Genomic DNA, 72,089 nt, shown 5'->3' on the forward strand with positions numbered 1-72,089 from the left:
TAAGTCCTGTTATAACAAATACACAGTTGTGCTCAGACATTTGCACCCTCTGGCAGAATCATGACATTTTGGCATTGATATTGAAACTAAGACTGATCATGCCAAAAAACTGTCATTTATTCAAGGATAGTGATGATATGACTCCATTTATTATCACATTGTTGTTTGGCACTTTTTAAAATCCTAATGATAACAGAAATCCCCTGAATGCCCTGGATCAAAAGTTTCCCTCCCCAGGAATGTTCGGCCTTGGTACAGACACACAAGGTGACACACACAGGATAAAATGGCAGTTAAAATTTAATTTCCCACATTTGTGGCTAAATTGCAATTAGTGTCAGTGTATAAATAGTCAATGAGTTTGTTAGCTCTCACGTGCATGCATCAAGCAGACTAGATACTGAGCCATGGGGAGCAGAAAAGAACTGTCAAAAGACCTGCGTAACAAGGTAATGGAACTTTATAAAGATGGAAAAGGATATAAAAAGATATCCAAAGCCTTAAATATGCCAGTCAGTGCTGTTCACTTATAAAGAAGTGGAAAATCCAGAGATCTCTTGATACCAAGCCAAGGTCAGGTAGACCAAGAAAGATTGCAGCCACAACTGACAGAAGAATTGTTCAGCATACAAAGACCCCACAGGTAACCTCAGGAGAAATCCAGGCTGCTCTGGAAATAGAAGGTGTGGTTGTTTTGCACAATACGGAAATACTGGAACAAAAATGAGCTGCGTGGTGGAGTTGCCAGAAAGAAGCCTTTACAGCTTATTTTTGTTTAAGGTTCATTGCACAGGGATGGTGGAAACCCCTCATAATGGATGCAGCGGGTGTTCAGAACCAGGTCCTCAGCACAGGGATAGTGGGAACCTCTCATAATGGGCACAAAGGGGTGAACAGACCCAGGAACTCAACACAGGGATGGTGGGAACCCCTCATAATGGGTGCAGCGAGTGTGCAGACCCGGGAACTCAGCACAGGGATGGAGAGAACCCCTCATAATGGGTACAGCAGGTCTACAGACCCGGGAACTCAGCACAGGGATGGTGGGAACTCCTCATAATGGGCACAACGGGTGTTCAGAACCAGGTCCTCAGCACAGGGATAGTGGGAAGCCCTCATAATGGGCACAGCGGGTGTACAGACCTGGGAACTCAACACAGGGATGGCGGGAACCCTGCATAATGGTCACAGCCAATGTACAGACCCCAGAACTCAGCACAGGGATGGTGGGAACCCCTCATAATGGGCACACCGGGTGTACAGACCTGGGAACTCAACACAGGGATGGTGGGAACCCTGCATAATGTCACAGCCAATGTACAGACCCCAGAACTCAGCACAGGGATGGTGGGAACCTCTCATAGTGGGCACACCGGGTGTACAGACCCGGGAACTCAGCACAGGGATGGTGGGAACCCCTCATAATGGGCACACCGGGTGTACAGACCTGGGAACTCAGCACAGGAATGGTGGGAACCCCTGATAATGGGCACAGCGGGTGTTAGGGGGATTAACTCTCCAGCATCCATTAGAGACTGATATAGCAGTTTTGGGTGGACTGACCCTTTCAGGGACTGGAGTTCTGAGTACAGGACTGTCTATATTATTGCAATATCAGAAGTTCCAGCAGCTTATCTCGTCTGTGTCTCGGGGCGGACTGACCATTTAGGTACTTGGGCACTGCCTGAGGGCCCGGGGTCAGTAGGGGGCCCCGTGGGATGCCCCTGCCCCTGGTACCTCTCTTTTTTGGGTGTGCTTTGAGTGTGGGAAGGGCACAGGGGCCCCATGATTTCCTATTGTCCGGGGGCCCCATGAGTTGTCAGTCCTCCCCTGCTGTGTCTGAACTTGATCTCTTCACATACTTGGCGCTGGTTTCTGCTTTTACTTCACTGTGAGAGTTGTGACCCGCGGACAGGAAAACCTCAGGCGGTTCCTGACAGTTTCCTGTGTCTGTGTTATACATGAAAAGAAGAACAATTGCATTTAAATCGTGTTATTTGGGGCGAAATCCTCGAATTGAACCCTCTCATAGGAACAACGTCATAAAATGTACAAGAATCATCCAATGGGATCTAAAGGATGGAACAAACCGCATGAAAGGGCCTTCAGAAAACGAAGGTCACACACAGTCTATGCAATGTGAATCAAAACCCAAAAATAACAATGTAATATATTGCAGCTCACCAGTCCTTCGAGGTGGTGGCTGACTTAGTTTTCCTTTTTCAGCCTTCTCCTTTTATTTTCACCCGGCGATCCTCAGGAGAATACACTTCCATAGACACACATGATGAATAACTCTTCTGTACTCTACCATAAAGCCGGCCTATTTGGAGTCTCACGTCTTCTTTCTCTGCAATCAGGCAGAAGGTTCTAGGACTGTGCACTGCGCAGGACGGGACTTCTGAGTTGTTACATTTTGCAGAATTTTGGAGCGTAATGCACACATTTGTCTCAGAGACGAGGTGAGAACAACACACAGTGCAATGAGCATGCACGGGCATAGACTGGGATTCAGTGAGAATACACTCCGGGTCTAAATGGCCCCCACTAGGAGGATATACGCAGAAAACTCTTCTGACACCTTTCAATATTGTGGTGTTAAAATATCATGGACTTTTGAATTCACTTATTAAACCTGTGCTATGATCTTCAAAATGATTACGAAAATATGATCCAGATCTCTGTTCTTAACTACATAAGGAGCTTAGTGAGCTGGGGAAGGAGAAACAGCAGCACACTGATCTTCACAGTAAATGGCTGTGCCAGTGGGGAGGGTGTCAGAACAAATCTGATCATTGGAGGAGAGCACAGCTAGAGAACTAGCAGGAGCACCAGGGATTCACACAAAGGAAGCAATACAAAGAGAACAGGAGGCTTTTTTCATGCAATTACATGGTACAGCAGGCCCAGATCGGGAATATGAATATGTTGGTAAGCTGTCCTACTAACGGTTAGCCGACAGCTAGCTAACAAAACTACCAGAAGCAGGATTGTACTTCATTCCAAAACTGAATTTACTTCTGTGAATAATTCTGTAAAACTGAAATACAATCACATAAACTGAAATTACAATATACTTGTTGACACGTCTCTCACAAATGTATACAGCTAACACATTTCTTACAAACAGCTACAGTGAAGGAAATGCGTATTTGATCCCCTGATGATGTTGAATGTTCGCCCCTCACAAAGAAATGATCGGTCTAAAAATCGAATGTTCGGTGTATTGTAACACCGAGAGACAGAATACAACAACAAATTCAGCAGAAATGCGTCTAACAAATGATGACTGATCTGCATGTTCATGAGGGAAAGAAGGATTTGATCCCCTTCACAAAACATGACTTAGTACTTGGTGGCAAATCCCTTGTTGGCAATCACAGAGGTCAGATGTTTCCTGGAGTTGGCCCCCAGGTTTGCACACATCTCAGGAGGGATTTTGGCCCACTCCTCTTGGCAGATCCTCTCCAAGTCATTAAGGTTTGGTGGCTAACGTTTGACAACTCGAACTTTCAGCTCCCTCCACAGATTTTCAATCAGATGAAGGTCTGGAGACTGGCTAGGCCACTCCAGGACCTCAATGTGCTTCTTCTTGAGCTGCTCCTGTGTTGCCTGGGCCGTGTGTTTTGGGTCATTGTCATGCCGGAACACCCATCCACGACCCATTTTCAATGCCCTGGCTGAGGGAAGAAGGTTCTCACCCAATATTTGATGGTACATTGCCCCATCCATCGTCCCTTTGATGTGGTGCAGTTGTCCTGTCCCCTTATCAGAAAAACACCCCCAAAGCAGAATATTTCCACCACCATGTTTCACAGTTGGGATGGTGTTCTTGGGGTAATAGGCAGCATTCCTCCTCCTCCAAACACAGCGAGTTGAGTTGATGCCAAAGAGCTTGATTTTGGTCTCATCTGACCACAACACTTCCACCAGTCCTCCTTTGCATCATTCAGATGTTCAGTGGCAGACTTCAGACGGGCCTGGACATGTGCTTTCTTGAGCAGAGGGACCTTGCGGGCACTGCAGGATTTCAGTCCTTGTCGGCCTAGTGTGTTACCAATTGTTTTCTTGGTGACTGTGGTCCCAGCTGCCTGGAGATCATTGACAAGATCCTCACGTGTAGTTCTGGGATGATTCCTCACTGTTCTCATGATCATTGACACTCCACGAGGTGAGATCTTGCATGGTGCACCAGACCTAGGGAGACTGACACTTGTTTTGTGTTTCTTCCATTTGTGAATGATTGCACCAACTGTTGTCACCTTCTCACCAAGCTGCTTGGCCATAGTTTGGTAGCCCAGTCCAGCCTTGTGTAGGTCTACAATCTTGTCCCTGACATCCTTGGACAGCTCTTTGGTCTTTGCCATGGTGGAGAGTTTGGAATCTGATGGTTTGATTGCTCCTGTGGACAGGTGTCTTTTATACAGGTAACAAAATGAGATTAGCAGCACTCCCTTTAAGAGACTGCTTCTAATCTCAGCTTGTTACCTGTATGAAAGACACCTGGGAGCCAGAGATCCTGCTGAATGATAGGGGATCAAATCCTTATTTCCCTCATGAACATGCAGATCAGTCATCATTTGTTAGACGCATTTCTGCTGAATTTGTTGTTGTATTCTGTCTCTCAGTGTTACAATACACTGAACATTCGATTTTTAGACCGATCATTTCTTTGTAAGTGGGCAAACATTCAACATCAGCCTGGGATCAAATACGCATTTCCTTCACTGTGACTACAAATCACATTGAATACATTGAAATGCAATCTAGCTATGTATGTGATTTTGCCAAACACAATGAAAGAACGTACAGACATATGTGTATCAAAGGGAGAATGGAGGAGACCTTTACTTGTGTTCTTCTATAAGCTGAGTGGCTGCAGTGGTTCATGGGAAATCTTTATTCTTAACAAACATGAAACACTTCCTGATCTTTATTGATAAGGGTGCAATAATAAAAACAGGTGCAGTTGCAGTTAATGCCCAATATTGGGCTCCCTACTCAACACAATGATGATATACAGAACAGTTGGGTTTACTTGACCCAAAGGGATGAGGAGTCATTTCATCTGTGCTTTATGTTTTTTGTCTGGTTGGGCATGGAAACATCATTACTTGCACCCTCAATGTGAACCAACAATTCCCCTGGTTACAGTTGAAATGTTTCTCTATTAGATTCTAGCACCACAGACATTTTAGCCTGTCCCCGTGGATATAGGTGAGGGATAATGCACTTTTTTTCTGATCGATCCTAACTGGTCTGGATAGGCCAGCTGAGTAATTAGCAGATTCGCTTCATCCATTGGCTGCAAATTACATAGTGGAAGGGCACAAGCAAATTTTCCATTGTGTGCTGGATAGCTCAACAGACTACCCAGGAGATCCAGTTCATCCATTGGCTGCAAATTACATATTGAAAAGGTACAGGGAAATTTGTCCATTGTGTGCTGCCACCATCCTCAGACATTCGCCCTCATCATCTATGGCACCTTCTCATTTTCCCCACTGAGATATTTGAGCCTGGTATGAGGCTGCTTCCATGTGACTTGGAGCTCGTTGTGTTCCATGGGCACCAGAACTCCAACCCTCAGACCTGTTTCGTACACCCTTCCTCTGTTCTTCCAAACTGAAAGCCTGTCAACACAACACATGGGTTCTTCTAGGCTGGCATCACATCTGTCCATCACGGTACACTAAGGAGTCCTGTTAGGAGGTGACTACTTACAGTAAAGGCCTGTTTACCAGCGCAAACAATGACCCCAACACCAGCAGGGCTATTCATGGTTTCACTTTAGCCGGGGGTCTAGGCAAAGCTTGGTATTGTAAAACTTCCAAAAAGGAGCCTCAAGGTACCTAAAAATATATATATGACCAAATGAAAATATGTATTCCGGGAGTTCCTAGACACCAAGCCAATGAGAAGCTATCATTTACCCCACTTGGTGACAGCGACTAGGTCCATCTTGACTTGCTCACACTTTTAGATCTGATTATCTCCTTGGGTAGGCCTGAAAGGATCCCAGACAAGCCCCAACTTGTAGAGCTAGCCCCTGAGGATCCATTGGATATGTGGGCTCCTCCTGACCTGCGCCAGTGTTGACTGTCCCTGTTTCTGGGACCGATTAACAGTGATACTCCTGGAACTTTTAAGTAAAGCAAAAGTACTGAGAAGGAAAGCGTCCTATGACAAACTGTACAAGCAAGTACTATAGACAAGTGCAGACAGCAGCACAATAGAATTCAGACTTTGCATGAAAGTGATCTATCTGCCAATACCAAGCTTTGAGAAACTACCAGAAAGAAGACTAGTTGTGGACTCAACCGGAATGGGGAATTTTGTAAATACTCAAAAAAAAATTTAAACCAAGGAGAAGGTGGTCAATGGCGTACGAAAACTTCTTTATTAACACGGACAAAATTAAATGTTTACAAGTGTGTTGTGTTTTGTTTTACTCATTTAATTTTGTCCGTGTTAATAAAGAAGTTTTTGTACTCCATTGACTACCTTCTCCTTGGTTTAAATTTTTTTTTGAGTACGAAAGCTTCTTTATTAACACGGACAAAATTAAAAGTATAAAACAAAACACAACACACTTGTATACTTTTAATTTTGTCCGTGTTAATGAAGAAGTTTTCTTACGCCATTGATCGCCTTCTCCTTGGTTTAATTTTTTTTTTTTGAGTATTTACAAAATTCCCCATTCCGGTTGAGTCCACAACTAGTCTTCTTTCTGGTAGTTTGCCAATACCAAGCTTTGAGAAACTACCAGAAAGAAGACTAGTTGTGGACTCAACCAGTATACATAAGTATATATAAGTGTGTTGTGTTTTGCTTTATATTTTTAATTTTGTCCGTGTTAATAAAGAAGTTTTTGTACGCCATTGACCACCTTCTCCTTGGTTTCAATTTTTTTTGAGTGTTTCCAAAATTCCCCATCCTGGTTGAGTCCACAACTAGTCTTCTTTCTGGTAGTTTCCCAAAGCTTGGTATTGCCAGATGGATCACTTTCATGGAAGGTCTGAATTCTATTGTGCTGCTGTCTGCACTTGCCTATAGTACTTGCTTGTACAGTTTGTCATAGGACGCGTTCCTTCTCAGTGCTTTTGCTTTACTTAAAAGTCCCAGGAGTATCACTGTTAATCGGTCCCAGAAACAGGGACGATCAACACTGGTGCAGGTCAGGAGGAGCCCACATATCCAATGGATCCTCAGGGGCTAGCTCTACAAGTTGGGGCTTGTCTGGGATCCTTTCAGGCCTGCCCAAGGAGATAATCAGATCTAAAAGTGTGAGCCAGTCAAGATGGACCTAGTCGCTGTCACCAAGTGGGTTAAATGATAGTTTCTCATTGGCTTGGTGTCTAGGAACTCCCAGAATACATATTTTCGTTTGATCATATATATATTTTTTGGTACCTTGAGGCTCTTTGTTGGAAGTTTTACAATACCAAGCTTTGCCTAGACCCCCGGGCACACCAGCGCAGTCAGTTCCAGGTTTTGCCATTCCAGAAACAGGGACCGTCAACACTGGTGCAGGTCAGGAGGAGCCAACATATCCAATGGATCCTCAGGGGCTAGCGCTACAAGTTGGGTCTTGTCCGGGATCCTTTCAGGCCTGCCCAAGGAGATAATCAGATCTAAAAGTGTGAGCAAGTCAAGATGGACCTAGTCGCTGTCACCAAGTGGGGTAAAGAAGAGAACAGCAAACCAAAGTTAAGTAGGGAGATCCCTGGTGATGGATGGCCAAAACCTTGGCTACCAGAAGTTGGGAACAGTCTTTAGAATTCAGCTCATACCTGCAGGAGAAGAAGATGCTTGTAAACCCGGCTAACCACATTAAGAAGTGTTTGCGTTTAGACGCGTTTTTTAACTGTTCCATATCCAGATGCTGTCCAGAGCCTTTTTTCATCATCAGAAATGCATGCAAAGCGTTTTCCATGTATCCAGTCAGTTCCAGGTTTGCTATCAGCAGATGGACTGGGGACAGTAGAAGGGGAGGATCAGAGAAGACAGGATCAAACAGCTTTTTTACACAATGCAGAGGATTAACCCCTTAGGTTCCACAGTGAGTATAACAAGCATGTTTTACTGCATATACAGACTGATTGTACTGTTGTGGGTTTAGTAACACTTTAGCTCTGAAAACTATCACCCCCATTATGACCGGACATTCTCTCCTACTTTAACTGGTAGTTGCACTCTATTCAAAAGAAATTTATATCATTTTTTTCCCTACACATAGAGCTTCCTTTCGGTGGTATTTGACCACCTCTGGGGTTTTGTATGACAGAAACAAAAAAAGACAGAACATTTTGGAAAAAAAAAACAACAATATTTTTAACTGCTATAAAACATCCAATTAAAAAAAATTTAAAAATGAAATTTCTTCTTAAATTTAAGCCAAAATATTTTCTGCTCCATGTCTTCGGTTCAAAAAAAATCCCAGAAAGTGTATATTAAATGTTTTGCACAAAAGGTATCTTGTCTACAAACCATGGTATAGATACTGGAATTTTTATTTATCTATTTATAATACTAACGATGGCGGCGATAGTGCGGAGGGCAACCTGACACTGACTGACCCTGGGTGGGAACTGACTACATGACAATGACTTCTCCAGTAACATTCGCTTCACTGATCTGTGGGTCCCGACCATAAATCATTAGCCAGGGCATGCTAATCGGCATGTGCTGAAGCGAATGACAGCACAGCCGGGTGGCGGGCACGTGCACCCCCTATCCAGAAGAGCCGGATCATGTAAATGTTTGTGCAGGTACAGCGCACGGCCTGCAAGTGGTTATACATGCAACACTCAAATGAGAAAGAGAATGTCCCATACCTGTATGAGGCAGGGGCGGACTGACCATTTGGAAACTCGGGCACTGCCCGAGGGCCCGGGGTCAGTAGGGGGCCCCATGAGATGCCCCTGGTACCTTTTTCATAGGCTTTTTTGAGTTTGGGCAAGGACACAGGGGCCCCATGATCCCCTATTGCCCGGGGGCCCCATGAGTTGTCAGTCCGCCCCTGGCTTGAGGAGCCCAATTTGACGAGGGTGGCCTTTTGCACAATTCCCATCTGAGTGACCCTGGATGTCTGCCAGGGTGGTGCTTGGAAATTGAGAGCACTGGAACTAGATGTGCAGGTAATGTACTGAGGTTGTACCAAGTTCAGGTATGAGTGGAGTCCGGATACAAGCCGGGGTCAATATCCAGTGAGCAGCAAAGCTTCAAGTTGTCAGCAGTGAGTCAAGGCCAAGAACAAGCCGAGGTTGGCAACATGCCGGCAGTGAGGAACTGAATCAATGAGCAGAGGTTTAGGCCCCTTTCACACAGGCGGACTCTGCCAAGCAGATCTGCCTGCTCAGTTGGCATGACGTATACATGTGGAGAGCTACCTCTGTGAAGATTCTGTGGTGTCCTCTGGAACAGTAGCTACTCTGAAACAGAAGGCAGTAACAGCAGCCATGGGGTCCTGGGCCCTCAGATGCAGCAGGCAGTAACAGCAGCCATGGTGTCCTGGGCCCTCAGATGCAGCAGGCAGTAACAGCAGCCATGGGGTCCTGGGCCCTCAGCTGCAGCAGGCAGTAACAGCAGCCATGGGGTCCTGGGCTCTCAGCTGCAGCAGGTGGTAACAGCAGCCATGGGGTCCTGGGCTCTCAGCTGCAGCAGGTGGTAACAGCAGCCATGGGGTCCTGGGCCCTCAGATGCAGCAGGCAGTAACAGCAGCTTCGTGTGCAGCCCTCTCACATCTACTCGTCCTCACTTTTCCGGCTCACAGTAGCTCTGTTGCTTCAACTTTCCTTTCCATCTTCCCAGGAGCCCTCTTCAGCAGCAACACACACAATGTGCCCTAGATCCTGGCCCTGACCTCACCGCAAACACATCCTCCCAGCTCACAGTCCCATCTGGTGGCCTACACCTCCGCAGTTGTAACAGGTCCATGTTGGGACTGCACAGAAGGAGTATCTTGTAACATCTCTCAAGCTACTCAGTGATCTTTATCGCTAGCAAGGTCATTAGCTTCATCATTCGGGGCACCTTTGTCTTCAGAGCATCTTCTTCAGAGTTGACTTTGTTTACAATCACCATTCTAACTCCAGTTGACAGTCCCTGTGCTGTGCCTTACCCTATGTCTTCTAACATGGCTTCTTCTTCTATCATTCTTATCAGCTCAGGATAATTCAGGTGCTTGCCACCTTCCTGAGTCTTCAGCTGGATCACGAGAGGGCTCTAAAGGCTTTGCCCCTTCGAAGACCTGTTGCACTTGGACTTTGGATCTAGGTCTGTCTTCAACAACAACTGGTGTAAGATCTTGTCAAGATGTCTGAATTACTAGGGCAGCTTTTCTCTCTTCCTCTAATAGGTGTTTTATTACACTGGTACGTGAGGTCAGAGGCCTTTTCATTTCACCCAAACACATCTTCTTTCAAAACATTAAGGTGACCTTAGGTAGTGGCTGAGCTTTAGATTCTGCACTTTTTCTGAAGAGTGCCTTCTAAGCTTTCTTCTGTGCCTTGGGGACATCCCATTAGTTCTCTGCTCAGTCTGTCCCATCCATTCTTTGAAGTCTTCTTCTCCTGCAGGTATGAGCTGAATTCTGAAGAATGTTCCCAATTCTGGTCCATCCATCACCAGGGATCTCCCTACTTAACTTTGGTTTGCTGTTCTCTTCTTTACCCCACTTGGTGACAGCGACTAGGTCCATCTTGACTGGCTCACACTTTTAGATCTGATTATCTCCTTGGGCAGGCCTGAAAGGATCCCGGAAAAGCCCCAACATGTAGAGCTAGCCCCCGAGGATCCATTGGATATGTTGGCTCCTCCTGACCTGCACCAGTGTTGATCGTCCCTGTTTCTGGGACCGATTAAGGCTCCATGTACACGGGACATTTCGAAAACACTTCTGACGATGGAAATTGCTGGAAAGCGTAGGTTAAAAAATGTCTTTTTAGCCGCGTTTGCCTACCACATTTATGAGCATTTTTTTTTAAATATAACCTCAGGAGACCTTCCCAAATGCCCAGAATGCACTGAAAAACAGTAAAAAATTAACTATTTAAGACATTGTGAGAGAAATAGAGAGAGCAGAAGCAGAGAGAGCAGTATGTGTTGAGATGATCTGTCTTTTGTGGTTGTATTCACTATGGATCCCATTATGAGCATAATGCGGCGCGTTCTATTTTTTCCTTCACGCAAAACCTGGAACTGACTGCGCTGGTGTACCGGGTCCATTTGAATACATGGAAAATGCTTTGCATGCATTTCTGAGGATGAAAAAAGGCTCTGGACAGCATGTGGATATGGAACAGTTAAAAAACGCGTCTAAACGCAAACGTCTATAAATGTGGTTAGCCGGGTTTACAAGCATCTTCTTCTCCTGCAGGTATGAGCTGAATTCTAAAGACTGTTCCCAACTTCTGGTAGCCAAGGTTTTGGCCATCCATCACCAGGGATCTCCCTACTAAACTTTGGTTTGTTGTTCTCTTGGTGACACCGACTAGGTCCATCTTGACTTGTTCATACTTTTAGAGCTAAAAATGCACACACCTCCGAAATATATAAGCAAAGAATGGTGATAGCAAAAAACAAAAAATAATGACACCAAAAAAATAAAATAAATATATAGTCCCCCCAAGAAATATAAACAATAATATAAAAAAATAAAAATGATATATCACAGTCTACAAGTTTACTCACCTCCTCACATTATACAATGTTTTGGTCTGACCCCAAACCAAAACCCCCTGACTTCTGGTCCCAAATGTGTGGACTCTGAAGATGAAACAGCTGAATAATAGATCCAAAGGACGCTCCCTCCAGATAACCGCCTCAGGCTCAGCCGTGTTCCTCGTTAAACAAAAACTCACAATAGTGCTTTGCCCTTTAAAACTTTGATTGCACATTAAAATATAAGAAATGCACTCACGTTCCGGAGGTTCATATCTGCACCATGTATGGTGAACATCCTGTAATGTACTAATTAGGCACAAGATGGCAGTATCATCCCCGGCAGTATAAAAATAGTTCAGGCTCCAAACTGTCACTATCCCAAGTGTATTTGCAAGGCAATGCACGGGCCCTATATATAACTGCCACTGCCTACAGATATGACAGTCCTGGAGCGATGTGTGGAAAACTACAACTGCTATTTCGATGAATGGCAATGACGTGATGTCATTTGCACGCTCCTCCCCGATGTGTTTCGTCACAGACCACGTGATTTTATCAAGGGGATCTGATTGGAACATCCAACATTCATTCAATTTATATAGGGAGCCGGTGCCATTTTGTTGTAGACCAAACCGACATGTGCTAATACATGCGCCATTTTATAGGTGATCAAACGGGAAACATTAATAGAACAAAACATTGTTCTTTTACTCCACAGAAACTTAACTCAGTGAGTGGTGAGGACGTCACCAGTCCTCCATCAGAGTGCTCCATAATAGTACACTATGAGATGCCCACCGCACTTATACACAAATGCTTTAAGCACCCTTATCAATAAAGAACAGGAAGTGTTTCATGTTTGTTAAGAATAAAGATTTCCCATAAACCACTGCAGACACTCAGCTTATAGAAGAACACAAGTAAAGGTCTCCTCCATTCTCCCTTTCATACACATATGTCTGTATGTTCTTTCATTGTGTTTGGTAAAGTCACATACATAGCTAGATCGCATTTCAATGTATTCAATGTGATTTATAGGTAGCTGTTTGTAAGAAGTGTGTTCATTGTATACATTTGTGAGAGACGTGTCCACAGGCATATTGTAATTTCAGTTCATGTGATTGTATTTCAGTTTATTCACAGAAGAAAATTCAGTTTTGGAATGAAGAACAACCCGGCTTCTGTTATTTTTGTTAGCTAGCTGTCAGCTAACCGTTAGTAGGAGAGCCTACCAACATATTCATATTCCCGATCTGTGCCTGCTGTACCATGTACTTGTATAAAAAAAAGGTATCCCGTTCTCTTTGTATTGTTTCCTTTGTGTGAAATCCCTGGTGCTCCTGCCAGTTCCTCTGCTTTCTTATTAAAAACTGACCACAATAAGCATGAAAGTACAGCGTGGCCAGTTCTCTAGCTGTGCTCTCCTCCAATGATCATATTTGTTCTGACACCCTCCCCACTGACACAGCCATTTACTGTGAAGATCAGTGTGCTGCTGTTTCTCCTTCCCCAGCTCACTAAGCTCCTTATGTAGTTAAGAACAGAGATCTGGATCATATTTTCGTAATTGTTTTGAAGATCATAGCACAGGTTTGTCAAGTGAATTCAAAAGTCCATTATATTTTAACACCACAATACTGAAAGGAGTCAGAAGAGTTTTCTGCGTATATCCTCCTAGTGGGGGCCATTTAGACCCGGAGTGTATTCTCACTGAATCTCAGTCTATTCCCATGCATGCTCATTGCACTGTGTGTTGTTCTCACCTCGTCTCTGGGACAAATGTGTGCATTATGCTCCAAAATTCTGCAAAATGTAACAACTCAGAAGTCCCGTCCCGCGCAGTGCACAGTCCTAGAACCTTCTGCCTGATTACAGAGAAAGAAAACGTGAGACTCCAAATAGGCCGGCTTTATGGTAGAGTACAGGAGAGTTATTCATCATGTGTGTCTATGGAAGTGTATTCTCCTGAGGATCGCCGGGTGAAAATAAAAGGAGAACGCTGAAAAAGGAAAACTAAGTCAGCCACCACCTCAAAGGATTGGTGAGCTGCAATATATTACATTTTTATTTTTGGGTTTTGATTCACATTGCATAGACTGTGTGTGACCTTCATTTTGTGAAGGCCCTTTCATGTGGTTTGTTCCATCCTTTAAATCCCATTGGAAGATTCTTGTACATTTTATGACGTTGTTCCTATGAGAGGGTTCAATTCGGGGATTTGGCCCAAATAACACGATTTAAATGCAATTATTCTTCTCATGTATAAAACAATCTCAGGAAACTGTCAGAAACCGCCTGAGGTTTTCCTGTCTGCGGGTCACAACTCTCACAGGGAAGTAAAAGCAGAAACCAGCGCCAAGTATGTGAAGAAATCTTCAAGTTCAGACCCAGACGAGATAAACTGCTGGAACTTGTGATATTGCAATAATATAGACAGTCCTGTACTCAGAACTCCAGTCCCTGAAAGGGTCAGTCCACCCAAAACTGCAATATCAGTCTCTAATGGATGCTAGAGAGTTAAACCCCCTAACACCTGCTCTGCCCATTATGAGGGGTTCCCACCATCCCTGTGCTGAGGTCCCAGGTCTGCACACCTGCTGCGCCCATTACTAGGGGTTCCCACCATCCCTGTGCTGAGGTCCTGGGTATGCACACCTGCTGTGCCCATTATGAGGGGTTCCTACCATCCATGTGCTGAGATCCCGGGTCTGGCCACCTGCTTCACCCATTATTAGGGGTTCCCACTGTCCCTGTGTTGAATTCCTGGGTCTGTACATACACCTGCTGTGCCCATTGTGAGGGATTCCCACCATTCCTGCAATGAGTACCTGAGTCTGTACACCTGCCAGAAGAAAGTTTCAGGATACAAAGAAAAACCCACAGGTAACCTCAAGAGAAATCCAGGCTGCTCTGGAAAAAGACAGTGTGGTTGTTTTGATGGAGCGCAATACGACGAACCTTGAACAAAAATTAATTGCATGGTGGAGTTGTCACAAAGAAGCCTATACAGCGCCAATGCCACAAAAAGGCCAGTGAGGCGTGTCAAGGTGTTGTCAGGCATATAGTAACCGGGCTTTTTGTGGCATTGGTTCAGTAAAGGATTCTTTCTGGCAACTCCACCACGCAGCTCATTTTTGTTCCAGTATTACTGTATTTTGCTCCTTCAAAACAACCACACCCTCTATTTCCAGTGCAGCCTGTATTTCTCCTGACGTTACCTGTGGGGGTTTTTCTTCGTATCCCGAACAATTCTTCTGGCAGTTGTGGCTGCAATCTTTCTTGGTCTACCTGACCTTGGCTTGGTATCAAGAGATCTCTGGATTTTCCATTTCTTTGTAAGTGAACAGCACTGACTGCCATATTTAAGGCTTTGGATATCTTTTTATATCCTTTTCCATCTTTATAAAGTTCCATTACCTTGTTACACAGGGCTTTTGACAGTTCTTTTCTGCTCCCCATGGCTCAGTATCTAGCCTGCTTGGTGCATCCACGTGAGAGCTAACAAACTCATTGACTATTTATACACTGACACTAATTGCAATTTAGCCACAAATGTGGGATATTAACCTTTAACTGCCATTTTATCCTGTGTGTGTCACCTTGTGTGTCTGTACCAAGGCCGAACATTTCTGGGGAGGGAAACTTCTGATCTGGGGGCGGAGACTTCTGATCCGGGCTATTTGGGTGATTTCTGTTATCATTAGGATTTAAAAAAGAACCAAACAACATACAGTGAAGGAAATGTGTATTTGATCCCCTGCTGATTTTGAATGTTGGCCCACTCACAAAGAAATGATCGGTCTAAAAATGTAACTGTGTGTTACTGTGGTGGGCATCTCATAGTGTACTATTATGGGGCACTCTGATGGAGGACTGGTGACGTCCTCACCGCTCGTTGAGTTAGGTTTCTGTGAAGTAAAAGAACAATGTTTTGTTCTATTAATGTTCTCTGTTTGATCTCCAATAAAATGGCGCCGATTGGCATGTATTAGCACATGTCGGTTTGGTCTACAACAAAATGGCGCCGGTTCCCTATATAAATTGAATGAATGTTGGATGGTCCAATCAGATCCCCTTGATAAAGGCACATGGTCTGTGACAAAACGCGTCGGGGAGGAGCGTACGGATGATGTCAACACGTTGCCATTCATCGAAATAGCAGTAGTAGTTTTCCACACATCGCTCCAGGACTGTCATATCTGCAGGCAGTGGCAGTTATATATAGGGCCCGTGCATTGCCTCGCAAATACACTTGGGATAGTGACAGTTTGGAGCCTGGACTATTTTTATACTGCCGGGGATGATGCTGCCATCTTGTGCCTAATTAGTACATTACAGGATGTTCACCATACATGGTGCAGATATGGAGCTCCGGAACGTGAGTGCATTTCTTATATTTTAATGTGCAATCAAAGTTTTAAAGGGCAAAGCACTATTGTGAGTTTTTGTTTAACGAGGAACACGGCTGAGCCTGAGGCGGTTATCTGGAGGGAGCGTCCTTTGGATCTATTATTCAGCTGTTTCATCTTCAGAGTCCACACATTTTGGACCAGAAGCGCAGTCAGACCAAAACATTGTATAATGTGAGGTCACACAGCTGGAGGTGAGCAGATATATGGTGGAGGATGTTTTGCACTGGAATTCCTTAATAGATTCACAAGGTGGTCGTTATCCCAAGGAGGGTTCACGGGAGAACACATAAACATTTGGAATGTGATATATAATTTATATTTTTTTATATTATTGTTTATATTTTTTTTTTGGAGGGGGGGGGACTATATATTTTTAATTTATTTCTTTGGTGTCATTATTTTTTTTGCTTTTTGCTCTCTGTTCTGTCTCTCCAATCTAAGCAACGAAAGTGTGATCTCTGTAATTTACAGTTGTGATGAGATAGCAAAAACTCCAATCTTAGTTGAATAACACAGGCAGTGACTCGATCAGATGACACCTTGTAGATCGTGTGAAGTTTATTCCATAAACTGAGAGAATCTTACAACAATGAACATCGGATAGGTCCAAAGATCATAATGTGATCTACTTCATGACATGAGGCTTGAAGCTGAAATGCATTACTGGGAAAAGGGGTGGGGCTATCTATACAGCATGAACTAAACCGGAGGAAAGGGAGGAGCAGAGACAAAATACAAAGAACACTTAAAGGCATATGACAGTCATGTGAAACATGACACTATCACCATTCTTTGCTGATATATTTCAGAGGTGTGGGCATTCTTAGGTGTAGTGCAGTAATTGTTTGTTGTTATTCATTATTTAGCCCACTGAGACATGGGTTGTGTGCACTAGCGGCTGCAGTATTCATTTATATATAATATTTTATATTTTGTATTCACCATAGTAAATGCTTAAGTTTATTCACATTCTATTATCACACTTTTAGATCTGATTATCTCCTTGGGCAGGCCTGAAAGGATCCCGGACAAGCCCCAACTTGTAGAGCTAGCCCCTGAGGATCCATTGGATATGTTGGCTCCTCCTGACCTGCACCAGTGTTGACTGTCCCTGTTTCTGGAACTGATTAACAGTGAGAAGGAAAGCGTCCTATGACAAACTGTACAAGCAAGTACTATAGGCAAGTGCAGACAGCAGCACACTAGAATTCAGACTTTGCATGAAAGTGATCTATCTGCCAATACCAAGCTTTGAGAAACTACTAGAAAGAAGACTAGTTGTGGACTCAACCGGAATGGGGAATATTGTAAACACTGAAGGAAAAAATTGAAACAAAAGAGAAGGCGGTCAATGGCGTAGGAAAACTTCTTTATTAACACGGACAAAATGAAAAGTATACAAGTGTGTTGTGTTTTGTTTTATACTTTTAATTTTGTCCGTGTTAATAAAGAAGTTTTCGCACGCCATTGATCGCCTTCTCCTTTGTTTCAATTTTTTCCTTGAGTGTTTACAAAGTTCCCCATTCCGGTTGTGTTCACAACTAGTCTTCTTTCTGGTAGTTTCTCATTGGCTTGGTGTCTAGGAACTCCCAGAATACATATTTTCGTTTGACCATATATATATTTTTAGGTACCTTGAGGCTCCTTTTTGGACGTTTGACAATACCAAGGCTTTGCCTAGACCCCTGGTCAACACTGGTGCAGGTCAGGAGGAGCCAACATATCCAATGGATCCTGAGGGGCTAGGTCTACAAGTTGGGGCTTGTCTGGGATCCTTTCAGGCCTGCCCAAGGAGATAATCAGATCTAAAAGTGTGAGCAAGTCAAGATGGACCTAGTTGCTGTCACCAAGTGGGGTAAATGGTAGTTTCTCATTGGCTTGGTGTCTAGGAACTCCCGGAATACATATTTTCGTTTGGTCATATATATGTTTTTAGGTACCTTGAGGCTACTTTTTGGAAGTTTTACAATACCAAGCTTTGCCTAGACCCTCGGCTAAGGTGAAACCATGAATATCCCTGCTGGTGTTGGGGTCATTGTTTGCGCTGGTAAACAGGCCTTTACTGTAAGTAGTCACCTCCTAACAGGACTCCTTAGTGTACCGTGATGGACAGATGTGATGCCAGCCTAGAAGAACCCATGTGTTGTGGTGACAGGCTTTCAGTGGGAAGAACAGAGGAAGGGTGTAGGAAACAGGTCTGAGGGTTGGAGTTCTGGTGCCCATGGAACACAACGAGCTCCAAGTCACATGGAAGCAGCCTCATACCAGGCTCAAATATCTCAGTGGGGAAAATGAGAAGGTGCCATAGATGATGAGGGCGAATGTCTGAGGATGGTGGCAGCACACAATGGACAAATTTCCCTGTACCTTTTTAATATGTAAATTGCAGCCAATGGATGAAGTGGATCTCCTGGGTAGTCTGTCGAGCTATCCAGCACACAATGGAAAATTTGCTTGTGCCCTTCCACTATGTAATTTGCAGCCAATGGATGAAGTGAATCTTCTAATTACTCAGCTGGCCTATCCAGACCAGTTAGGATCGATCAGAAAAAAAGTGCATTATCCCTCACCTATATCCACGGGGACAGGCTAAAATGTCTGTGGTGCTAGAATCTAATAGAGAAACCTTTCAACTGTAACCAGGGGAATTGTTGGTTCACATTGAGGGTGCAAGGAATGATGTTTCCATGCCCAACCAGACAAAAAAACATAAAGCACAGATGAAATGACTCCTCATCCCTTTGGGTCATGTAAACCCAACTGTTCTGTATATCATCATTGTGTTGAGTAGGGAGCCCTATATTGAGCATTCACTGCAACTGCACCTGTTTTTATTATCGCACCCTTATCAATAAAGAACAGGAAGTGTTTCATGTTTGCTAAGAATAAAGATTTCCCATAAACCACTGCAGCCACTCAGCTTATAGAAGAACACAAGTAAAGGTCTCCTCCATTCTCCCTTTCATACACATATGTCTGTACGTTCTTTCATTGTGTTTGGTAAAGTCACATACATAGCTAGATCGCATTTCAATGTATTCAATGTGATTTGTAGGTAGCTGTTTGTAAGAAATGTGATAATTGTATACATTTGTGAGAGACGTGTCCACAAGCATATTGTAATTTCAGTTCATGTGATTGTATTTCAGTTTATTCACAGAAGTAAATTCAGTTTTGGAATGAAGTACAACCCGGCTTGTGTTAGTTTTTTTAGCTAGCTGTCGTCTAACCATTAATAGGACAGCCTACCAACATATTCATATTCCCAATCTGTGCCTGTTGTACCATGTAATTGTATGAAAAAAGTATCCCGTTCTCTTTGTATTGTTTCCTTTGTGTGAAATCCCTGGTGTTCCTGGCAGTTCCTCAGCTTTCTTATTAAAAACTGACCACAATAAGCATGAAAGCACAGTGTGGCCAGTTCTATAGCTGTGCTCTCCTCCAATGATCAGATTTGTTCTGACACCCTCCCCACTGGCACAGCCATTTACTGTGAAGATCAGTGTGCTGCTGTTTCTCCTTCCCCAGCTCACTACGCTCCTTATGTAGTTAAGAACGGAGATCTGGATCATATTTTCGTAATCATTTTGAAGATCATAGCACAGGTTTATCAAGTGAATTCAAAAGTCCATGATATTTGAACACCACAATATTAAAAGGAGTCAGAAGAGTTTTCTGCGTATATCCTCCTAGTGGGGGTCATTTAGACCCGGAGTGTATTCTCACTGAATCCCAGTCTATGCCCGTGCATGCTCATTGCACTGTGTGTTGTTCTCACCTCGTCTCTGAGACAAATGTGTGCATTACGCTCCTAAATTCTGGAGAAATGTAACAATCAGAAGTCCCGTCCTGCGCAGTGCACAGTCCTAGAACCTTCTGCCTGATTGCAGAGAAAGAAGACGTGAGACTCCAAATAGGCCGGCTCTATGGTAGAGTACAGGAGAGTTATTCATCATGTGTGTCTATGGAAGTGTATTCTCCTGAGGATCGCCGGTGAAAATAAAAGGAGAAGCCTGAAAAAGGAAAACTAAGTCAGCCACCACATCGAAAGACTGGTGAGCTGCAATATATTACATTGTTATTTTTGGGTTTTGATTCACATTGCATAGACTGTGTGTGACCTTCATTTTGTGAAGGCCCTTTCATGTGGTTTGTTCCATCCTTTAGATCCCATTGGATGATTCTTGTACATTTTATGACGTTGTTCCTATGAAAGGGTTCAATTCAGGGATTTTGCCCAAATAACACAATTTAAATGCAGCTTTTTCTTCTCTCATGTATAACACAGACACAGGAAACTGTCAGAAACCGCCTGAGGTTTTCCTGTCCGCGGGTCACAACTCTCACAGTGAAGTAAAAGCAGAAACCAGAGTCAAGTATGTGAAGAAATCTTCAAGTTCAGACACAGATGAGATAAGCTGCTGGAACTTCTGATATTGCAATAATATAGACAGTCCTGTACTCAGAACTCCAGTCCCTGAAAGGGTCAGTCCACCCAAAACTGCTATATCAGTCTCTAATGGATGCTGGAGAGTTAAACCCCCTAACACCTGCTGTGCCCATTTTAAGGGGTTCCCACCATCCCTGTGCTGAGTTCCCAGGTCTGCACACCTGCTGCGCCCATTATAAAGAGTTCTCACCATCCCTTTGCTGAATTCCTGGGTCTGTACACCTGCTGTGCCCATTATGAGGGGTTCCCACCATTCCTGCACTGAATACCCAGGCCTGTACACCTGCCAGAAGAATTTTCAGGATACAAAGAAAAACCCACAGGTAACCTCAGGAGAAATACAGGCTGCTCTGGAAAAAGCAGAGTGGTTGTTTTGACGGAGCGCAATACGATGAACCATAAACAAAAATGAGCTGCATGGTGGAGTTGTCACAAAGAAGCCTATACAGCGCCAATGCCACAAAAAGGCCAGTGAGGCGTGTCAAGGTGTTGTCAGGCGTATAGTAACCGGGCTTTTTGTGGCATAGGCCACAAGATGGGGGGCACAGTCACAGATAGGGTGCTGCTTTTGCGTGAGTGCTGCATTGATGGAGTGCTAAGAAGCAGTTAAACACAGCAGTTTAACTAAAGCAGGAGAACTCAAGTAGCAGGAAGATACAACAAAGAACTCTACTACTTGCTGGACAGACTGCAAGCAAACACCCCGGGAAACATCTCTTACAAGTCCCACTCTGTGTACCTTTTTAATATGTCCCCTCTACTCCTCCTTTTCATATTACTATCCTGTGTTCCCAAAATCTCAGTTCTTTACCCCTCTGCTCCACCCCAAAACTTGCTCTCCCTACTACTGCTCTCATCACCTCCTGCTGATACTTCACTCTTCTGCTGACCCAAACACCAGGACTGGAAGGCATGTGCGCTCGTGTACATCCCGCTCCCATCTTACTTTCCTCACCCTGCTTCTCCTAACCTCTGGGGATATCTCCCCAAACCCTGGTCCTCCAGTATCTCACCCCCACACCAGGCATCCTCTTTCTTCCAGGAATAGCCGCAATCCCCTCCATTTAATCTCTATCCCCATGCTCCCAAAAACCACCCTCCCTTTTCCATGTGCGCTATGGAATGCCCGCTCTGTCTGTAATAAGCTCACCTCTGTCCATGACCTTTGTGTCTCCCGCTCCCTTAACCTACAAGCAATTACAGAAACCAAGCAGAAGATTCTGCTTCTCCAGCAGCACTTTCCTATGGAGGTCTCATCTGGACCCACTCACCCAGACCCAGTGATAGGAAAGGTGGTGGAGTTGGTTTGCTTCTATCCCCACTGAGCACCTTTCAAGTCTTCCCTAACCCTCCCTCTCTATCCTTCTCTTCTTTCGAGACTCACTGCATTTGGCTGTTTTCTCCCCCAGGATTGCAGTGATCTATTGGCCTCCTGGACTGGTGTCTCACTTTCTTGATGATTTCTCCACCTGGCTACCCTACTTTCTCTCCTCTGAACTACCCACTATCATTCTCGGAGATTTTAACATTCCCATTAATGTGAACAACCCGGCTACATCCCAACTCTTCAACCTAACCTCATCTTTTGCATTAGCACAATGTATACAGCCCTCCACTCACTGATGGACACAGTCCTCCACTCACTGATGGACACAGTCCTCCACTCACTGATGGACACAGTCCTCCACTCACTGATGGACACAGTCCTCCACTCACTTTAATGGACACAGTCCTCCACTCACTGATGGACACAGTCCTCCACTCACTGATGGACACAGTCCTCCACTCACTGATGGACACAGTCCTCCACTCACTCTGATGGGAATACATTAGACCTTGTTTTCTCCCATCTTTGCACTCCCTACAACCTCACAAACACCCCCTTTCCTCTCTCTGGTCACAATCTCATCACCTTCACAGTGTCCTCCTCTTCAAACACCTATCCCTCCACGCAGCAAACAATTACCCGCAGAAACCTTCACAACTTGAACCCTGCTCCTTTCCACTCTGCAACTGACCAACTCATGACAGAATCTCTCCCCTGTCCTGCCCTGACCTGGCCACTGCTGTCTACAACAGTTCGCTTTCATCCACATTAGACTCACTTGCTCCTCTAACAACACGAAGCATCAGGACCCGACCATTACAACCTTGGCAGACTGACCACACCAATGCTCCCTCACTCACATCTTCAATCTCTCCCTCTCTACTGGTGCCTTTCCCTCCCACCTGTGCACATCACTCACATACTTAAAAAGCCCTCCATGGACCCCACCAACCTGAACAACTTAAGACCCATCTCCCTGCTGCCATTTACCTCTAAACTCTTAGAACGCTTAGTCTACAATCACCTGAGCTCCCACCTCACTGACAACAACCTTCTTGACCCTTTACAGTCTGGCTTTCGCTCACTACACTCCACTGAAACTGCCCTACTAAAACTCACTAATGATCTACTAACAGCTAAAACCAATGGCCACTACTCTGTACTCATCCCATCCAATGGCCACTACTCCATACTCATCCCAACCAATGGCCACTACTCCGTACTAATCCCAACCAATGGCCACTACTCCGTACCAGGGGCGGACTGACCATTTAGCCACTCAGGCACTGCCTGAGGGCCCGGGGTCAGTAGGGGGCCCCATGAGATGCCCCTGGTACCTTTCATAGGCTTTCTTGGGTGTGGTTTGAGTGTCAGCGACGACACAGGGGCCCCATGATTTCCTATTGCCCGGGGACCCCATGAGTTGTCAGTCCGCCCCTGCTCCGTACTCTTACTACTTGACCTCTCTGCGGCTTTTGATACGGTTGGTCATCCCCTCCTCCTCAAAAAACTGCACTCTCTTGGTCTCAGAGACTCTGCTCTCTCCTGGTTCTCCTCCTACCTATCGCAGCGCTCCTTCAGCTTTACCTATAACGCGCCTCTTCCACTTCACTACCTCTTTCTGTAGGGGTCCCTCAAGATTCTGTCCTTGGACCCCTTCTCTTCTCCATCTACACCTCCTCCCTTGGTTACTTGATAAACTCCCATGGCTTTAAGTACCATCTCTATGCTGATGACGCACAAATCTATCTTTCTACTCCTCACCTCACCCCTTCAGTCTCCACTTGCATCACTAACCTACTAAGTGACATATCGGCATGGATGTCACTCCACTTCCTCAAACTCAATCTTTCCAAAACTGAGCTCATACTATTCCCCCCAGGCCGTGCCCCCTCCCCTGACTTCTCCATCAAGATCAATAACACAACCATCAGTCCCTCCCCTCATGACAGGGTATTAGGTGTAATCCTAGACTCCCACCTGTCCTTTCACCCCCAAATCCAATCACTGTCCAAATCTTGTAGACTTCTCCTCCACAACATCTCCAAGTTACGCCCGTTCCTAACCTCGGAAACCACTAAGCAACTTATTCCCTCCCTTATTATCTCTCACCTTGACTATTGTAACTCCCTCCTCATTGGCCGACCTCATCGGAGGCTATCCCCTCTTCAGTCTATCATGAATGCTGCTACCAGACTCATCCACCTTACTAACCGTTCTGTATCTGCCACCCCTCTCTGCTAATCCCTCCACTAGCTTCCACTCAGTGTCCTCCACCCCTCTCTGCCAATCCCTCCACTGGCCTCCGCTCAGTGTCCTCCATCCCTCTCTGCCAATCCCTCCACTGGCTTCCACTCAGTGTCCTCCCCCCCTCTCTGCCAATCCCTCCACTGTCCTCCACTCCGTGTCCTCCACCCCTCTCTGCCAATCCCTCCACTGGCTTCCCATTGCCCAACGGATAAAATTCAAAACATTAACAATAACATATAAAGCCATTCATAACTCTGCCCCAAATTACATCACCAATCTTGTCTCTAAATATCACCCACACCGTCCTCTCTACTCCTCGCAAGACCTACTCTCTAGCTCCCTTGTCTCCTCCTACCATGCTCGTCTCCAGGACTTTTCCAGAGCTTCCCCCATCCTCTGGAACTCTCTACCCGAATTTATCAAACTATCGCCTACTCTGCTCACATTTCGGCGATCTCTGAAAACCTATTTCTTCAAGGAAGCCTATCCTGCCCTCAGCTAATAATGGAATCTTCTACTCTTCCAACCAGTCCATCCCCCACAGTTACTACCCTTTGTACCACTAGCCCCTCCGTCCTACATAGTAAGCTCCCAGGATCAGGGCCCTCCTATCCCTTTTGTATTGAACTGTATTGTTACTGTATTGTCTCCCATTATATTGTAAAGCGCCGAGCAAACTGCTGGCACTATATAAATCCTGTATAATAATAATAATTGGCGCAGTAAAGGCTTCTTTCTGGCAACTCCACCATGCAGCTCATTTTTGTTCCAGTATTGCCATATTGTGCTCCTTCAAAACAACCACACCCTCTATTTCCAGAGCAGCCTGTATTTATCCTGAGGTTACCTGTGGGGGTCTTTTTTTGCATACCCAACAATTCTTCTGGCAGTTGTGGCTGCAATCTTTCTTGGTCTACCTGACCTTGGCTTGGTATTGAGAAATCTCCGGATTTTCCACTTCTTTATAAGTGATTGAACCGTTCTGACTGGCATATTTAAGGCTTTGGATATCTTTTTATATCCTTTTCCATCTTTATAAAGTTCCATTACCTTGTTACGCAGGTCTTTTGGCAGTTCTGTTCTGCTCCCCGTGGCTCAGTATCTAGCCTGCTTTCTGCATCCACGTGAGAGTGAACAAACTCATTGACTATTTATACACTGACACTAATTGCAATTTAGCCACACATGTGGGAAATTAACCTTTAACTGCCATTTTATCCTGTGTGTGTCACCTTGTGTGTCTGTACCAAGGCCGAACATTCCTGGGGAGGGAAACTTTTGATCCAGGGCATTCAGGGGATTTCTGTTATCATTAGGATTTAAAAAAAGAGCCAAACAACTACGTATGTGATAATAAATGGAGTCATATCATCACTATCCTTGAATAAATGACAGTTTTTTGGCATGTTCAGTCTTAGATTCAATATCAATGCTAAAATGTCATGATTCTGCCAGAGGGTGCAAATGTCTGAGCACAACTGTGTATTTGTTATAACAGGACTTATAGACACGTTATAGATGATGTATTACACAGAGACAAGAAAGAGGAAACCATCGACTTAATCTGCATATTTAATCATTAGCAATAGAGTATAGGAGGTTATATACAGAGCATTGCACTTTAATCATTCATGAGTTTGCACCTTATTTAGTTATTGGAGCATTGCACTTTATTGATTATTGAGTTTGCACTTTATTTATTGGAGCATTTCACTTTATTATTGAGTTTGCACTTTATTTAGTTATTGGAGCATTGCACTTTAATAATGAATGAGTTTGCACTTTAGTTATTGGAGCATTGCACTTTAATAATGAATGAGTTTGCACTTTATCCATGGGAGGGTTTCACATTAATTTGCTGCACTTTATTTTGGAACGCTGTTACTTTGTTTCAGAATATTCGGTATATCATAAGAGGATACTATTGTAACAGCAATAGGAAAGAGGAAAAAAAATAGTTTTGTGGTTCTGCTGGGGGAACTGGGATTCTCTAATGTCTGATGTTAGATGTCATGGTGGATAGAGATGGGCTTGATGTTTGAGTCAAACTGACCGACTCGAACATCAAGTCCATCTCTATCTAGCATGACTGTGCCCTTGTGTACATCAAGCCCATCTCTATCCATCATGACCTTTCCCTTGTGTACATCAAGCCCATCTCTATCCAGCATGACTGTGCCCCTGTGTACATCAAGCCCATCTCTATCCATCATGACCTTGCCCTTGTGTACATCAAGCCCATCTCTATCCGGCATGACTGTGCCCTTGTGTACATCAAGCCCATCTCTATCCGGCATGACTGTGCCCCTGTGTACATCAAGCCCATCTCTATCCAGCATGACCTTGCCCTTGTGTACATCAAGCCCATCTCTATCCAGCATGACTGTGCCCCTGTGTACATCAAGCCCATCTATATCCAGCATGACTGTGCCCTTGTGTACATCAAGCCCATCTATATCCAGCATGACCTTGCCCTTGTGTACATCAAGCCCATCTATATCCAGCATGACCTTGCCCTTGTGTACATCAAGCCCATCTATATCCAGCATGACTGTGCCCTTGTGTACATCAAGCCCATCTATATCTAGCATGACTGTGCCCTTGTGTACATCAAGTCCATCTCTATCTAGCATGAATGTGCCCTTGTGTACATCAGGACCATCTCTATCCAGCATGACTGTGCCCCTGTGTACATCAAGCCCATCTCTATCCAGCATGACTGTGCCCTTGTGTACATCAAGCCCATCTCTATCCAGCATGACTGTGCCCTTGTGTACATCAAGCCCATCTCTATCCAGCATGACTGTGCCCTTGTGTACATCAAGCCCATCTATATCCAGCATGACTGTGCCCTTCTGTACATCAAGCCTATCTCTATCCAGCATGACTGTGCCCTTGTGTACATCAAGCCCATCTATATCCAGCATGACTGTGCCCCTGTGTACAAAGCCAGCTCCGTAATGACATGGTTTGACCAGTATGGTGTCGAGGAACTCAAGTGTCCTGCACATCAGACATTTGTGTATTCAGTGAACAAACAAACAGTAAGGGAGTTCAGCTGGATTAGTGAATTGTCTCCTCTGTTTGAAGTTCTCGGTCGAACTTTCATTACGTTTGAATGTTCGACCAAGAACCAAACAGGGGGGTGTTCAGCCCATCACTACTTGGGAGGGGCACCCCAATACTTTGGGCCATAGGGGTAGGTGTGATGGACAGAGGCCCCATACTCTTGGCCATATACACTACATATAAATGCGGCTGGTTCTCTATACCAGGCTGAGACTTTAACCACAAAATGTGAAACGTGATTGGAACAGCTTTACAAACGGTCAGAATCATCAGAAGGTTCCAATATGATCTATTTTTACATGGAACTTGAAGAACAACTTTTTTAATATTTTATTTTGCATAGAGCGGAGATGTTCAGTTTGCTGTCACAATGGGGTTTATTTATTAAAGCTGGAGAGTGCAAAATCAGGCTCACTTCTGCGTAGAAACCAATCAGCTTCTAACCCCAGCTTGTTCAGTTGAGCTTTGGCAATAAAAGCTGGAAGCTGATTGGCTTCTTTGCAAACGTGAGCCTGATTTTGCACTCTCCAGCTTTAGTAAATAAACCCCATTTCGTTTGCTGTCTGTGCCCAAACTGAAAATAGTTTTGCTTAGTTTGCCTCCAGAACAGGAATGAAGGGGAACTGTCTCCAATGGACACAGAAGTTCTCACCATTCCCCACTCCATGCAAAGCTGGAAGTAACATTGTGGCTTGGGTTCCGCTTTATACAGGTATGAGCAGGAAAATTACAAAGTGTACGTCCTGGAAGACTACTGTGTCAGGCGCTCACTATAAGTTCATGGTCAATGGCAAGATGGTCAGTTGGTATACGAGCTCCTCAACAAGCAGTGGTGGACTTTCATTTAAAGATGATATATTGGCAGAGAAGAAGAGGTATCATGACCAGGGATGAAAACATCCGTGTCCCTGGAAAAAACATCAAAGTAAAATGAATGAACAACAAGAGACAAGGGATTCAGAGAAAAGATCTCTAATGACAGGACAGGATCATTAATTAAATGATCATTACCCTTAAAGCAGAACTCCATGTGAATTTTTTGTTGTCCCATGCAGTGGGATTGTTCCAGAGGTCTCCTGAAAGGCTATACTACTATACCTTGTCCTTCAAACCTCCCAAAAACAGAGGTCCCCCACATCCAGTGGTGGACTGTTCCTGCTGTCCTTATGCCCAGAAGCCGGTCTATGGGCATGGTGATGTCATGAACAGTCAGCTCCCAAAGCCACTAGCATGCAGGGGTGGCAGGGACTGGTTTTGCGCTCAGAGGATCGGTGGATTAACTTAGTATATCTTTGCTGTTATCACCCCTAGACACAAACGAGTAGTTAGTCCCCACAAGTGCAGCCACAGCCCCACTGCTCAGTACAATCTGTTTTTTGCCCCCAGTTCTGCTTTAATGTAAGACTTTCGTAAACCATAAAAAAAAATACTCTGCTCCTGACCTTATCTCTACCTTTCTGATTACTCTCATCACCAAGATATCACAACTCCAACCAGGCCTGGACTGGGACAAAAAATAGGCCCGGGCACAGACTGAGCAGCCAATTTCCTGGGGGGTGGGGGGAAGTTGGGTGTGCAAGGGCATTCGTGGGGGCAGTTGGTGACAGAATATTCACGGAGATATACAAAGGACTGCACTGTAAGGGGCACTGTATTGATTACAGTGCCCCTTTACAGTGCAGTCCCCTTTATGTCACAGTGCCCCTTTACATTACAGTGTCCCAAGAGATCTAATCACAGTGCCCCCTATATATTCAAAGGGATGGGCCAATCCAGTAAAGAGGCATCCCCATCCAGCAAATAGACAGCCCAGTCCAGCAAAGAGACATCCCAGTCCAGCAAAAAGACATCTGCATGTAACAAAGAAATATCCAAATCCACAATGAGACATCCCAATCCACAAAGAGGCGGTATGTCTCTTTATTGGACAGAAATGTCTCTTTGCTGGATGGGGATGTCCCTTCTTGGACTGGGCTGTCTCTTTGCTGGATTGGGATGTCTCTTTGCTGGACCCAACTGGGCAAAGAGACAGCGCAGTCCAGCAAAGAGACATTCCCATCCAGCAAAGAAACAGCCCAATCCAGAAAAGAGACATTGCCATTCAGCAAAGAGACATCGCTATCCAGCAAAGAGACAGCCCATCCAGCAAAGAGCTCATCCAGCAAAGTGACATCCTGCCCAGCAAAGAGACAGTCTATTCAGAAAAGAGAAAGCTCATCCAGCAAACAGACAGCCTGTCCAGCAAAGAGACAGCAGTCCATCAAAAAGACAGCTCAACCAGCAAAGAGGCACCTCAACCAGCCAAGAGACAGCCCGTCCAGCAAATGTTCCCTATGGCCAGTCCAGGCCTGCCTCCAACATGACCCTCCATAAGATAGAAAATAGTCTGCTACTGACCTTCTCTCTGCCTTCCTGATTACACCCACCACCGGATATCAAATCCTTCAACATGACCCCCCATAATACAGAAAATACTCTTCTCCTGACCTTATTTCTACCTTTCTAATTACACCCACCACTGGGATACCACACTCTTGAACATGACTTTCCACAAGATAGAAAAAACTCTGCTCCAGACCTTCCCTCTACCTTCCTGATTACATTCACCCCCGGCTTATCACACCTCCAACATGACCTGCCATGAGATGGAAAATACCCTGCTCCTGACCTTCTCTCCACCTTTCTGATTACACTCACCACTGGAATATCGCACCCTCCAACATGACCTTCCATAAGGTAGAACTAGGAAGTATGGAATATTCTCTTTGATGTTTTGGAATTCATATTAAGAAATACATATTCTATCTTTCTTGTGATAGAAGTAATAGTATTCATGATTAGTTTAGGAGAGGGTTTCATACTCACCTTTACTGGGGATACATGTAGAGGATTTTCCACCTCTAGAGCATTTTCCAACTGTAAAAATAATGAATAGATATGTCACATCACAGCAAGAACACAGGAGCTACAACAACAAGGAATACGGCCAGCGCAGTGAGCAGTAGCATTGATTACTGGTCTTTTTTTTAATTATTTTGCTGTTTTGTTTTATACAGGGTAAAATCATCAGAACACTTGTATTATATCAGATTATGTTCATTTGGCAATTATTTAAAATGTTTCATTTGGCATAGCCAGGGCTGTTAGAAATCATGGGGCCCTGTACAGCCTACTTGACAGCTCCATCGCAGCCCCCCCAGAACACATCAAAATGATTTTTTTCATTAACCACTTGCCAACCGCGCTATAGCCAAATGACAACTACAGCTCGGTTGCCCAGTTCTGGGAGGGTGTCATATGACGTCCTCCCGGAGCACGCCCTCCCACATGCCCCCAGCGGCGCGCACCCGGCAATCTCTGTGATCGCTGTGTCCTACAGACACAGCTGATCACATGATGCGGCAAAGAGGCCAATCACCATGTGAGGCGACCTTTTACCACGTGATCAGCCGTGTCCAATGACACAGCAGATCACCGAGTAAATACAGTTGCCGGTTATTGGCAGCACTTTCCTCACGCTGTCACAGCATGAGGAAAGTACTGCTGATAACCGGCAATTGTCACAGAATAGATCGGCACTGATGATCAATGCCCAGCAGTGCCGCCCAGCAGTGCCACCCATCAGTGCCACCAGTCAGTGCTGTCAGTGCCACCCATCAGTGTTGCCCATCATTGCCCATCAATGCTTCCTATCAGTGCCCATCATTGCTGCATATCAGTGTCACCTCATCAGTGCCACCTGATCAGTGCAGCCTATCCGTGCCACCTGATCAGTGCCCATCAGTACTGCCTATCAGTGCCTATCAGTGCAGCCTAATCAACGCAAAAAAAAAAATATCCAAAAAACTAAAATTTCATCATAAATGTAGGCCAAAATGTATTCTGCTACATGTTTTTGGTTAAAATCCCAATAAGTGTTTATTAATTGCTTTGTGTGAAAGTTATAGCGTCTACAAACTATGGTATAGATAAAGGAATTTACACAGCTTTTACTTTCTGACTGCCAATCACATTTCTTGAGGTGCTAAAATACCAGGACAGTACAAATACCCCTATCCTAGATTGTCAGCTCCAAGGAGCAGGGCCCTCAATCCCCTCATGTTTTGCATTGTATTGTTATTGTTCTGTCACATGTTCTGTCCCCCTTTGTAATGTACAGCGCTGAGCGAACTATGGGTGCTTTATAAATACTGTATAATAATAATTAGAGATGAGCGAATCGAACTAGGCGAACCGGAATTCGAGTCAAATTTCAGGAAATATTCGATTCGCGTCGAAACCGAAATTTTGCCTACTTCGGGTGCGCGAATCGAACATTTCCCGATCAGCCGGCAAAAGTGTCCCTGCAGTGAGCTCCGCTATTTCTGACAGTTCTCTGACAGAAGGAACACATGTTTAGCGGTTGAAACATTGTATCTATTAGTTTACATTTAGGATACAGATGTTTCAACCGCTGTACATGTGAAGAAGCTGTGAGAGAACTGTCAGAAATAGAGGAACTCTGCACATACACTTTTTGCCGGCATGGAATTATTCTTCTTTTCATCCTACTTCTTCTTCTTCATCCTCATCCTCTTCTTCTGAGGATGAGGATGAGGATGAAGAAGAAGAAGAAGAAGAAGAAGTAGGATGAAAATAAGAATAATTCCAAGCCGGCAAAAAGTGTATGTGCAGAGTTCCTCTATTCTGCAGATACACTTAGAGGAGCTCTGCAGATACACTTAGAGGAGCTCTGCACATACACTTTTTGCCTGTTTGGAATTAATCTTATTTTCATCCTACTTCTTCTTCTTCTTCTTCTTTATCCTCATCCTCAGAAGAAGAAGAAGAGGATGAAGAAGAAGAAGAAGAAGTAGGATGAAAATAAGAATAATTGCAAGCCGGCAAAAAGTGTATGTGCAGAGTTCCTCTATTCTGCAGATACACTTAGAGGAGCTCTGCACATACACTTAGAGGAGCTCTGCACATACACTTTTTGCCGGCTTGGAATTAATCTTATTTTCATCCTACTTCTTCTTCTTCTTCTTCTTCTTCTTCTTCATCCTCATCCTCATCCTCAGAAGAAGAAGAGGATGAGGATGAAGAAGAAGAAGAAGTAGGATGAAAATAAGAATAATTCCAAGCCGGAAAAAAGTGTATGTGCAGAGCTCCTCTAAGTGTATCTGCAGAGCTCCTCTAAGTGTATCTGCAGAATAGAGGAACTCTGCACATACACTTTTTGCCGGAAACCGCTGTATGGAGGGAATGTCCCAGAACTGTCAAAAATAGACTATTTCTGACAGTTCTGGGACATTCACTCCATACAGGTGTTTCAACCGCTGTATGGAGGGAATGTCATGGAACTGTCAGAAATAGACTATTAATGACAGTTCTGGGACTGTCCTTCCATGCAGCGGTTGAAACATTGTATGTATTTGTTTCCATAAATGGATCCATTTATGGAAACAAATACATACAATGTTTCAACCGCTGCATGGAAGGACAGTCCCAGAACTGTCATTAATAGTCTATTTCTGACAGTTCCATGACATTCCCTCCATACAGCGGTTAAAACAGCTGTATGGAGTGAATGTCCCAGAACTGTCATAAATAGTCTATTTCTGACAGATCTGGGACATTCACTCCATACAGCTGTTTTAACCGCTGTATGGAGGGAATGTCATGGAACTGTCAGAAATAGACTATTAATGACAGTTCTGGGACTGTCCTTCCATGCAGCGGTTGAAACATTGTATGTATTTGTTTCCATAAATGGATCCATTTATGGAAACAAATACATACAATGTTTCAACCGCTGTATGGAAGGACAGTCCCAGAACTGTCAGAAATAGTCTATTTCTGACAGTTCTATGACATTCCCTCCATACAGCGGTTGAAACCGCTGTATGGAGTGAATGTCCCAGAACTGTCAGAAATAGACAGAAACTGTCACAGAACTGTCCTTCTTCTCATCCTTCTCCTTCTTCTCATCCTTCTTCTCATCCTTCTTCTCATCCTTCTCCTTCTTCTCATCCTTCTCCTTCTTCTCATCCTTCTTCTCATCCTTCTCCTTCTTCTCATCCTTCTCCTTCTCCTTCTTCTCATCCTTCTCCTTCTTCTCATCCTTCTTCTTCTGCTTCTCCTTCTCCTTCTTCTCATCCTTCTCCTTCTTCTCATCCTTCTCCTTCTTCTCATCCTTCTCCTTCTCCTTCTTCTCATCCTTCTCCTTCTTCTCATCCTTCTCCTTCTCCTTCTTCTCATCCTTCTTCTCATCCTTCTCCTTCTCCTTCTTCTCATCCTTCTTCTTCTCATCCTTCTCCTTCTCCTTCTTCTCATCCTTCTCCTTCTTCTCATCCTTCTCCTTCTCCTTCTTCTCATCCTTCTTCTTCTCATCCTTCTCCTTCTCCTTCTTCTCATCCTTCTCCTTCTTCTCATCCTTCTCCTTCTCCTTCTTCTCATCCTTCTCCTTCTCCTTCTTCTCATCCTTCTCCTTCTCCTTCTTCTCATCCTTCTCCTTCTTCTCATCCTTCTCCTTCTCCTTCTTCTCATCCTTCTCCTTCTCCTTCTTCTCATCCTTCTCCTTCTTCTCATCCTTCTCCTTCTTCTCATCCTTCTCCTTCTTCTCATCCTTCTCCTTCTTCTCATCCTTCTCCTTCTTCTCATCCTTCTCCTTCTCCTTCTTCTCATCCTTCTCCTTCTCCTTCTTCTCATCCTTCTCCTCATCCTTCTCCTTCTTCTCATCCTTCTCCTTCTCCTTCTTCTCATCCTTCTCCTTCTCCTTCTTCTTATCCTTCTCCTTCTCCTTCTCCTTCTTCTCATCCTTCTCCTTCTCCTTCTTCTCATCCTTCTTCTTCTCATCCTTCTCCTTCTTCTCATCCTTCTTCTTCTCATCCTTCTCCTTCTTCTCATCCTTCTCCTTCTTCTCATCCTTCTCCTTCTTCTCATCCTTCTCCTTCTTCTCTTCCTTCTCCTTCTCCTTCTTCTCATCCTTCTCCTTCTCCATCTTCTCATCCTTCTCCTTCTCCTTCTTTTCATCCTTCTCCTTCTCCTTCTTCTCATCCTTCTCCTTCTTCTCATCCTTCTCCTTCTCCTTCTTCTCATCCTTCTCCTTCTTCTCATCCTTCTCCTTCTCCTTCTTCTCATCCTTCTCCTTCTTCTCATCCTTCTCCTTCTTCTCATCCTTCTTCTTCTCATCCTTCTCCTTCTCCTTCTTCTCATCCTTCTTCTTCTCATCCTTCTCCTTCTTCTCATCCTTCTCCTTCTCCTTCTTCTCATCCTTCTCCTTCTCCTTCTTCTCATCCTTCTCCTTCTTCTCATCCTTCTCCTTCTCCTTCTTCTCATCCTTCTCCTTCTTCTCATCCTTCTCCTTCTTCTCATCCTTCTCCTTCTTCTCATCCTTCTCCTTCTCCTTCTTCTCATCCTTCTCCTTCTCCTTCTCCTTCCTCATCTCCAAGGGCATTTAAATTAAAGGTACAGTGTTCTGCACTAATTTAAAGGCTCTCTGAAGCCTAGAAACCCTTTAAATAAGTCATCTTCGTAGCGGAGAAATTCGCATCGAATCGAATTTCACACTGGAATTCGCCGAATCAGCCAAATCGAATTTTTCATTTCTTCGCTCATCTCTAATAATAATAATAATAATAATAAATGACAACTTTTCCGAAAGTAGACAACCTAAGCTATCTGCTGGGAGGCATATTGAGTCCATGGAAGATTTATTGTTTTCCACAAGTTTTTGGAAAATGACAAAAACATTTTTTTTTACACAATTTTGTCATTTAAATCATATATTGATCACAAAAGCCATGGGTATATGTGGAATTACACCACAAAATACATTCTCCTACTTCTACCTAGTATGGTGATACCACATGTGTGAGACTTTTTGGGAGCCTAGCTACATACAGGAGCCTGAAATCCAATGACCACTTTGAAAGCCTGAAGGTGCGTAACTTCTTCATTTCACTTCCTCACTACCTATCACAGTATCGGAGGAAATGCCAGGATAGCAGACCCCCCCCCCCCCCCCCCATGACCCCTTTTTTCAAAGTAGACACCAAAAGGAATTTAAAAAGAGGCATGGTGAGTATTTTGCAGATCTCACTTTTTCTCACAAGGTTTTGAAATATAAAAAAAGAAAAGAAAAAAAATATGCTTTTGTTTTCTTTCTTCATTTTCCAAAAACTTGTGGCAGCAAATGAGATCTGAAAAATACTCACCATGCTTCTTATCATATTCCTTGGGGTGTCTACTTTCCAAAAAGGGGTCATTTGGGGGGGTTAGATGCTATCCTGGCATTTCAGGGCCTCTGAAACTGTGATAGGTAGTCATGAAGTGTAATAAGGAAATAAAGCTCTTTAAAAGCCTGAAGGTGCTTATTGGATTTTGGGGTCCTGTGCTTGGCTAGACTGCCAAAAAGTCTCTCATATGTGGTACCCCCATACTCCGTAGAAGTAGAAGAATGTATTTTGGGGAGTAATTCCACATATACCCATGGCTTGTGTGAGATAAATCATTTAAGTGACAATTTTGTGTAAAAAAGAAATTATTTTTTTTGTCATTTTCCAAAAACTTGTGGTAAAAAAATAAATTCTTCAATTGACTCAACATGCCTCTCAGCAATTATTTTGGGGTTTCTACTTTCCAAAACAGGGTCGATTCTGGGGGTGGGGGCATTTTATGCCCAGCAGTGGAAGTTTATGCCACACATCACTCACTCTTCTAACCACCTGAAGACCAAGCCTTTTCTGACACTTTTTGTTCACGTGAAAATAATCAGTATTTGTTGCTAGGAAATTACTTTGAACCCTCAAACATTATATATTTGTTTTAAAGCAGACACCCTAGTGAATAAAATGGTGGGTGCTGCAATTTTTTATGTCACATAGTACTAGCGCAGCGATTTTTCAAACACAAATGTTTTTAAAAAAAATGTACTTACTTTATTTTTAATGCACAAAAACACAATATATTGGCCAATTATTTGGTAACATATAAAATATGATGGTATGCCGAGTAAATAGATACCAAACATGACAAGCTTTAAAACTGTGCATGCCCCGTGCAATGGCGACAAACTACATACATTTTTAATATCCATAGGCAACACTTTAAAAGCCTTTACAAGCTACCATTTTTTTTTTCAGATCACTTTTAATGCTATCACAGGGAATGCAAATATTCCCTATAACTTCAATGGGCATTGTCATATATTCTTTATTGAGAAATCTGGGGCCTATCAGACTCTAGATATCTCCTCTACCCTTACGTTATCTACTGTAATCTCAGCAAGATCTGTGTGATCAGATGCTTTCCCAATTTACAAATGGTGCTGTTTATATCCTGCAAAACTGAAGTGATGAAATGCTCGTAGTTTCCGATTTCTTAAACTATAGAGATGATTGGCACCATTCCAGTCTCCAATCAGCTCTATGATCATCTGACAGAAACATCGGCTGCATTCTCAGGTTCCCCTGATGGCACGGGACTGCTTGAAAAAGCTGTGGAAGGCAGCAGGAGAGGGGGGCATCATATCCCCCTACTTGTAAAAGCAATCCTACAGCTAATTAGCCACTAGGATTTATTTTACATGAAAGCCAATCGCCGGCTGAAAAAAACAATACCAGGATGATACCTGCAGCTGTAGGCATCATCCTGGTATAACCATTCAAAGTCCATTGATGTACCAGTACGTCGCTGGTCCTTGTTGGGTATACATGCTATGTTCTTTTTTTTTTGTATGCAGCCAGTGGGCAGAATGAAAAAAAGAGAAGAAATCTCTGCCAGAAAAAGTGTGTGGTATGCACACCATTAGAATATACCACCCTGCATCCACCCACTTCTAATGGTGAGCACACATTAGGTTGCATGGTGCTACATGCACCAATTCCAAGATGTCTAAATAGTGGCATGCTTGAATAAAAATTGTCCACGTATAAGTGGTACCCCATATGTAAGTCCCAAACTATCTTGCCAGTACTTTTACATCCGGGGGGGCTCCACATGACTATCTTTTCCCTCGTAAATCCAAAACTTATATGTATAGCCTGTTGCCCTCTCACGGGTCTTCTATATCTTGGCCCCATATCTGGCATGCTTACTGGGGAAAAATTGTTTGAATGCAAGACGGCCAGAAAAATTAATGAGGGACTCCTCAAAGCAGATGTTTTGCTGGGGAGTAAAGACATCTGCAAATTTTTGGTTGTGATTTACGAGGGGCTGAATATTGTGGAGCCGGTCAAATTCAGGGTTACCCCGAGGACGACAGAGTGTATTGTCGCTGAAATGCATAAAACACATGATATTCTCATATCTATGCCTGGCCATGGCAGCCGAGAACACGACATATGATGATTCGGGTCTGCGGACCAATACAACCGCAATTCGGAGGTGGGGCGGAGCCTAACTATGGCGGCGGTGGAGAGCTCGCGGTAGGAGCTCCCGCCTGGATCCCCTCCGACCGATCCCCTGTTGTCTCATGAATCCCCCTGAAGGTATGGTGCCCTAGAAACCAGAGACCTACCTTGGTCTGGTGGGCTCCTTCGGCCGAGTGGCGGCCCGCGGGAGGAAGAGCGGGATAACGGAGACCAGCAGAGAGCGGCGGGGAAGCTGACTGTGGTTGTCGGGAAACAGGGAGGCGCGGCCGGGACATGTGACCGACCGCAGTGCATCCCTGGGAGGAGAGGAAGCCGGCCGGCCGGCCGACAAGCTGGAGACGGAAAGCCATGGTTGGAGCCCTGTGGGGGTGAACGGAGAGGGACTCCCTTCCAAACAGGGAAGGGGGGGAAAGCCCTGGAAACTCCTGGAGGGTCCCCCTGTGAGCAAGAGAGCCAATTCATCGGAGGAGCTTTGGATAAATCCCATGAGAGGCGCAGGGAGGGTGAGTGACTCCGGCTGTGTCCTCAAAATAAAAAAAAAAAAAACTGTGATGATAAAGAACTGTGATGATATGGGAGGAATTATGTTAAGCTGAAGGAAAGCAGAGAGTGAGAGAACAGAGGGGACCCCCATAGAATATAAAGAAGAGAAGAATATATGGTGCGGGCAAAGAAATACACAGAAAGTTAACAGACAGGCCTGGGATTTCCAGTTTTATATCACATAGACTTTTTTTTTTTTTGTTTGTTGTGAAACACGAATGCATGAGCAAATAATAAAAGGTCCAGGAACAATGAAGAACAAAGGTGTAAAAGGAATTGGGCCTAAAGGGACCCAAACGGGTACAATTAAAAGGTACATATCCCTGGGAAACGGGACCCCGGAAAGGCCCCAGAGCAGAAATGACAAAGGAGATTTAGAATTAAGTATTCAAAGTAGCCCCAAGCAAGTAATGGATTTGGACAGTAGTAATCAACAAATATCAGAGGCAGAAAAAGACCTACAAATCCCAAATAAAAAAGAGATGACAGAAATGTTTAAAGAACTGGAGAGAACAATAAAGCAAGAAATGGTAAAAATTCAGAGTGATCTGGGCCAGCTGTTGTTAAGAGTGGAGGAAACGGAGCAGAAAGTTAAAAATCAGACCCAGATCATATCCAAACTAGAAAACAAGATAATCAATATGGAAAAAGTTCAGGAAAAATTGCGGTATAAGGCGGAAATCCAAGAGAATAGAGAAAGAAGGAGAAATATAAGGATAAGAGGGGTACCGGAAAGCCTAAAAGGAGAACTAATGGAAGAGGTGGTTGGCAAATTACTGAACTATATAATGGGAAACTCTGATATGGAAAGGATCAATATAGAAGGAATCTCCAGAATTGGGAAAATCCAGGGGAACCATGAGAAGAATAGGCCGAGAGACATACTGGTTAAATTTATGGATCTGCAGCAAAGGGAAAGAATCTGGAGGAAGACTAAAGGAAAACCAGTAATAAAATATAGAGAAATGGACATTCAAATATATGCAGACTTGTCATCGGAGACTCTCTGGAGGAGGAGAGCTCTGAGGCCTTTGCTGGAGCAGATGAGAAAACAGAAGGTGCAATATAGATGGGGGGTACCGGAGTGTTTAATAGGATGGAAAAACGGAACAACAGCCCATTTGAGGCTCCCAGAGGACTTGAGAAACTTTTGTGATAGACTGGAAATACAGAGAATCGAAATTAATGAATGGAAAGAAGAACATGGGGGAATTGGACTAAGGACAGGGGATGAGTGGAGTCTGGTGGAGGGGGGGGAGGTAGGGCGGAGGGGGGAGTGGAGGGGAGAGAGGGTTGTGTTTTGTTTTGTTTTTTTTTTGTTTTTTTCTTCCTCTCTCTGCCCCTCCGTGTCCCTAATCTGCCTCTTGTTTCCTCCTTCACTCCTCTAGCTTTGCTATAACTCTCCCCCTTCTCATTAAGAAGTACAAGTAGAAAGGGGTCAATGGGGAGATCTGGACGGAGGGGAGGCTAGCCATGGGAGGAGTGTAGCCCTAAGGACCAAATCAAAGGTGGATGTTAGTTCCACAAATGATGAATAGGCAAAGTGAAGGCCTAAAAAGAGGGAGGAGGGGGGGGAGGGATGGTGGTGAGGTTGGGGGGGAGGGGATGGAAGGGGGGGAGAGGGGAGGGATGGTGGGAGGAGAGGGAGAGTGGGAGGGAGGGGGGAGGGGACGGGAGCTGGGTGGGAAGGAGCCAGGGGAGGAGGTATTGGGTCAATACTCTGCATGACAGAAGGGATAAAGAGGAAGAGGCAATCTGGAAGAGAGTTGGAGTTAATTGGGAATGATGGAAGAAATACAGTTTATAACCTATAATGTGAACGGGCTGAGTTGTCCAGGGAAGAGATTTAGGATGTTTAATGAGTTACATCATAGGGCTACGTCAGTGGTATTTTTACAGGAGACGCACTTTGAAATAGAGGCAAACGTGAAATTGAAATCCAAACACTACCCAACATGGTACTATGCAGATTCTCCAATTAAAAGAGCAAAAGGGGTTGCAATAGGTTTGGCAAAGAATATGAGATTTGAGCTGGAGGATAGAAGAACCGACCCGGAGGGGAGGTTTTTATTCTTAAAAGGTAGACTTCAGGGGATTGACTGTACTTTAGCCAATATATACTGCTCCAATAAAAACCCGGAGAGGTATATGAAGGGTCTGTTGAAAAAATTAATGGAATTTAAAAAAGGGCGCTTGATAGTAGCTGGAGACCTAAATTTCTGTATGGACCCACAAAAGGATAATACCTCTTCCGTGCAAAGAGAGGGGGGTAGATCTCTGAGAGCTTTGAAAAAAGTGATGCATGAATATCAACTAGTGGACACTTGGAGAATAATGCATATGAAAGACAGAGACTATACCTTCTTCTCTAATGCACATGAGATATACTCGAGATTAGATTACATCTTAATAGACCATCAACTTATAGATCATCTGGTTACAATTGACATAGAGGCAAGGACGTTCTTGGATCATGCTCCGGTCGTAATGAAAATGGGATGGGGAAGAAGGTGGATGGGAGGATTAGGGTGGAGGTTAAATGAGGTTCTTCTTCTGGATGAGGATTTAGTTCAGAAAATCGAGAAAGAGATTAAGGTATACTTTAAGGAGAACGAAACAGAGGAAGTATCGATAGCTACAGTATGGGAAAGCCACAAGGTATTCATAAGAGGAATCTTGATAGCGGCAGGAGCAAGGAAGAAAAAGGAAAGAAGAGAGAGGGTCAGTGGGCTTTTAAAAGAAATATTGGACTTGGAGCAGATCCATAAGAAGAAAATAACAAAAGATACGAGACAGAAGTTATCGGATAAAAAAGATGAGCTAGAGAGATTGATGGATGAGGAGAAGAGAAGAGTATACAACAGGGCTCTGAACGAGAGATATAGATGGGGAGACAGACCAGGAAGATATCTAATGAGAGCTTTGAATAAAAAGAAAAATAGGAATTATATAGAAAAGATAAAAAGTCCAAAGGGGGAGTTGGTCCACTCAAATAAAGAGATTATTAAAGTGTTTACGGAGTATTACAAAAAGTTATATAATATTAGTCCCCAAGGCCCGCTAAAAGAAGCTCAAGAGGGAATTAATGAAAAAAAAATGATATACTTAAAAAATGCGGGATTACCAAAACTAAGTGAAGCACAGTTGAACTCCCTAGACGCAGAAATTTCCCAGGAAGAAATTAAAATAGCATTAAGAAGCACAGGGGGGGGAAAAAGCCCAGGCCCGGATGGCTATACAGTTAAGTACTATAAGAAATTTAGTGAAGTACTGTTACCCAAGCTGGAGAAATATATGAATGCTCTGGGAGGTGGGATGGAAGTGAGGAGAGAATCCCTACTGGCCCATGTAGTACTTATTCACAAAGAGGGAAAAGATCCATCTCAGTGCTCCAGTTATAGACCTATCTCATTATTGAACACAGATACTAAACTGTATGCAAAGGTGTTAGCAAACAGGTTGAGGGATCTGATGCCTGAATGGATCCATGGAGACCAGGTGGGCTTTGTACCAGGGAGAGAAGGTAGAGATAACGGCTTGAGAACCCTGATGCTTATTCAGAAAAGTAGAAAAGGGAAAGCCCCGGTGGTGCTCTTGTCAATTGATGCAGAGAAGGCATTTGATAGAGTGGACTGGGGCTTTATGATGGACAACTTAAAAGTGCTGGGGATAGGCGATAGAATGCGAGAGTGGATAAGTAAACTATATAGAGAGCCTACTGCAATCATTACGGTAAATGGGGAGAGATCAGAACCCATTGGAATGTCTAATGGTACAAGACAGGGCTGTCCACTGTCCCCTCTGCTATATGTATTGTCACTTGAACCTCTGTTGTCAATAATAAGAAACAGTGGATCGGTAAAGGGAATTCAGATAGAATCCATAGAACATAGAGTAGCGGCCTTTGCGGACGACTTATTGTTCTACGTGGGGAATCCCCGAATAACTCTCCCAAATATAATGAAGATTCTGAAGGAGTACGGTGAACTATCAAATTTAAAAATTAATCCAACGAAAACAGAGATCTTGAATATTAATATATCAAAGACTGAAAAAGAAAAACTACAAAAAGAATTCCCCTTTATATGGAGAGAAAAAGAGATAAAGTATCTAGGAATAAAACTCACTGCCTCATCTAAGCATTTGTATAGATTAAACTATATCTCTTTGATAAATGAGATCAGGGAAGATTTAAAAAGACTAGAAGGAGGAAATCCATCCTGGATAGGACGTATAAACTTAGTCAAAATGGTAATTATGCCTAAAATACTGTATAGATTTCAAATGGTACCAATTAAAATTCCAGATGCCTTCTTTAAGATAATGAAAAAAATGTTAACAAGATACATATGGAAGAATAAAAAACCTAGAATAGCATATGAAACATTGAGTAGGACTAAAGAGAAAGGGGGATTGGGTCTACCAGATGTCAAGAGATACTATAAAGCAGTGGTTTTAGCAAGAATATATGACTGGACATTTAACCATAAGGGGAAAAGTTGGGTAACAATTGAAAATGATCTTAGTGGCATTAGATTGAGTCAGATGATATGGGTTCCACCACAGTTCAGGGGAAGTAAAGAAAGCACAAGTATCTACACTTTAAATGTCTTTAGGGTATGGGACAATTTACACAAAAACATGAAATGGGAATTTAATTCTATATTAATGCCTCTCACAAATACTGAGTACTTTCCCCCGGGAAAGAATAAGATATCAGGGAGATGGTTTAGAAAGGAGGATACCCAACTGAGAGATGTTTTGGTGGATGGGGAATTGAGGTCACTTAAAGATTTAATAGAGAAGAAGGGATATATTTTTATTAGAATAGATGAGTGGAAATATCATCAATTGAAATGTTTTATTGGAAATCTACCGAAACCCCTGAGACTAAAACAGGAGTGGAATATGTTTGAAAGGTTGTTAGAGACACGAAGGGATGGGAAGCACGGTATTTCAAAAGTGTATAGAATACTCACAGATTTAGACACAAACACAAAGTTAACTTTTATAACAAAATGGGAAAGGGATATGGGTGTTGGGTTTGACGAAGATAGACAGAGAAAGATGTTTAGATTGATACACGATAATGTTAGTATGAGAGAGGTTGAGATTAATTATAAGTGTGCGACACGATGGCACATCACACCGAGTGTAGAGCACAAAATGAATGGGGAAAATTCAAATATGTGTTGGAGAGGATGTGGAGAGGTAGGCACGGTGTTTCACATATGGTGGGAATGTCCGAAAATCCAGACTTTTTGGAAGATAATAGTCAAATCGATTGAAGAAATAACTGAAATTGACATAGGGCTAGACCCAACGACGTGCCTCCTACACAATGTAGAGACATCAGTAAATAAATATAAAGATTCAGGTATATGGTACTTCTTGAATGCGGCGAAAGGGTTGATACCCAAGTTTTGGCGGAGACCTGAGGTACCGAAGGAGAAAGACTGGATTAATAGAGTAAACCAGATAGGTAGAATGGAAAGATCATACCATATGCAGGAAGATAGGATGAGAGTTTATTTTAGGAGAAGGGAGAAGTGGGAAAGAGCAGGATTGAAAGAGAAATATAGGAAAATATGAACTAGGATGTTAGAAAAAAAAAAATTAATAAGCCTCAAGTGACTAGAAAGGGCTAGAGTCTGCAGAGGGGGAGGAGGGGGGATGAGGGGCGGGAAGGGGGGGTAGTGGGATGGGGAAGAAAAGAGTTTTTAGTAAGGGAAAGATAGAAATGTTATAAATGTCTATTTGTATGAGAATTATTTCCCTTTTTTGGTACTTGTATTAACATGAAAAATTCAATAAATATTTAAATTAAAAAAAAAAAAAATACAACCGCAATTCATTTTTTTAGTAATGCCCATGTTGAGGGTTAGGCCCCCAAAAAATTAAAATTCGAAAACCGTAATGAGTTTCCATGCAAACTGGTCTGGCAAGGTTTGAATTTGGGTTGGCGGCTATAAATTGTTGTACATATACATTACTTTGATCCACAATCAATGCATACATATCTTCCATGAAAAAAAGCTCCAAAAAATCAAGGGGAGGAGTTAAATTTGCTGTTTCCACCTGAATTCTGGGTTGGGAAGTGAATGGGAGAAGTACGGGTTCTGCAGAATTTGTGGGCTGCCAATTGGGATTTGCAAGCACATCCGGAAGGATACTAGGGCCTCTACGGGCCTGTGTGCAAATTCATGGTGGCTGCAGGACAATACATGTGCTCGCCACCACACCGGCTTGTACTGCACTTATGGGACTCACCACGTCACCAAGTGATACTGCAGTGCTGGTATGTGAAAGACCAGGATGTACTAGGCCGCTAGTGCTCACCAGAAAGTAGAGCGGCACTAGTACTGGCACTCTGCTGTATATGAGAGTCATCAAAGTTTACCGGCAAGTGCTAACAGAGATCAGGCCTGATTCTGAGAACACTGCGGTTTTGTGTGCAATATATCAAGTGACAGGGACCTACTGACACTGCACTTGCTGGGGGAGAAGGGGGGGGTAAGCGTAGGGGCTAAACACAGGTGCTGGCAGGTGCCGGGGCTGATCCCGCTAATGCTGCATTTTTGGGGACGCTATACTAATGTGAACGCTGGTATAGTGCTAATCTGATCAAAGATATTGATCCGTTCAGACACTATACTAGCAATGGAGGTTTATTGTACATGGGCGTGCTCCTGGCAATCAAGGGGTTAAATGTGATGACTGGTGTACTGACGGGCAATCTGACGCTATCTAGGAGGGGTGTGAAATCCACGGGAGCGCGAATCACGTATATATATACACGTGGTTTTGCACACCCGTGCCACCCTGTAGCAGTATTTCTGCTATAGGGTGGTCAGGAAGCGGTTACAGAAGCGGTGTGTTACCTCGCTGCGTTACTTTAACTGACAGTTGCGCGGTCATGCAACACTGCACCCAAATGAAATTTACGTCCCTTTTTTCCCATGAATTGAGCTTTCATTTGCTGATATTTGAACACCTGTGTGTTTTTATTTTTTGTGCTATAAAAAAAGTCTGACAATTCTGAGAAAAAAAACAATATTTTGGACTTTCTGCTATTAAACATGTCCAAAAAAAATTTTCAAAAATCAAATTTCATAATAAATTTCAGCCAAAATGTATTCTGCGACATGTCTTTGCTAACAAAAAATCCCAATTAGTGTAAATTAATTGGTTTATGTGAACGTTATAGTGTGTACAAATGGCAGTATAGATACTGGGATTTTTTTAATACTAATAATGGTGGCGATCAGCGGTTTATGGTGGCGATCAGCGACTTATGGCGATGATCAGCGACCTATAGCAGTACTGCAGGACTGCGGCGGGCATTCTGACACTAAACGGAACTGACTTGGTGTCACTGACATCCCCAGTGACAACAATACACTGAACAGTGCTAACAAAAAGCTCTGATGCTGTACTAATGGCACTGAGGAGGAAGGGGTTAACATGAGGGGCGATCAAAGGGTCAACTGTGTGATGGGAGTGTTTTACTAGGGGGGGTGGGGGGGTGCTTCACTGTAAGCACACTGACCGGGATGGCTGTGCTCAGCCATCCCGAGCAGTGTCCCCAAACTGACAGGGAGGACTGTTAGTAAACAAAGCAGCCCTCCTCCCTATCGGTGATCGCCGGTAATCACTGGGTGCCAGTGGGTAATCACCTTCCGGGACCCGGTGATTGACACCTGCAGCCGCAAATGGCAGCACGAGTAGGGCGCGTGCGCCCACTACCCGAAAATGCTAAATTAGGTATATATACAGTATATATATATGAGTGTGATTTTGCACACAGGGGCTGCCCTGTGTGCAGTATATTTGCTATAGGGTATTCCTTAAGCGGTTAAAAATACATTGAAATCATTATCAGCGGACACAAACATGTGTATGGACAGTGTATTCAGGGATACTCACACACCTACTCCTAACAGAGTAACAGAAGGTTCCCGCCACACAGACAGCTCATTCACTTTGTATGGGCCAGAGAGCCCGTGTAAATGAGCCCTTCATTTTTTTAAATTATTTTTTACAATATTTTAAAATTATTTTTTTTACAAATCTTTATTATTGTCTTAGAATTTTGAAAAATCATATTTTACAATTTTTTTTAGATTATTTTTTATATTTTTAAAATTAGTTTTTACTTTTCTTGCTACTTTTGTGTTGTTTTTGTTGTTATTTTTATTTATGTACTGTAGCGGGGGTTTGTGGTGAGATATCAGGGGTCTAAACTGGGACCCTGTTGAAGTAAGTTTTATTTTCCTCTGGATCAACTGCGGGTTTATTTCTTTGTAAATTGCAGGTTTTTTTTATTAATTTTACTATTGGTCAAGCTCAATGGACTTGTGTCTTTTTCAGCCTGACAATCTATGTACTTACTGTATAGAATTCATTACTGTAGGTCATTTCTATGGTGTTTTTTCTCATGTTAAAGTGGCTGTGAACCCTTACATGTTTCCAGTGAAGTGACTTGACTCAGGTGATACACAGACGAAACAAATCCTCCTACATAAGTTGTACCTGTTTATCTGCAGTCTTCTCTTCTCTACATCCCTTCAAAGTGCTGAATTTATAAAGCTTGCCTGGGAGTTCAGAAAACAGGGCGGACAGCTGGCTTACACTCTGCAGAGGCCAGTGAGGAAAACTCTTAGAGCTGATTGGAGGGAAGCGACACACACAATGGCCTATTTTGCTTTGTGCTGCCTTTCCCCCCTCATCTCCAGCCAGCATCTCCCCTCCCCCATCCCTCTCCCAGCCACAGCCAGCACCCTCCACTCTGCTTTCCCCAGAATTCCACACAGACAATGGAGAGAAGCCAAGCTCTGGCCGCTCTCGGGCAGCACTCAACGATCAGCGGAGGCTCCTTCCTCATCCGGTTGCTCGGCTCCTCCTCTCTACCAGCTCCGGCCTGTGTGTGGCCTTCAGATCCAGCGACCACCGTCCTCTCGTGGTTCGGGTTCCATGTAGTGGAGACTGCTGCAAGCCTGCAAATATAACGGCTCCTGTGTGCCATTGCCACAAGAGTGGCACTTCTGCTGGGGGGGCGACGCCGGCCCCTGAAAAATGCTGCCCAAGGCAGACGCCTTTTTGCCTGGCGGTAAATACACCCTGGACACATCCCCCCTCCACACAGCACACAGGAAATGAGCTGAGGCTGTCAATTTGCTGGAGCTCCCTCCCTTGTCACCATTTTTCTCTTGGTGTCAGGAAAACTTGTCAGAAATGACTCATGCTGAATGCAGAGGAAGGAGGCAGCAAACAGAAACTACACTTGGTCTGGATTGAGACAAGTACACACTATGGAGGGAAATGCTTAGTTCATATTTCATGTCTGAGGTTTACAACCACTTTAAGTTTGAATTTCTTGTGTATATTTAGTCAGACCGACAACTAAAGCCCAAACCAAACAAGTAAGTCAAATAAGTAAAGTTTACTAACCATTATATAGGTAGTCACAATTGTAGTAGTGACATCTGCTCTTTGTGGTTTTAAGGACAAATCTTTCTTTACCTCCCTGCGTTGTAAAGTCAGTCACTTGGAAAACCTCGTCTACTGGTATCAGAACCTCCTCTTGCTTTGGATAATAGGAATACTTTTTGATGTCGACACCGAAGCAGCTGGTGAAGGTGAAGAACGTGTCATCTCCAAAGTCCTTTGCTACTGTTTGGTTGGTGGATGAAGAGGAAAACTGACCGAATCTGACTTCTCCCCCGATTCTTTCATACTTAAAAGATATGCCTCTCATCCCTCTGTATACCTTCCATGGTGACCACCAACAACTCGACCTAAGGAGCACTACAGCTCGCGTCAAGAAGAAGTGAAGAGAATGGTAACGGAACGTGGCCCTACTGCTATAATTTCTCACTGCATTGTTGAAGCTAGAAAAAAGATTGGTCTGGTTGTTGGAATAAGCCATAATGGCAATGCCGTACTCATCCCGAAAGCCGTCTGGTACACTCGGTTTCTCTTTGTTCCACTTCTCTTTTGCCGCATCCCAAGTTCTACTAAAGTTTGAGTCAGCCCATTTTTCTTTAGCAAGTAGGGAATTTATTATTTCACTTTCCATCTGTTCTGTGCAGCCTTCGTACTGATCATCAAATGCGTTGACATTCATATTTAGAGTGATTTCCTGCAACGATCAGAAGAACTCCGCTGTGGTCATACTACAGTCATACATGCACATACAGAATTCTGGGTCAGATTATTCAGAAGTCAGTTGACCTACCAGTATTTTTTTTTTTGGAAAGTAATCAAAGTACCCATGAGGAACCTCCACAAGAACGAGAGAACATACACGCTCCATCACAGCAGATTAGTAGATGGCATGGTGGGTTTACAATGATGTTGTCCTGGGTTCCACTTCTACCAGGAATGGTACCTTCATGGAATCTGTATGTTCTTCTTGTATCTTTGTGAGTTTCTCCCATGTTCTCAGCTTCCCTCCCATTGCCCAGTAATGTGATGACTAACTGGTCTCTGTTTTTGCATATCTGTGATGGAGATATACAGGTGAAACTCGAATAATTAGAATATGGTGCAAAAATTCATTTATTTCAGTGCAGCAACTTAAAAGGTGAAACTAATATATGAGATAGACTCATTACATGCAAAGCAAGATAGTTCAACCTGTGATTTGTCATCATTGTGATGATTATGGCTTACAGCTCATGAAAACCCCAAATCCACAATCTCAGAAAATGAGAATATTGTGAAAAGGTGGAATATTCTCGGCTCAAAGTGTCCCACTCTAATCAGCTAATTAAGCCATAACACCTGCAAAGGGTTCCTGAGCCTTTAAATGGTCTCTCAGTCTGGTTCAGTAGGAATCACAATCATGGGAAAGACTGCTGACCTGACACCATCACTGACACCCTCCATAAGGAGGAAAAGCCTCAAAAGGGAATTGCAGAAGAAGTTGGATGTTCCCAAAGTGCTGTATCAAAGCACATTAATAGAAAGTTATGTGGAAGGGAAAAGTGTGGAAGAAAAAGGTGCACAAGCAGCAGGGATGACCGCAGTCTGGAGAGGATTGTCAGGAAAAGGCCATTCAAAAGTGTTGGGGACTTTCACAAGGAGTGGACTGAGGCTGGAGTCAGTGCATCAAGAGCCACCACACAGAGACGGATCCTGGACATGGGCTTCAAATGTCGATTCCTCTTGTCAAGCCGCTCCTGAACAACAAACAACGTCAGAAGCGTCTTTCCTGGGCTAAAGAAAAACAGACCTGGTCTGTTGCTCAGTGGTCCAAAGTCCTCTTTTCTGATCAGAGCAACTTTTGCATCTCATTTGGAAACCAAGGACCCCGAGTATGGAGGAAGAATGGAGAGACCCAAGGACCCAGAGTATGGAGGAAGAATGGAGAGGCACAAGGACCCCGAGTATGGAGGAAGAATGGAGAGACACAAGGACCCCGAGTATGGAGGAAGAATGGAGAGGCCCAAGGACCCCAAGTATGGAGGAAGAATGGAGAGGCCCAAGGACCCCGAGTATGGAGGAAGAATGGAGAGGCTCAAGGACCCCGAGTATGGAGGAAGAATGGAGAGGCCCAAGGACCCCGAGTATGGAGGAAGAATGGAGAGGCCCAAGGACCCCGAGTATGGAGGAAGAATGGAGAGGCTCAAGGACCCCAAGTATGGAGGAAGAATGGAGAGGCCCAAGGACCCCGAGTATGGAGGAAGAATGGAGAGGCCCAAGGACCCCGAGTATGGAGAAAGAATGGAGAGGCCCAAGGACCCCAAGTATGGAGAAAGAATGGAGAGGCCCAAGGACCCCGAGTATGGAGGAAGAATGGAGAGGCCCAAGGACACCAAGTATGGAGGAAGAATGGAGAGGCCCAAGGACCCCGAGTATGGAGGAAGAATGGAGAGGCACACACTGCAAGATGCTTGAAGTCCAGTGTGAGGTTTCCACAGTCTCTGTTGATTTGGGGAGCCATGTCATCTGCTGGTGTTGGTCCACTGTGCTTCATTAAGTCCAGGGTCAACGCAGCCATCTACCAGGAGATTTTGGAGCACTTCATGCTTCCTTCCACAGACGAGCTTTATGGGGATGCTGACTTAATTTTCCAGCAGGACCTGGCACCGGCCCACACTGCCAAAAGCACCAAAACCTGGTTCAATGACCGTGGGATTACTGTGCTTGATTGGCCAGCAAACTCATCTGACCTGAACCCCATAGAGAATCTATGGGGCATTGCCAAGAGAAAGATGAGAGACATGAGACCTTACAATGCAGAAGAGCTGAAGGCCGCTATTGAAGCATCCTGGTCTTCCATAACACCTCAGCAGCGCCACAGACTGATAGCTTCCATGCCACGCCCATTGAGGCAGTAATTGCTGCAAAAGGGGCCCAAACCAAGTACTGAGTACATATGCATGCTTCTACTTTTCAGAGGTCCAATATTGTTCTATGTACAATCCTTGTTTTATTGATTGCATGTAATATTCTCATTTTCTGAGATTGTGGATTTGGGGTTTTCATGAGCTGTAAGCCATAATCATCACAATTATGACAAATCACGGCTTGAACTATGTTGCTTTGCATGTAATGAGTCTATCTCATATATTAGTTTCACCTTATAAGTTGCATTACTGAAATAAATGAACTTTTGCACCATATTCTAATTTTTCAAGTTTCACCTGTAAGGTCCTGAATCAACGGACTTTTGTTCGCTTCCCATACAAGTCTATGGGGATGCAAGCAGGTCAGAAGATCTCAAATGCATCTCAAACTGATGACATCGACACAAGTCTGAAGCCTGTCAACACTGGTCTTCAGGTTGCCAGCCTTGCTTTGCCCCCCCTCCTTACTAAAGGGAATATACAGTTTTTATACATGCTAAGTTTCCTTACTTAGGGTCACAATTTAAAAATACAACTTTAATGTTTCTAATCAGGTAAATCTGAGTATTGTATGTAACTACTTTGTATTTTCAAATGCAGGAAAGCAAATTGAGCTTTCAGCTCCTTTTTGCATTTTTCAGGCTCCCCTATTGGTTGCTGAGCTCAATAGCTCAAGCTGAAATGTACACAGTGACTCCTCCCCTTCTCTTTGGATGTCTCTGTTCACTGCCCTGTTACATGAGTTTTAAAGTCCCGTTGAAACATTACTTTATATCAGCAAACTACATTCCAGGTGCACCAAAACAAAAGGTGGCTGAAGTCTTACAGTTGGTTTTCTTTGGAAAGCAGCCACATCCTTCACAAAAAACTCTGTCCCCTGCCAGTATGCTGCAGAGAAGGCCCCTTGATTTCTGTGTGAAAGCAGTGGTCTCTCTGCAGAGGTCCAACACGCCTCTTGCCAGAGACAGAGCTACAGATCTCCGACCATCAGGGAGCATTTTATTTATTGCACAACTATAGTTCTGACTTAAACGGGGTGTGTGTCTAACCTCTGCAGAGAGACTACTGCTTCCACAAAGAGAAAAGCGGTACTTCTCAACAGCATGCTGGCAGGGGACAGGCTTCTCTACATTTGCTGGGGCTGCTTTATAAAGAAAATGTAATGTAAGACTTTGGACACCTTTTGTTTGGTGCAGCTCTGTCAGCCAATTGCAGACAGAACTAGAAGGTCATTTATCAGCTGTACATTACACTAAGGCTTGTATACCCAGGGCCGGGACAAGGGGTGGGCAGGAGGGGAAGCTGCCTCAGGCACTGTGGTAGGGGGGTCTACCAGAAAGAGATTGGGGGAGGGGTATTTGTGTTGTGAGGGGGAATTTGGGGGGCAGCATGGGTTAAGAATAGTTCTAGAAGAGGCAATTTGGGGAAGTGTGCTAGGAGTGGTGATTTGGGGGGATTTGTGTTGGGAGGGGGGAAGAGGATTTGTGCAGGAGGGAGGATTTGGGTGGCTTGTGCTAGAAAAGATGATATGGTAGAGGGGGGAAGGATTTTGTTTTTTTTGTGGGAGGGGTTGTGCATTTGTACTAGTAGGGATGATTGGGGGGTATTCATGCTAGGAATAGAAAATTGGGGGAGGGGAATTTGTGCCGAGAGGGGAAATTTTGGGACTGAGGAGGACATTTGAGCTTGGAGGGGAAATTTGAGGGGTTGAGGATTTGTGGAAGGAGGGGGAAATTTTTTTTTGCGGGGGAGGGGGTTTGCACTTGGAATATGAAGGGAGAAAAGATTTGAGATGGGGGGATGGCAGAACAAAGATTTGTGCTGGGAGGAGGGATTTATGCTTAGAGGGTAAGCATGCAGATAAGTGCTGGATTTTTTTTGGGGGGGGGATTTTTGCTGACAGTATAATGCTCATACCCCTTGCAGGGGGCACAATTCGGTATGTTTGCCCTGGGCTGTAGATGACCTTGGCCAGGCACTGAATATACCTTCCATCCATTATTATCTGAAAACAAACCGCTGAATCACAAGCAATTATGGTAGATTACACTTCGGTGACCATTTACTTCCATCTACATACCTTATGAGTCCATCCAATCCCAAATATCAGGCAGAGATAAAGGAGTACACCCGCAGAGAATCTCATTCTGACAATAACCTGCAGAACAAAGAAAATGATGAATTGTATGATCATTCTACAATAATTGCTGCACTGAGCTACGTGTAACAATTCTGTGGATCAGGGGTCTCCAAACTACAGCCCACAGCCCACATGTGGCCCACTACAAGATTTTATTTGTGGCCGGGGTCAGTGGCATTTCCTTACATCAGTGAACAGACTGGGGATTCAGATCAACTGGTCTCTCTTTGTGATGGCGACACTGATGTAAGAGGGGCTCTGATGGGGCCCAGATGTAAGAGGACTATGATGTGATGGGGGCTTCTGATGTGAAGGAAGGGCTTATGATGTGATGGGGGGCTTTTGATGTGAAGGAAGGACTTATGATGTGATGGGGGGCATCTGGTGTGAAGGAAGGACTTATGATGAGATGGGGGGCTTTTGATGTGAATGAAGGACTTATGATGTGATGGGGGGCATCTGATGTGAAAGAAGGGCTTATGATATGATGGGGGGCTTCTGATGTGAAGGAAGGGCTTATGATGTGATGGGGGGCTTCTGATGTGAAGGAAGGACGTATGATATGATGAGGGGCATCTGATGTGAAGGAAGGGCTTATGATGTGATGGGGGGCATCTGATGTGAAGGAAGGACTTATGATGTGATGAGGGGCATCTGATGTGAAGGAAGGGCTTATGATGTGATGGGGGGCATCTGATGTGAAGGAAGGGCGTATGATGTGATGGGGGGCATCTGATGTGATCTTTCATAAAAAGCAGCACATATTACACACATCAACACTTGTCAGGTGCACACTTAACCCCTTGATTACCCCGAGATGTTAACCCAGGTAACTAAGAGAGAGAGAGACCCAGCTATAAACTTCTCCACAACATTATCCCTGACCTGTCTGGTGTGTTCCTTGGCCTTCATGATGCTGTTTGTTCACTAATGTTCTCTAACAAACATCTGAGGGCTTCACAGAACAGCTGGATTTATACTGAGATTATATTACACACAGGCGGACTCTATTTACTAATTAGGTGACTTCTGAAAGCAATTGGTTCCACTAGATTTTAGTTAGGGGTATCAGAGTAAAGGGGGCTGAATACAAATGCACGCCACACTTTTCAGATATTTAATTGTAAAAAATGTTGAAAACCATTTTTCATTTCCCTTCCTCTTCACAATTATGTGCCACTTTGTGTTGGTCTATCACAGAAGATCCCAATAAAATAAATTTACGTTTTTTTATACACTGCTCAAAAAAATTAAAGGAACACTTTTTAATCAGAGTCTAGCATTAAGTCATCTAAACTCCTGGGATATGGATCTGGTCAGGTAAGTAGCAGAGGGGGTTGTTAATCAATTCCATTTGCTTTGGTGTTAACAAAATTAACAACAGGTGCTCTAGATGGGCAACAATGAGATGATTCCCAAAACAGGAATGGTTTTACAGGTGGAGGCCACTGACATTTTTTTCCCTACTCATCTTTTCTGACTGTTTTTCACTAGTTTTGCATTTGGCTAGGGTTAGTGTTACTACTGGTAGCATGAGGCCATACCTGGACCCTACAGAGGTTGCACAGGCGGTCCAACTCCTCCAGGATGGCACATCAATACGTGCCATTGCCAGAAGGTTTGCTGTGTCTCCCAGCACAGTCTCAAGAGCATGAAGGAGATTCCAGGAGACAGTCAGTTACACTAGAAGAGCTGGACAGGGTCGTAGAAGGTCCTTAACCCATCATCAGGACCGATATCTGCTCCTTTGTGCAAGGAGGAACAGGATGAGCACTACCAGAGCCCTACAAAATGACCTCCAGCAGGCTACCACTGGTGTGAATGTCTCTGACCAAACAATCTGAAACAGACTTCATGAGGGTGGCCTGAAGGCCCGACGTCTTCTAGTGGGCCCTGTGCTCACTGCCTGGCACCATAGAGCGCGATTGGCATTTGCCATTGAACCCCAGAATTGGCAGGTCCACCACCGGCACCCTGTGCTTTTCACAGATGAGAGCAGGTTCACCCTGAGCACATGTGACAGACATGAAAGGGTCTGGAGAAGCCGTGGAGAATGTTCTGCTGCCTGTAACATGGTTCAGCATGACCGTATGGTGGTGGGTCAGTGATGGTCTGGGGAGGCATGTCCATGGAGGGACACACAGACCTCTTCATGCTAGACAATGACACCCTGACTGCCAATAGCTATTGGGATGAAATCCTTGGACCCATTGGCTGCAATATTTATTCTAAGCTTGCTTTCATAGATGTCATTTTCATCACTTACCGGGAGGAGACATGGTGATCTACACCTTCTAGGGTGGTCTCTGGACACTTGGCTATAATATTTAGTTTGGCTTGTCATTTTTATGGACACGATTCTCATCACTTACCTGGAGGAGACGCAGTGATCGTCTCTGGTGGTCTCTGATCCCCTTTCTACAAAATGCTAAGTCTGTTCCATCCACGGACACAACTCTCATCAATTACCTGGAGGAAGCACGGTGATCTGCATCTTCTCTGGTATGCTCTGGTTACTTTGCTGCAATATTTATAGTACTCTGGAAAAGTTTTAGGCTGGTGTGAAAAAATGCTGTGAATGAAGAATGCTTTCAGAAATAGAATAGTTTAATGTTTAGTATCTAGTGTTAATAGTTTATTTTTAGCAATTAACAAAATGGAAAATAAATGAACAGAAGAGAAATCCAAATGAATTCAATATTTGGCATGACCACCCTTTGCCTTCAAAACAGTAGGTACACTTGCACACTTGTTTTTGAAGGCACACGGTAGGTAGGTTGTTTTGAACATCTTAGAGAACTGAGCCCAGATCGTGTATGGATATAGGCTGTCTCAAATCCTTCTGTCTTCATGTCATCCCAGAAAGACTCCATGATGGTGAGATGAAGGCTCTGTGGGAGCCAAGCCATCATTTCCAGGACTACTTGTTCTTCTTTACACTGAAGATAGTTCTTAATGACACTGACTGTATGTTTGGGGTTGTTGTCCTTCTGCAGAATAAATTTGGCAACAATTGTGCACCTCCCTGATGGTATGGCATGATGGATAAGTATCTACCTATATTTCTCAGCTTTGAGGACACCATTCATCCTGACCAGTCTATGCTCCTCAACATTGCCCGTTTCTTTGTGCTTCTGCAAAAGAGCTTGATGAAATGAATTGATGCTGGTTTGAAGCCAAAAGGGCAGCCACTCCAAATATTGATATGCCAATAACCTTTTCATAATCTGCAGACAATAACCATAATCCCATACATACAAAAATTAATGTCCATCACAAGTCCCGTATAACCAATCCAAAATTTGTAAAGTTCAAAAAACATATAAAATCCAAAAATTATATTGTGCAAACAACACTCCTCACTTCTTCAATCTTCCAAAAAATGTGATAATGTCCAATTCTTCCCTTTACTCCAATATGTACCTCAAAAAAACAAACTCAATATGGTGCATTATCTTTTAGAATCAATAACTGTGATAACATGCAACACACTAGTGACACATCATCACACATGTGAAGTGAAAAACACACAACGCACCACTTAGCTAGTGGTCCTAAGAAACCACCACTGCAAACCGTGATAATCTTCAAGACACACTATGTGATCAGTGACAAATGGTGTCAGATACGTGCCACTCCACGTGTAGGATAAATACAATTACCCCCTTAATTTAGTGCCACATATAGTTGCCTTCACTGGGGGTATATCATCCTTGACGGTAGTAGACACAGCTTCCTCATACAATGACGGGTACCAGGATCCCCGTTCCTCACAGGACAAAATGGGAGCAGACTCAGTGGAGTAGTACAAATGGTAACAAAATTTATTAATAACAGCTTACATGATAAAATTGCCGTCCATCCTCGCTGGTCTCCGTATTCTGCTGAGACCTTTTCCAAAATGGCCGCTCTGCACCTTCCGGATCCCTTGTGAAAAAGTCGGAAGTGACGAAACGCGTCAGGGTCGTGACGTCAGACGCTAAGCCGGAAGGTGCAGAGCGGATGGACGGCAATTTTATCATGTAAGCTGTTATTAATAAATTTTGTTACCATTTGTACTACTCCACTGAGTCTGCTCCCATTTTGTCCTGTGAGGAACGGGGATCCTGGTACCCGTCATTGTATGAGGAAGCTGTGTCTACTACCGTCAAGGATGATATACCCCCAGTGAAGGCAACTATATGTGGCACTAAATTAAGGGGGTAATTGTATTTATCCTACACGTGGAGTGGCACGTATCTGACACCATTTGTCACTGATCACATAGTGTGTCTTGAAGATTATCACGGTTTGCAGTGGTGGTTTCTTAGGACCACTAGCTAAGTGGTGCGTTGTGTGTTTTTCACTTCACATGTGTGATGATGTGTCACTAGTGTGTTGCATGTTATCACAGTTATTGATTCTAAAAGATAATGCACCATATTGAGTTTGTTTTTTTGAGGTACATATTGGAGTAAAGGGAAGAATTGGACATTATCACATTTTTTGGAAGATTGAAGAAGTGAGGAGTGTTGTTTGCACAATATAATTTTTGGATTTTATATGTTTTTTGAACTTTACAAATTTTGGATTGGTTATACGGGACTTGTGATGGACATTAATTTTTGTATGTATGGGATTATGGTTATTGTCTGCAGATTATGAAAAGGTTATTGGATTATGCACTTTCAAGGGTGAAAGGTTAACTTTTCGAGTGGGAAATTTAGGAGTTTTTAATTTATTATTACAAATATTGATATGATTTAGATTTTTCTTCTGTTTGCTAACTTTGCATTTTGTAAATTGATAACAATAAAAATACATATTTTTGATGAGCATTCTTACTTTACAATATTTTCTTCTCACCTGCCTATAACTTTTCCACAGCACTGTAGCTAAAGGTATCCCTTTCATAGATGTGATTCTCATCACTTACCTAGAGGAGAGAAGGGGTCTGTATCTTCTCTGGTGGCCTCTATTGCTGCAATATTTATGATGAGTAAAATAAAATAAAAACCTTTGCATAGTCACTTGTAATAAATAAAATAAACAATAATATTCCTAGATGGAAACTAAATGCATCTCAATGTTATGTCCCAATATAATCCCACCACACATGTATACCAATAAACAAAAAAATCTGGGACAGCACTACATACAAAATTACATAATCCATATATATATACAATATATATATATATATATATATATATATATATGTCCTTCTCAATATCCATATAGTTAGGTCCTTCTCATCCAAGTGCACAAAACAGATAAATGTAATACCACCATCTTGTGGAGATACCACCACCTTCAGCCTCTCACCTTATTGGTAAGTCCTACTTATGACTTTGGTCTAATTGTGCCTTTCACCCTTGTCTCCCTGGGTTATGGGGATTGTCCTCCCGATGAGATGCACTGTTCGCCGAATCAGACCACTCACCGGTCGACTGTCCTTTCTTGTGTGTTCCTCTGTACAAAACAGTCTGTTTTATTTGCCGAGGGTTCCTCCTAGAAAGGAAGGCGGTTTCACATTTTGCATACAGGAACTTTGTTTCTATGTAGATTGTACAAGCACTGCTCATGAGGTAGCTTTATCTGATGGTTACATATGAAGACCCCGTTTCCTGCAGGTGCAGCCTCCTTACAGACCCCAACAAGGTGGGCAATTGTATTTTTAGTTGTATTAACCCCTTGCCCTCCAGAGGATTTACCCCCCTTCCTGACCAGACCTCTTTTTGCTATTCGGCGCTGCACTATTTCAAATGATAATTGCGCGGTCATGCAATGCTGCACCCAAACAAAATGTACGTCCTTTTTTCACACAAATAGAGATTTCTTTCGGTGGTGTTTGATCACCTGTGCACTTTTTATTTTTTGTGCTATAAACAAAAAAAGATTGAAAAATTTGAAGAAAAAGAATATTTTTTATTTTCGGTTATAAAAAACATATAATAAACTCAAAGTTAGTCATAAATTTAGGCTAAAATGTATTCTGCTCCATGTTTTTTGTAAAAAAAAAATCCCAATACGTATATATTGATTGCTTTGTGTGAAAGTTATAGCGTCTACAAACTATGGTATAGATACTGCAATTTACAAAATTTTTTGCTATAGTTTAACTGACAATTGCGCGGTCATGCAATGCTGTACATAAATGAAATTACCGTCCTCTTTTCACACAAATAGAGCTTTCTTTTGGTGGTATTTGATCACCTGTGCGCTTTTTATTTTTGGCTCTATAAACAAAAAATTTGTTTTTAAAAAGTTTGGGAAAAAAACAATATTTTCTCATTTCTGTCATAAAAAATGTCCAAAAAACTCAAATTATGTCATAAATGTAGGACAAAATGTATTCTGCTCCATGTTTTTAGTTAAAAAAAATCCCAATAAGTGTACATTGATTGCTTTGTGTGATAGTTATAGCGTCTACAAACTATGGTATAGATTAGAGATGAGCGGATCGAACATGGCGAAGTGGAATTCGTTTCGAAGATTGGGAATTATTCGATTCGCGACGAATCCGAAGATTAGCCAACTTCGGATGCGCGAATCGAATTTTTCCAAAAATGGCGGCGACATGTGTGGCGACGGAGCGGGGATCTCTGGGAAGGCGCGCAGACAAGGCGCGCTGACCCATAATGCATTCATTCATGACATGTGATCGCATTAGCCAATCAGCAGCCAGCCAGCACTGTGTAATGGTGGAGCTATAAATCGCAGCCATCTTAGAATTCTCCATTAGCCTCCGGTCATTCAAGAGAGACAGACCTCTGTGTATTAGGGACAGAGTTAGGGCCACAGAGACTTTAGGGCCACAGAATCGTTACTGAGGGACACAGAATCGTTACTCAGGGACACACAATCGTTACTCAGGGACACACAATCGTTACTCAGGGACACACAATCGTAACTCAGGGACACACAATCGTTACTCAGGGACACACAATCGTTACTCAGGGACACAGAATTGTTACTCAGGGACAGACACAGAATTGTTACTCAGGGACAGACACAGAATTGTTACTCAGGGACACAGAATTGTTACTCAGGGACACAGAATCGTTACTCAGGGACAGACACAGAATTGTTACTCAGGGACACAGAATTGTTACTCAGGGACACAAAATTGTTACTCAGGGACACAGAATCGTTACTCAGGGACAGACACAGAATTGTTACTCAGGGACACAGAATTGTTACTCAGGGACACAGAATCGCTACTCAGGGACACAGAATTGTTACTCAGGGACACAGAATTGTTACTCAGGGACACAGAATTGTTACTCAGGGACACAGAATCGTTACTCAGGGACAGACACAGAATTGTTACTCAGGGACACAGAATTGTTACTCAGGGACACAGAATTGTTACTCAGGGACACAGAATCGTTACTCAGGGACAGACACAGAATTGTTACTCAGGGACACAGAATTGTTACTCAGGGACACATAATCGTTACTCAGGGACACAGAATTGTTACTCAGGGACACAGAATCGTTACTCAGGGACAGACACATAATTGTTACTCAGGGACACAGAATCGTTACTCAGGGACACAGAATTGTTACTCAGGGACACAGAATCGTTACTCAGGGACACAGAATTGTTACTCAGGGACACAGAATTGTTACTCAGGGACACATAATCGTTACTGAGGGACACAGAATCGTTACTCAGGGACACAGAATCGTTACTCAGGGACACAGAATTGTTACTCAGGGACACAGAATTGTTACTCAGGGACACATAATCGTTACTGAGGGACACAGAATTGTTACTCAGGGACACAGAATCGTTACTCAGGGACACAGAATCGTTACTCAGGGACAGACACAGAATCGTTACTCAGGGACACAGAATTGTTTCTCAGGGACACAATCGTTACTCAGGGACAGACACAGAATTGTTACTCAGGGACACAGAATTGTTACTCAGGGACACAGAATCGTTACTCAGGGACACAGAATCGTTACTCAGGGACACAGAATTGTTACTCAGGGACACAAAATCGTTACTGAGGGATACAGAATCATTACTGAGGGACACAGAATCGTTACTCAGGGACACAGAATTGTTACTCAGGGACACAGAATTGTTACTCAGGGACACAGAATTGTGTCCCAGGCCCGTAATCTGTCATGGGCCCCTGTACCGCCTCCTCATGCTGCTGCCAGGTCCAGAGTGTGTCATGGGTCCCTGTACGGCCTCCCATTGCTGCTGTCTCCATCGCCACACTCTGCCATGTGCCACTTTCAGGTCTCCTCACACTGCTGGTGGGTTCCATTTTGTCATAGGGTGCTGGCAGATTACGGGCCTCCCATTGCTGCTGCCAAGCCCGTAATCTGCCATGGGCCCCCGTACCGACTCCTCATGCTGCTGCCAGGCCCGTAATCTGTCATGGGCCCCTGTACCGCCTCCTCATGCTGCTGCCAGGTCCAGAGTGTGTCATGGGTCCCTGTACGACCTCCCATTGCTGCTGTCTCCATCGCCACACTCTGCCATGTGCCACTTTCAGGTCTCCTCACACTGCTGGTGGGTTCCATTTTGTCATAGGGTGCTGGCAGATTACGGGCCTCCCATTGCTGCTGCCAGGCCCGTAATCTGCCATGGGCCCCTGTACCGCCTCCTCATGCTGCTGCCAGGTCCAGAGTGTGTCATGGGTCCCTGTACGGCCTCCCATTGCTGCTGTCTCCATCGCCACACTCTGCCATGTGCTACTTTCAGGTCTCCTCACACTGCTGGTGGGTTCCATTTTGTCATAGGGTGCTGGCAGATTACGGGCCTCCCATTGCTGCTGCCAGGCCCGTAATCTGCCATGGGCCCCCGTACCGACTCCTCATGCTGCTGCCAGGCCCGTAATCTGTCATGGGCCCCTGTACCGCCTCCTCATGCTGCTGCCAGGTCCAGAGTGTGTCATGGGTCCCTGTACGGCCTCCCATTGCTGCTGTCTCCATCGCCACACTCTGCCATGTGCCACTTTCAGGTCTCCTCACACTGCTGGTGGGTTCCATTTTGTCATAGGGTGCTGGCAGATTACGGGCCTCCCATTGCTGCTGCCAGGCCCGTAATCTGCCATGGGCCCCCGTACCGACTCCTCATGCTGCTGCCAGGCCCGTAATCTGTCATGGGCCCCTGTACTGCCTCCTCATGCTGCTGCCAGGTCCAGAGTGTGTCATGGGTCCCTGTACGGCCTCCCATTGCTGCTGTCTCCATCGCCACACTCTGCCATGTGCCACTTTCAGGTCTCCTCACACTGCTGGTGGGTTCCATTTTGTCATAGGGTGCTGTATGGCCTCCCATTGCTGCTGCCAGGCCCGTAATCTGCCATGGGCCCCCGTACCGACTCCTCATGCTGCTGCCAGGCCCGTAATCTGCCATGGGCCCCCGTACCGACTCCTCATGCTGCTGCCAGGCCCGTAATCTGTCATGGGCCCCTGTATCGCCTCCTCATGCTGCTGCCAGGTCCAGAGTGTGTCATGGGTCCCTGTACGGCCTCCCATTGCTGCTGTCTCCATCGCCACACTCTGCCATGTGCCACTTTCAGGTCTCCTCACACTGCTGGTGGGTTCCATTTTGTCATAGGGTGCTGTATGGCCTCCCATTGCTGCTGCCTCCACCGCCACACTGTGGCTCCACACTCTGGTTTTGGCCCCGTGACTGCCCAAATGAGTGAAGTGTGCGGTGATTCTAAGATCGACGGCACTCATCTGCATGTCATATTGACTGACAGTATTATTTCTCTTCCCCAGCAGACTCCAAGGGCATTTAAATTAAAGGTACAGTGTTCTGCACTAATATAAAGGCTCTCTGAAGCCTAGAAACACCCTTTTTATAAGTTAAATTCGCAGCAAATATATTCGCCTCGAATCAAATTTTTTCCACGAATTCGGCGAATCAGCCGAATCGAATTTTTGAATACTTCGCTCATCTCTAGTATAGATAATGGAATTTACACAGCTTTTACTTTCTGACTGCCCATTAAATTTCTTGAGGTGCTAAAATACCAGGACAGTACAAACACCCCCAAATGACCCCTTTGCAGAAAGTAGACACCAGGGGTGGACTGACAACTCATGGGGCCCCCGGGCAATAGGGGATCATGGGGCCCCTATGTCCTTGCCCAAACTCAAAAAAGCCTATGAAAAAGGTACCAGGGGCATCTCATGGGGCCCCCTACTGACCCCGGGCCCTCAGGCAATGCCTGAGTTTCCAAATGGTCAGTCCGCCCCTGGTAGACACCCTAAGCCAGTGGTGGGCAACCTTTTTTTTCAACTGAGCCAAATCTCACCAAAACCACGATTGAAATTTATTTTGAGAGCCACATTTTTAAAACTGAAAATACATCCCCCCATATAGTAATTCATCCCCCATAGTAATTCATCCCCCATAGTAATTCATCCCCCATATAGTAATTCATCCCCCATAGTAATTCATCCCCCATATAATAATTCATCCCCCATAGTAATTCATCCCCCATATAGTAATTCATCCCCCATATAGTAATTCATCCCCCATAGTAATTCACCCCCCATATAGTAATTCATCCCCCATATAGTAATTCATCCCCCATAGTAATTCATCCCTCATATAGTAATTCATCCCCCATAGTAATTCATCCCCCATAGTAATTCATCCCCCATATAGTAATTCATCCCCCATATAGTAATTCATCCCCCCTATAGTAATTCATTCCCCATATTGTGTCAATTCACTTACCTTTGCTCCGCACGTTCCTGTCGCCGTGTTCCCGCGCCGTTCCGGTCTTCAGGGTGGAGAGGAGTTCGTCTCGCTGCCCCGCCTACATCCTGACAGCCAATGTTTGCCACGCTCCGCGGGCCGGATTAAAAGGTCCGCCGGGCCGTATGCGGGCCGTAGTTTGCCCATTGCTGGGCTAGCTGCAGAGTCCTGACTTTTGGGGCGGCCGCCCGAGAGGAGGGAGAGGAGCGGGCGCTCGGCACACAGAAGAGCCGCATTAATGTGTGTAAAGAGCCGCATGTGGCTCGCGAGCCGCGGCTTGTCGACCACTGCCCTAAGCTATCTGCTGAGAGGCATATTGAGTCCATGGAAGATTTTTTTCTTCACAAGTTTTTGGAAAATGACAAAAATATTATATTTTATTTTTTTTTACACAAAGCTGTCATTTAAATGATTTATTTCTCGCACAAGCCATGGGTATATGTGGAATTACAACCCAAAATACATTCTGCTACTTCTACCGAGTATGAGGATACCACATGTGTGAAACTTTTTGGGAGCCTAGCCACATACAGGAGCCTGAAATCCAATGACCACTTTGAAAGCCTGAAGGTGCGCAACTTCCTCATTTCGCTTCCTCAATACCTATCACAGTTTTGGAGGCCCTAAAATGCCAGGATAGCACCCCCTCCAATAACCCCCTTTTGGAACATAGTACTGGGTGGGAACTGACTAACTGCCACTGACTTCCCAATGACGCTAATACAGTGATCAGTGCTAATAAAAAGCACTGACACTGTACTAATGACACTGGGCAGGAAGGGGTTAACATCTAGGGTGATCAAAGGGTTAACTGTGTGCTGTTTTACGTCATATGCTGTGTGTGTTTTACTAGGGAGACATGCTGCTATGTATTTCCCCAAATGTGTTGTCCCCTCCAGGATAGTGAGAAAGTTGACAGATACAGTATATTGCTGCTTTGAAAAGATTAAGTTGCTAAATCTGCAGGAATGAAAATAGACGGATGCACTGAGGGGAACACTAATCAGGCACACACCTGGGAAGCCTTTCTTTACTTTTGAGTTAGCTTTTTGATAAAGCACCAGAGACTGAACTTTGACTTCCTCATAACTGACATCTTTGGAACTTTTGAGTGGACTTGTAATGCATTTGTGTCATGCACTGACTGACCTGCATTCCCAAGTATTTTGCCAGCTGCTGAGCTAAGAGACATTCTATGACATTCAACGCTGTCTGAGTACCAAGACTGAGAAATGGTCAAGCAGCACTTTGCCGAGCCTCTGCAGCCTCATTTGGGAAGAACCTCGACAGGTCTTGATGACTACTGCTACGTCAAGGGTGAAAGTAAGCCCATCTGGATTCACACCTCCCATTGTGGAAACGTTTTACCCCTTCTGAGATGACAGTCTTCAGGCGGTTTCTGCGATTTGGTCAACTGACTAAAAGGAAATTTCACTGTTCGGTAAAACAAGCTGAGCTAAATGGGGCCATCCAACGAGAAAATTGTTGTTGCTGCTGCTTATCTACTGCCTTTTAGCCTGACAAAATTGCTTAAGCCCAGCTGCCCATTTCTATTTCACGTTGCCCTGTCTCGAGCGGGCCTTCCATCGAGCAAAGAATGGATGTCTTACCTTGCTACAGTCTCCAGATGCTTCTCAAGCTTTGTGGAACAACACGGCTTTGGAGCTATTAGATATGAGCTCGGACTATCGGTTAGGTGTGTAGCCATTTTCCTGCAAAAGTGGACTTTCATCAAACGTGATTCTTTGAACTTTAAATAGCTGGACTCTCTCTCTTGGGATGTTTTTTGTAGTAGGAACATTTCACATTTCTGGAGAAACTGGCCTTACCCCAATCCTACATATTTTACTGAATGCTCAGTTAGAGGATTGCATTAATGAAAGGCTAGGAAAATGTTTTTTTTACTGGGGAAAGTCCTTTGGGTTGAGTAGATAAACTCACTGTTTGGAAAATTTATTTTTGATTATGTGATAAATGAATATCCTCTCTGGCAACTGGGCTCCTTCTTTGCAGGACTTTGGGGAGTAAGAAGGTATGTCCTCCCATAGAAGAAAGTTGCCAGAACCAGAACTTTTGTAAATTGTGGAGAACTCTTTGAGATAACTAAGGCCCACAGGAAAAACACAATTGTTGTATGAATAATTGATGTTTGCTTTACAAACAAAAGGAGGAAATGTCAAGGAAATTGGCCTTAGATCAAATAAATACGTAGCTACACTGTAACTGCTGCTTTAAACGTTATGGTTCAAACTTGGGTCGTGGACCCATCAGAACCTTTTTTAAGTATCTAGAGCAAGCAAGCTAAGAATGTTTTATGACATGACCATGGGAACAGATGTCAATGGTTGCCCTGCACCTTGTTTATGGTCTAGTTATAATGTGACTTGCCATACTTGGTCATTGTCAGGGCAGGGGACGAGGAACGGACAGGCAGGCCTAACAATGTAACGCACTGGCTGACGACAACCACTACCCACAGACCGAAGTCCCTCAGGGCGCGGAGTCTAAGTCCCAGGCTGCCCTTCACCAGGGCCCCTGATGGTGGGGATGGACTTGACGCAGCCAGGAACCAGGTCGCGGCCCCCGAGACACCTCAGCTGCGGTAATGGCCGCCACCAATGGCGTGTAGCTGGTGGAAGAGACAAAAGCGTAGTCAGACAAGCCGGGTCAACAACAACAGGACAAAACAGTACAGGACAGCAGACGAGAATCACAGGTCACGAGCCGGGTTCAGCAACAGAGGGTCAGATAAAGGGAGAATACAAAGAATAGTCAAGTCACAAGCCGAATCAGATACCAGGAGAGTCACGAAAGTCAGAACAGAGTAATAGCAACACAAAGACACAAGACACAAGTGCAAAGAGCATGTGCAGGCCACAGGCTTATATGTCATCAGCCACACCCCTCTGGGGGATGGACCACAGAGACCTGAAGGCATAAAAGGATTCCCATCATGCACAGCAGAATCCAAGATGGACGCCAGCACATGGAGTAACATAACCTCAGGGAAAGGTAGGACCTTGACAGTCATTTATTCCAAATTAGATATGGTGGCAAGCTGCTAGCATCTAACTGACCAATCACATTTGTGCCTCCTACACAGTATAAATAACTGTTGTAAAAGAGCAATTGTGGCCAATCCTCCCCTGGAATGGTCCATGAATCTGTATGATGTGAATAAACTATTTTTTTGTTCACCGTAAGAGCGTGTTCTGACTGAAGTTCCACAACACTAAATGGATATTGAGGACGTTTTACATACAGTATGAGGATTATGTAATTGTGTATGTAGCGCTGTCTCGGAGGTTATTGTTTATTTATGCTGAGCTTGTTCTTTTCATGGACACATTTCTCATCATTTACTCCGAGGAGACGAAGGGATCTGTATCTTCTCTGGTGGCCTCTGGTCACTTCACTGTGATATTAATGGTAATCTTGTTCCGTTCATGGACACAATTCTCAAAACTAAGATGAAAGAAGTGCAGTGAACGGTATGTTCTTTTGGGGCCTATGGTCCCCTTGCTGCAATATTTATGCTAAGCTTGTCTGTTTCACTTTCATTGTAACACAGCTGTATAGACCGACCCAAACCACAAACCACAAGTTGAGGATGCTTATTTCCCAATGGTAAACATGTTCTGCCATTTAATTAATACACTATAAGTGAATTATAAATTACCTTACGTCGGCATTGCCATCTGCTGTCCCTCAACCACAAAATGTAAATGTAGCACAGCTCTGTAACCTCCTAGATGAGCCAAACCTATTTTGTTACTAAACCCCAGACCCTGCATTCACTATATCTGGTCTCCCCGGACCCTGCATTCACTATATCTGGTCTCCCCGGACCCTGCATTCACTATATCTGGTCTCCCCGGACCCTGCATTCACTATATCCGCTCTTCCCGGACCCTGCATTCACTATATCTGGTCTCCCCGGACCCTGCATTCACTATATCTGCTTTTGCCAGACCCTGCATTCACTATATCCACTCTCCCCGGACCCTGCATTCTATATATCCGATCTCCCAGGACACTGCATTCACTGCATCCGCTCTCCCCGGATCCTGCATTCACTATATCTGCTCTCCCAGGACACTGCATTCACTGCATCCGCTCTCCCCGGATCCTGCATTCACTATATCCGCTCTCCCTGGACTCTGCATTCACTATATCCGGTCTCCCCAGACCCCGCGTTCACTATATCCGCTCTCCCCGGACCCTGCATTCACTATATCTGGTCTCCCTGGACCCTACATTCACTATATCCCCTCTCCCCGGACCCTGCATTCACTATATTTGCTCTCCCTGGACCCTGCATTCACTATATCCGCACTCCCAGGACCCTGCATTCACTATATCCGCTCTCCCCGGACCCTGCATTCACTATATCCGCTCTCCCCGGACCCCGCATTCACTATATCCGCTCTCCCCAGACCCTGCATTCACTATATCCGGTCTCCCCTGACCCTGCATTCACTATATCCGCTCTCCCCGAACCCTGCATTCTCTGCATCCGCTCTCCCCGGACCCTGCATTCACTATATCCGGTCTCCCCGGACCCTGAATTCACTATATCTGATCTCCCCGGACCCTGCATTCATTATATCCGCTCTCTCAGGACACTGCATTCTCTGCATCCACTCTCCCCAGACCCTGCATTCACTATATCCGGTCTCCTCAGACCCTGCATTCACTATATCTGGTCTCCCTGGACCCTGCATTCACTATATCTGGTCTCCCCGGACCCTGCATTCACTATATCCGCTCTCCTCAGACCCTGCATTCACTATATCCGGTCTCCCCGGACCCTGCATTCACTATATCTGGTCTCCCCGGACCCCGCATTCACTATATCTGGTCTCCCTGGACCCTGCATTCACTATATCCTCTCACCCCGGAACCCTGCATTCACTATATCTGGTCTCCCCGGACCCCGCATTCACTATATCTGGTCTCCCTGGACCCTGCATTCACTATATCCTCTCACCCCGGAACCCTGCATTCACTATATCCGGTCTCCCCGGACCCTGCATTCACTATATCCGGTCTCCCACGACCCTGCATTCACTATATCTGGTCTCCCCGGACCCTGCATTCACTATATCGAGTCACCCCGGACCCTGCATTCCCTATATCCGGTCTCCCCGGACCCTGCATTCACTATATCTGGTCTCCCCGGACCCTGCATTCACTATATCCGGTCTCCCACGACCCTGCATTCACTATATCTGGTCTCTCCGGACTCTGCATTCACTAAATCTGGTCTCCCACGACCCTGCATTCACTATATCGAGTCACCCCGGACCCTGCATTCCCTATATCCGGTCTCCCCGGACCCTGCATTCACTATATCCGGTCTCCTCAGACCCCGCATTCACTATATCGAGTCACCCCGGACCCTGCATTCCCTATATCCGGTCTCCCCGGACCCTGCATTCACTATATCCGGTCTCCTCAGACCCCGCATTCACTATATCGAGTCACCCCAGACTCCAGATAAATCCTTTTCTTTACCCAGCTGTCTGGAGGAATCCTTGGGCAAGGGGATCCAATGCCTTCCACTTTAAGATGAACAGTCCTGGGTAAGGAGCTAATCAGGTTTCCCACCAGAGTGCTCTTTTACCCTTAGCTGGCCCAAGTCTCTTTCCTGTGAGCTGGTTCAGATAGGTGGCTGCCTTCAGGCGTTCTGCTTGGCTGGCTCCTTTCCTGGCTCCACAGTGATGGTGAAATTGTATATTTTATATTTCCGTATTATTGTTGGCTCACAATATCTAATTAGGAGACAAGGATGGTCACTTTAGATGACTCACACCAAAGGAATGTTACTATAAATAGACCAAGTCCTTAAAAAGGTCATATTACTCCTAGATTGTAAGCTCCCAGGATCAGGCCCTCCTATCCCTCTTGTATTGAACTGTATTGTTGCTGTATTGTCTCCCGTTATATTGTAAAGTGCTGAGCAAACTGTTGTTAAATCTTGTATAATAATAATCATATTACTTGCAGTGGGGGGGCGGACATTCCCTACACACAAGTCCAGTATATCACATACAGTTAGACTGGAAATATTTGTCTGACCTAGGTCATGTGTTAAGCATGCGTCTATTCTGATCATTGGCCACGCCATATAATGGAGGGACCTGTGGTGGAAGCAGCATCTTCAGTTAAAGCGGAGTTACACTCAAAAGCAGAAGCTCCACTTATTTTCCTCCCCCCCCCCCTCCACTGCCATATTTGATACCTTTTGGGCTAATGGGGGGGAGTGGGTACCTGGTTTTGACAGGTACCCGCTCCCACTTCTGGCTCAGTTCCCCGCGATTTAGCATTTCTGGGTAAGGAGCACGTATTGGGATTTTTTTTTTAGCAAAAACATAGAGCAGAATACATTTTGGCCTAAAATTTGATTTTTAAAATTTTTTTTTACTGGACATGTTTAATAACCAGCTATTCTTCACACAGAATTTGGATTGGGCAGAAAATGAAATGTAACAAAACAAAACTAAACGAATTCCAAAAACAAATAATGAAATTAAATTAGTAACATAACGAATCTACCCGAAAAGAAAGTAAACACATTTTTCCGTTCTGCACATGTCTGCCTAAACTGTTCTAAGTCTGGTCTGAACCAGGGGCGGGCTGACCATTTGGAAACTCGGGCACTGCCCGAGGGCCCGGGGTCAGTAGGGGGCCCCATGAGATGCCCTTGGTACCTTTTTCATAGGCTTTTTTGAGTTTGGGCAAGGACATAGGGGCCCCATGATCCCCTATTGCCCGGGGGCCCCATGAGTTGTCAGTCCGCCCCTGGGAGGAAGTTACTTTAAAAGAGGTGAATACCGGTTGCTGGTGTATGAAGAACTAGGGCCAGCAAAGCACATATGGGGTATGAAGTAAGTCCACTACAAGGGTTTACTCGGCAGGAGTGGAGGAGCAGACACAATGGGTAACCAAAGACTGGTGTAAAGTGAGGAGCAGCTTGTCATGAAGAGTGGTACCTGGCTTGGGTGAGGTGTCCTCCAGTAGCGAGGGGTCAGTGTGCTGGCTCTCCCCAACAGTCGGTTTACCAGAGAAACAGGGAATATCCCGCGTTACAGAGGCCCAGCCTCACGACACAGTACAGGGATGAATGTATTAACAAGTGCATGCATGAGGTCCATGGCGGAACCCCATTCTGTCACTGGGATTGAGGTGGCAGAGGAACGCTGGACGGGTGGAAAGGGCATAGGCTCAACGGTGTCCTTCCTAAATGCAATAACTCACAGACAGGGTGTGCACTGACACAGGACAGCATACTCTACATACACGTGGCACAGTTAGTCACTACACACGGTGTACGGCTCATCTCTAGTTTGGAGTGTCGCCATAAGGTTGACTTCATCTGAAAATCCCGGGTATTGATGAGCACACTCACATAAGCCAAAAGGTACCCCATGTTTATGGTGAGTGGCCCTGCTCACAACCTGGCTGTCAGAGCCTGGGTCCAAACCTGGGCTTTCTGCGGTGAGGGGCAATGTTTCTTCTTGCTGAGCCACCTGGAATGCTGGACAGCCCCCTTGACAATTATTTGGATGATCCTACCTTGACCTTGTTTATCTTGAACCCCTTTCTCCTCCCATGAACTTCCTGATTTAAGCCTGGTCTCTGCACTTCCTGTTTGCCAGATTATTGTGCTCTCCAGCCAGTATCTTGCTTTGTCTCTCCTGCTACCGACCTTTGTGGCTTGTTCCTTGACTACAATTCTGCATCATCCCAACCTGCTACCGCTTGTTACCGACCCTTGGCTTGTTTACTGACTACGCTTCTGCTAGATCCCTACCATATCTGCTACTGGATCCTGGCTTGTTCACTTCCTGGTGGGGTGATCCTGAGAACTGCGACCTGGTACTAAAACACAGCAAAATCCATCTCCACCATTAGGAGCTCTGGTGAATACCGGTTAGTGCTTAGACCCCGCACCTCAGGTGAGCCTTCGTCATTTCCCAGGGTGACCTGCTTATTTACCTATCTTGTTGGTTGGTCTGCTGCTATAGCTACTGGTCTCTGAACCTGACCTCACACCATGACACTGGCATAGTCCACCCCTTTACAACCTCTTTCAGCCCACAAAGCCTATTGTTCTGACCATTGTCACCTAGTGATGGGAAATCCAACATTTTACAGTTGTCACCAGCACTGCTGGAACAATGTCCTTTAGCATCCAAGGCAAAAAGAGCCAAAGTACACTCCTCCATAGGCTATGAACTCCCACAAAACCATAGGTTTTTATGTTCCTCTCCTACTGAAATTACCAAGGCAGCCACCTCTTAAGTCAACTCCTTGACCTGGCCCTGATCACCAGAGCAGGAAAAGAGAGGAAATTTTCCATTGGGGACATCTGTAAAATGCTGGATTTCCCATCACTTGGGAGAGATTGTGTCAGACTTCTTTTTATGTCTCTCCAGTCTAGCAAGTGATAGGAATTCTCTACAAGGGGACAGAATTACAAAGAAAAACCCTGTCAGTGGAGCTAATCATTTTCCTTTTCATCAACAATGTTTTGGTTTTAGATGTACTTCAATTAGAAATTCGCAAAGTTTCAACAAGCTATGGCCTGGTTGTATTTTGCTGTAAATTTGAGGGATGGGGCTACCATTTTTAACAAATTGGACATGTTTTTGTACAGTGCCTTGAAAAAGTATTCATACCCCTTGAAATTTTCCACATTTTGTCATGTTACAACCAGAAATGTAAATGTATTTTATTGGGATTGGATGTGATAGACCAACGCAAAGTGGCACATCATTGTGAAGTGTAAGGAAAATGA

The 72,089-nt window shown here is 44.4% G+C and overlaps 1 protein-coding gene across 1 annotated transcript; it reads right to left on the reverse strand.

The window, feature by feature from the left end:
* Positions 1-25,660: 25,660 nt before the first annotated feature.
* Positions 25,661-58,036, reverse strand: LOC149453592 (ecto-ADP-ribosyltransferase 5-like). Its single transcript, XM_089688158.1, has 5 exons — positions 57,871-58,036; positions 52,507-52,584; positions 47,524-48,214; positions 30,041-30,091; positions 25,661-28,083 (listed from the first exon to the last, which is right to left on the reverse strand). Exons 2-5 carry the CDS (start codon positions 52,570-52,572, stop codon positions 28,016-28,018), a joined length of 876 nt encoding a protein of 291 aa, XP_089544284.1. The 5' UTR covers positions 52,573-52,584; positions 57,871-58,036; the 3' UTR covers positions 25,661-28,015.
* Positions 58,037-72,089: the final 14,053 nt, after the last annotated feature.

This window comes from Staurois parvus, unplaced genomic scaffold, assembly GCF_062004578.1.
Source record: "Staurois parvus isolate SC_StPar_1 unplaced genomic scaffold, SC_StPar_1.0 ptg000447l, whole genome shotgun sequence".
NCBI lineage: Eukaryota > Metazoa > Chordata > Amphibia > Anura > Ranidae > Staurois > Staurois parvus.

What these genes read in the sequence shown, in the direction of transcription:
- LOC149453592 (XM_089688158.1), bottom strand. Translation starts at nt 52,572, where the DNA reads ATGAGATTCTCTGCGGGTGTACTCCTTTATCTCTGCCTGATATTTGGG. An exon ending in GGATTGGATGGACTCATAAG is followed by an intron (nt 48,215 to 52,506) that starts GTATGTAGATGG and finishes TGATCGTTGCAG; the next exon opens with GAAATCACTCTAAATATGAA. An exon ending in TTGTGACTACCTATATAATG is followed by an intron (nt 30,092 to 47,523) that starts GTTAGTAAACTT and finishes TTATTTTTACAG; the next exon opens with TTGGAAAATGCTCTAGAGGT.